This window comes from Thamnophis elegans, chromosome 4 (assembly GCF_009769535.1).
Source record: "Thamnophis elegans isolate rThaEle1 chromosome 4, rThaEle1.pri, whole genome shotgun sequence".
Lineage (NCBI taxonomy): Eukaryota > Metazoa > Chordata > Lepidosauria > Squamata > Colubridae > Thamnophis > Thamnophis elegans.
This window is the reverse complement of record NC_045544.1, coordinates 23,816,808-23,888,896: the sequence shown is the minus strand read 5'-3', so window position 1 is coordinate 23,888,896 and position 72,089 is coordinate 23,816,808. Positions and strand designations below refer to the sequence as shown.

Sequence of the window (72,089 nt, the reverse complement as noted above, 5' to 3'; positions counted from 1 at the left end):
ACTCAATGGAATTGCCCATTTTTGGTGCTATCTCTGGAGATTTTCAAAAACAAAATGTGGATTTCCCAGCAAAAATTAACCCACCATTTATCTGAAGTAATTGGAGGACTCCAGGTCTGGCAGGAGTTTGGATTAGAAGACCTCCAAAGTCTTTTCCAACCCTTTGAGTCTGTGATTTGGTAATTTGTGTTTATAGTCTAGTATATGGATTATTTGAGGAAGAGAGGAAGTCCCTGGTTATATATTCTTTCAGTTATACAGCTTATTCCTTGGCTTTTTCAAAGATTTTCTCTGTAAAACACTTAACAGAGGCTCCCATTGTCATCTTGTTGATAATAAAGAAAATCATCTGAAGAGGGAACACAATTCTAGGGTCAATTTTGGATCATCAAGATCTAAGCTTTCCTGCATGAGACAACTGGTCCAGATGAAACAAATTGGAATGCAGCATGTTCACAGTCATGCGTTGGTGTCATGCCCTAGAATTTGCTTTTTAAAGCTGCCATAGCAAATATATTTGGAGACATTCTTGTGAAAAGGTTCTAATTCTCTGCTCTTGTCTGATGGCAACAAGTTAGATAATAGAATACTTCAATGTAACCTTTTAAAAAGGTTTATAAACCCTCTTTTTACTTGAAATTCACTTCTCACTGCATCTAGAGTTATGAATTGAACTATAATAGTATTACTCTTATAGAGCACAATAGCTTGAACAGTAGCTTAGATGAATTGTATTACATTTCCACCTTGACAACTATAGTACTGCAAATTACTCCATAATATTTAAATGAGTTGCAATATGGCTATTACATATAGGAAAGTAAATCGCCCTGTATCTGAAATATTCTGAGCTGTTGAGAATGTACTCCTAATGCACCATTACCAATTGCCCTGTCAATCACACTTTCCATTATTGATCAATACTTTAAAAGAAAGGGCATGAATAAGTTTTATCTAGGAAAAATAATGCATATTTCTGTCTAAAGAACTTCCACGTTCTATATAGGATTCTTCAATTTATAATCTAATTCTAATGTTCTGCATTTACTGAAATGGCAACCAAATATGGTCAACAAATGCTGCATTGAATGTTCAGAAATGTTCTTCACAATCAGTCCTCATTTAAATCAGCTTCCCCTATCTTGAGAGACTATAGCACAGGGGGGGGCAAAAGAGCTTTGGCATGGACAATCTTTGCCATGACAATTACTGATATAAAAATTGTTTTGTAACAACATCAAATTTCTGTAGGAGAAGAAGAGGGAGAGTCTGGTGGTGATGTCAAGAGAGGACTCAGCCTAGAATTGTCATGCATCCACAAACAATCCAGGTCCAGGGCCCCTTCAATTCAGTTGACTCTTATCTAGGGACAATTTAGTACTAACCATTAGTTGACTACATTCTTGTGTATAAAGGTAAAGGTTCCTATCACACTTACGTGCTAGTTATTCCCAACTCTAGCAGGTGGTGCTCATCTCCATTTCAAAGCCAAAGAGCTAGCGCTGTCCAAAGATGTCTCCGTGGTCATGTGGCTGGCATGACTAAAGGTGCACGGAATGCTGTTGTCTTCCACCAAAGGTAGTTTCTATTTTTCTATTTGCATTTTTACATGCTTTTGAATTGCTAGGTGGGAAGACGCTGAGACAAATAACGGCAGCTCCTTCCATTATGCAGCGCTAGGGATTTGAACTGTCGACCTTTCTGATTGACAAGCTCAGCATCTTAGCCACTGAGCCACCGCTCAGTGTATAGGCTTGACCAATAAATCTTGACTGAAACATAACATAAGATACTGCTTCTTTGTGCCTGACAGTTTCTGTCATAATACTGAACCAGCAGTTTCATATATTCCTAATGTTTAGCATCCTTGTACTTAAAAGGCTGTTTTCATATATGAGGACTGCAATAGACTACCGTGGTTATCATGTAAAGTAAAAGTTAAAAGAGATACGTTTTAATTATGTAGGGTTATTTTTTCTTGATGTTTATTTCTGTTGTATGTTGCCTAGCATCACATTGCTTGAAGTGGGTGGCGTTATCAATGTGCGAAATCAATCAATAAATAAATCAATGTTTCTTTAGGAACAGGAACCTGTAACAAGATAAAGAAAAGAATCTCTCTAGACAGCATATCACTTAATGGGTAAAAGTTGCTAATTGCATAGAAATTGCCTAAATCATTCCCTCAAGTTATGTTATGTAATTAGAAAAATGAAGAGAGAATTTAGAATGTATCACGCTGCAAAAGAAAATTCCCAGTTCCAGAGATTCCAAAATGGTAGTCATACTTAAGTAAAGGGGAAAGAGGCAGGGGTGGGCTGCTACGGGTTTCGGAGAACCTTTGAATCCCACCCCAGTTTTCGCCCTCCCAGAGGCTTGAGGAAAGCCTCCGGAGCCTAGGGAAGGCAAAAACTCCCCCCATCCACCATGGTGCAGGAAGCCAACTAGGCCACACCCACCATGGCCACTTCCACTCAGCAAATGGGCAGAGAACACGTTGCTGAAATTTTTGAAGCCCACCCTTGGAAAGAGGTGTTTATTGATGCTATTCTATCCCCAATAAAATGATAGCTAGAGGATCCTGTCTTATCTTGCAAAGGGAGCTAGGCCTGGTCCACTGCAATGGAACCATGGGTGAGACCTAATGCCTTATTCATTAGGTAGGATTCATTCAAGTAGTCATGAAAAGAAACTCCCAGTGTCCCATTCTCACGGTAAGTGCAAAGAATCAGGGTATTTAAACATGCAAATAACCATTCTCTTGGGGGGGGGGGTGCACATGCATGTGTTTTATACTTTGTTATTAGGTTGGCAGAGGGATGGAAATTGCTTTTCTAAAGCATGCATGAGGAAGGTGTTTTTTTTCCTGAATACAAAGGTGGTGTGTTTCACCCCATCATTGTTAGCCTAAGTTTATTTCATTTATGGGTGTTGACATGGGTGCCTCTTTCCTCATAGAACTACTAAGCTAATGCTTCAATATCAGGGTGAACTCCAGCTTCATTTATAAAAGGTCAAGATGTTAATATAAGGCAATAAGCCTGCCAACATTTATCTAGGAGGAATTACTTGTATATATCTTATTATGTTTTCCTATATTTTTGTGTTTTATTTTGTTGCTGCTAGGAGCTGCTGTGAGCAGCTGGAAAGGGGGGCTAAAAGTCTTGTAAGTCAACAAGAAATTAGTCATCCAGGAACATGTGTAGGCTTATGCTACAGATTTGCTATTTTGAAAAAAAACTTGTTTCTCCCAACCTCCCACTAAGTAAGTGAGATTGCTGTGGTACAAACTGCTTGAAGATCTTGTCGATATTACATAGGTCTCATAATCCTGTATCATCAATAGTTACAACACTACGTCACCCCGTAAAATCAAGTCGTTTGAGAACATTATTTAAAAGGACTGAAACTTTCACACTGTTGTTTATGCCTTTATAACAAGCGGATTTTTTTTACACATGATTATTTAGTCATTTGCTTACTTACATTACTTACTGGGATGGCAACTGCCAATGGATGGTTCTCAGAACAACTAACGAATTTAAATTATATATTAAAACACAATTAAAAAAGTTTAAAAACACCAAAAGAAACAAAAGCCTCCAATCCAATCTACTATATTTTATGCACAATTCTTCAACCGATCATCTTGAAAGTCTTTAACAATTATGGGAGAGAGATTTAGGAATTGAATTCCAAATTATATCTGATCTTGCTTCTGAAAATAAAATGGTATTTTTTAAAATTGTTTTTCTTATAAGGGATTGTCACATGCCAGTTTTATTCCTTCCATTTATATGTTCCTTTATCTTTTCTTTCTTTATTGATATATACACAAATTCAGGGATGTCAAACCCAATCGTGAAGTATCAGGATTTCTTTCTTTTTTGCTCTTGTGGGACTGGAGTGGACATGATTGCACTAATTGAATAATATTGTTTTCATTTCTGGAATGTACAAAAGAAACCATGTATAGATTAAAAAAGAAACAAATTTATTAATTGCACATATAAAAAAATAAGTTAAACCATCTACATTTGGTAACCAATTAACATTATATAAAAATGAGCAATGTAATTTCATATATGTATGATCAAAATTAGTGTTTTTGACCTCTGTGAGATTTCAAAGTAAATATGTATGTAATTTGAACTAAAATGGTGCATGTATATATAGTGGTATCGGTATGGTTTTGATTATGGCATAGCAATGGTATCTTACCACTTTTGACACACCCACACAATGCTTCCATTTCTGTACACCTATCACTGTTCCTATACGTATTTATTGGACTAAAGGCCAGTTGAATTGAGTAGGATTTATTTTTGATTAGACATGATTAGGATTACACTATAAAAGATTTTAATCTGTACATGCATCCTGTCTATTGGCTTTTCTTAAATACATAAGCTGTAGTTCTCAAGCTGTTATTTGGTTTACTTTATGGGAATGCCCTGGAGAAAAAATGATTTATGGTTTACAGCTTGGCTTTTCTGTTTCCATGTAAAACATTAGGGCTGTTCAAGGTAGCAATTTAATAATTTTAACCAAAATTCTATTGATGGATGATAATCAGTCACTATCAGTTGTTTTAATCTAAGATAATGAGAGCTGCATTGCTTTAATAATGCTGTAACAGGGTTGTAACTTTTAGATCGAAAGGCAGAATAGAATTCCAATAATTGTTGGAGTTTTAAGTGACTTTCTAACAAAATAATAAACAATCCTTTACTCAAAATTGCTAATATATTGTGCAAGCACCTTAGATCTGTCCAACATCATTACAAATCAAATATGAATTTGTAGTCTCCTGGCAGCTACTAATATGCACTAAATCAATTTCATTAGTTTTGGCCAGTCTAGCTTCTCTGTCATCTGAACAATGCCTCCTATACACAAATAAATTTCTTTTTGAAAACAACAAATCTTTCATAGCTGTTGAGCAATATGATGAAAAGCAAATATTCTGCACAGCCTTATATAGTTATTTGTGTCATCCATACCTTCTTTTTCTTCTATGGGATTCATCTCTTTAGCCTTCCTAGGTCGCCTTCCCACCAGATACTCACCAGATTGACTTAGCTGGACACAAATAGACTGATGTACACAGAATGCTCCTTTGTGCCCATAAGCATCTCCACACAAACACAAACCCATATACTGTATGTGTGTTACATATACACATACATTTTTCAGTATGCCTTTGGATGTCATGGGATTTGGAAACAAATTGGAAAGAAAGTAAGATGGTCATTTGCTTCCCCTTGAAGTTCTCCCGAGTGATGGGATTGAGTTAAAGGGTAAAGCATGACTAATTGCTTTACTGTTCTGATATCAATGGGGATGGGCACCAGGAATGGCTTGAGATGTTCCAGTGGGAGAAGGAAGCAGTACAACCAAGTAGGGTGGGAGTTGGTTAAGAGGATGAGACTCTTGAGCTTTGGAAGATAACCCCATCTGACAAAAGAACTATAGTGCTGGGAATATGTATTCATGAAAATGATTATATAACAATCCAGTCACATTTTGTTAATTTTGACAGTAAAAACATGAAGTAGCTCTTTTTTAAAAAAAGTTTTATTTTATTTTAATTGAACAAAAACACAAAAAAAGAATCATCCTTCATTACATCTTGTAGAAAGCGTGTCAATTGGTTACAGATAACTTTCGTGCATTTCTTCCATAGTCATTACTTATAGTTCATATTAGATTATGAACTATACGCTTCAAGGTGCTACTTGCCACCCATAAAGCCCTCCATGGTAGTGGATCTGGGTACTTGAGAGACCGCCTACTGCCAATCACCTCCACACGACCTATTAGATCCCATCGATTAGGCCTCCTCCGAGTTCCATCTGCTGGTCAATGCCGACTGGCAACCACGCGGAGGAGAGCCTTCTCGGTGGTAGCTCCGACCCAATGTAACGATCTCCCCATGGAGATTCGTACCCTCACCACCCTCCAGACCTTCCGCACAGCCCTCAGAATCTGGCTATCCCGTCAGGCCTGGGGCTAAAGATTGTAACCCGCCCGAATGGTATGAATGTTGTGTTTTAATCATGTATTGTCTTATATGTAAAAGTCTGTTTTCCCCCCTTCCTTTGGATTGTGAGCCACCCTGAGTCCCCCCAGGGAAAAGGGCGGCATATAAATAAACCTTCTAATCTAATCTAATCTAATCTAATCTAATCTAATCTAATTATAATACACTTTAAATCAAAAATCTTTGTATATTTTACTATCAATGTACCACAATTCTCATTTGGCTTCAATTGTTTGAACGTGCTTTTACCTCAAATCATTCAGACTTAAAGACACAATTAGCTATTTCAAAAAATCCTCCAATAACATTACACCTTTATGACATCTCTTAAATAAAAGTCAATTAATAAAGTTTCTAAACCTTTCCCCCCTTCCCCCCCCAACTCACTGTTTAAAATTTATATCCAAGTTACTTTTGCCAATACCATAGCATGTATATATTATTAAACAATGTTCACTGACATTTCCTTGTTGTTATTATAATTGGCTAAAAATCATTTACTATTTATGTCCCATCTCCTCTCATTGAACCCCCCCCCCCTAAAAAAACCCTTACACCTTTATGACAAGATCTAAATAAAAATTGTTAATAAAATTTATAGGTCTTTTTCCTGTCACAATTTGCAATTTATATCCAAATTTCTTTTACTAGTTTGCGAGTACATGTATATATCATTAAGCTGTATCCATTATCATTTCATTATTGTTATTATAGTTAATTATTTGTTAACAAATAAACATTTAATAACAATTTAAAACAATCTAAGAGTTACTAAATTCCTACTTATTGATCACCAAAATCAACTAATTTTTTATTATCAACTTTCATTGTCAACCTGTATCTTTCCAGTAACAAAACAGTCTTATCTCTCTTGCCAATTGTGGTGTCAGTCTTCTTTTTATCTCCTTTATAAGGTTTTTATAGACTTCTCTCTGCACTTTGTTGCTTGAAGGATCTATCAGGTAATCTCGTTGCCATCCAGTTGGTACTAAAATTAGCTTGTCTTTGGTTGTCAATCTTGCTTCTGAAAAAAATTCTCTTCTTAAGTCTATCATCATTACCATTTTTTTCTTCTGCATCTTGGAATCTGGGGTAGAGCTCCAATTCATGGAATTCCCTTTTCCATATTCCCTTCTTTCCACTTTCACCCACATTTGCTCCATTAATAAATTCATCTATTGTCTTCTCTTTATCTTCTATATCTTCATTCTCCCCTTTAATTTTTGGGGCTCCAACCCCTTCATCTTTTGCTGTGATGAAAACTAGTCTTTCCAACTTCTTCTCAATTCTCCCATATCCTTCCAATAGATTTGGAATTCCAGCCAAGATATTTTGGAATTTTAAGGTTTCCTCATCTGAATATTGATCCATGTTTCCAAAAAAGAAGAAATAAATAAATAAATAAATAAATAAATAAATAAATAAAGAAAGAAAGAAAGAAAGAAAGAAAGAAAGAACTAATAGCCACTACCACTCTAGCCTTCCAGGCCTCTTTTATTTTTTTATTTTAGGTTGACTTGAACACAAGTTCTTTTATGCTCTTCAAAGAAGAAAGGTTCTGTTTTTTTCCCCTTTCTTTCCCCTGCCAAAATAGTTCTCAAAGGCACCTGTGAAAACAATTCATGCCTTTGGCTCTTTATCAGTTTCTGTAAACAAGTTGCAAACCCTTCAGCTACAAAGTCAGTGAAATCAAAGAAGGAAAGAGAAGAGATACGTTGTTTCAAAAACTCCAGCCTCTGACCTCCAAGTGGCAGTGTTGCTACTTTTCACTTTCTAATATTTATCTCTGGCTTATAGGAAACAAAGTTCTTTAGATTTCTTTTAATGATTTTTAATTACAAGTAATAGGAAGAATTGTTAAAATAAAAAGGAAGGTTTTAATCCAGAAGTCAAAAAATAAAGCAACAAAAAGCAGAAAAAAAATCAATCCGTTCACTTTAAGAGGAGAAATGAGAAACGTTGCGAGCACTTCAATCCACAAAGTATAGTTACAAAGAAAAAAAAAGCTTTCCAAAGCAATCCAATATGAGTTAATTTTGCCGCTCAATTCTTTTGCTTAATGATCTAATTTGGCTTTAATGAAAAAATTCTTGGGGCAGTCTTTCGCAAAATAGAAAAAATACCTCACCAGATGGACTCACTTTCTCTTTTCACTTCCTTTCTTCCAGAGCTGTCCCGACTTTATCAGTCTGGGGGCTGCCTGTTTACTTCCGGCTTGAAGTGCTTCCCTTCAGTCAATCAGGGACTTTGTGATGTCCCTGAGACCAGCAAGACTTCATCTTCCTGATCACTGTCTCTGCAGGACAATTTAGGTCTCAATGGACCATCCAGCGGCAAAAGTATCAACGGCGGTCTCAGAGTATAGAGACTGCACATTGTGACATCGGGATGTTGACTCTTCCTCAACATGAAGTAGCTCTTAATATGAGTTTAAATTGACTCTGGAGAATGGTACAGGGCAGGTACTGGAGGAAAGTTGTCCATGGGGTTGCGATGGGTTGGGCACGACTTTGCAACTAACAACAACAAGCTCTTAATATGGATATTTGAATATCTTATAATACTCTCAGTAAAGAGTTAATACTGATAATACAGAGGAATTACAGGAAAGAGTGTCAGTTCTCTAATCATTAAAGTTTTTTTATAGCAAGCTTTATTCACTTTCTAACTTTTTATTGAAATCTCACCCAAATTTGTCCGTTTATTTCCTACCTTCATTATTTTTACAAATAACTCAAAACAGCAGACATATCTAACACGCCTTCCTCCTCCTGTTTAACCCCAGAGCAACAAGCCTGTGAGGTGAGTTGATCTGAGAAAGAGAGTGAGGGGGCCAAGGTCACCCAGCTGGCTTTCATGATTAAAGCAGGACTAGAACCCATGGTCTCCTGATTTCTAACCTGGTGCCGAAACCACAATACCAAACTCATTGTCCAGGATATGAACTGAAAATAAGGCACTAAGTATAACTTATCTACAAAGTAAATGTGCAAATACGGTTGAGGTGTTGGGCGAGAACTGAGGACACCCAAGTCTATTCTCAGCCATGAAAGTCCATTGGTAGAATTTGGGCTAGTCATCTTCTCACAGCACAACCTATCTCATGGGGTGGTTGAAGGGAAAAATTGGAGGGAGGAGTACAATGGACCTTCACCTGAGCTTTTGAAAAAAGGACAAGATATAAATCTAATATATAAATTGTTAAAAATCAGAAAGAAAATTAAAGGCAGAATTATGTAATTTTTTTTTAAGTTACCAGAATTGTAAATTACACTGGTTCATAAGAAACATATTTAGCTAAAAGTTGAGAAATAAGCAGCTGTTGCAAACTGTTTTTCAAGATATTTTTGGGAAATAGGAGCAGCCAAGTAAGAAGATATACATATACATGTGCAGCATACATGTATAGTTGCACCATACCAATGCCTTTTATTTCCAGACAGGCACTACTAACTTCAGTAGGATTTAATACCATGTCAATGTAATGTAGGGTTATAATCTCAAATGAAGAAGATTGCCAGATTACAAAGACTTCCTTCCTGAGCTCATCAGAAAAAGACGACAGGCAATTTTCTGATAGACTGGCTATGAATGCTCAGGCTGAAAGATACAAGGCTGAAACAGAAATATTTTTTTGTCCCACAGTCATCTAAATAAGTATTCAGTCATGAAATTACAGGTAACTTAGAAAGGATTTTAATCACCCTCTGCTGTCAGGTAAGATGATTGGTACCTTTGATCTCTAATACTTTCCTGAGCACAATTACTGCCTAATTACTTCTGGAACTAATCAACTGTCCTTTTTTTCAAAAGCTGATTGTGTTGAAAACAGCTTCCCCCACTTTTTTTTGAAAAAAAAATTAATGGTACAAGCCGGTCATATGTCAAACAAATCCTTCCATAGACATGTTTAGAGGTTAAGAATTCTAGATGGCTAATTGAAATCCCATTATTCACAGAGCACAGTCACAGGAGCAAAATAATAATAATATAAAGACAGGTGAAATAATTAGGGATTTATCTTTGGTCTTGTATATTCATCATTTTTCATCAGGGTCCTTCTTCTTTAACAGGAAAAGAAACCCCTGGAAATTGTTGAAATCTTCCTTTTCAGACTGAGTGGGAGATTTGAAGAACACACACTAGGAATGCTTTTTTTCTTATTGCTTTAATCCTGTGCTTTTATGTCTGGCATGATGGCATCAATTTTCCCTTCTATTCTTTACCCTGTAAGAAACAGGCAGTCATCAATTTGGGTATTCTTTAAAATGGCCCAGAAGCATGGATCTTATAAAGATGGCAGGCAAGCCAAACTTCCTTCCTTCCTTCCTTCCTTCCTTCCTTCCTTCCTTCCTTCCTTCCTTCCTTCCTTCCTTCTTTGAAAGAGTACAAATCAAATGTCCTACAACTTATGAACTTTATGCATCCTGGAAGCTGATTATCTGGATGCCTTTCAGTCGGGATTCAGGCCTGGCTACAGCACGGAAACCGCTTTGGTCGCACTGACTGATGATCTCTGGAGAGCCAGGGATGGAGGTCATTCCTCCATCCTAGTGCTCCTTGACCTCTCAGCGGCCTTCGATACCATCGACCATGGTATCCTTCTGTGACGGTTACGAGAGGTGGGAGTGGGCGAGTGCCTGGAGGCTGTCAGGGTCTGGATGGGAGTTAACAAGCTTGTACTCAATCCAGACAAGACCGAGTGGCTGTTGTGTTTCCCTCCCAAGAATTTGGCCAGTATTCCATCACTCAGGCTGGGGGGTGAAAATTTACGCCCCTCAGACAGGGCGCGCAACTTGGGAGTCCTCCTGGACCCACAGCTGACCTTAGAACATCACCTGTCGGCTGTGACCAGGGGGGCATTTGCCCAGGTTCGCCTGGTGCACCAGTTGCGCCCCTACCTGAACCGGGAGGCACTCGCAACAGTCACTCATGCCCTCGTGACCTCAAGACTGGACTACTGCAATGCGCTCTACATGGGGCAGCCTTTGAAGAGTATTCGGAGACTACAACTCATCCAGAATGCAGCCGCGCGAGCGATTGTGGGTGCACCTCGGTACACCCACGTTACACCTATCCTCCGCGAGCTGCACTGGCTACCGATCGGTCTCCGGATACGCTTCAAAGTGCTAGTCGTAACTTATAAAGCCCTTCATGGTATTGGACCTGGATACTTGAGAGACCGCCTGCTGCCAATTACCTCCCATAGACCTGTTAGATCGCACAGGGTCGGCCTTCTCCGGGTTCCGTCTAGGGGAGGGCCTTCTCTGTAGCAGCTCCAGCCCTTTGGAATGAACTCCCGCGGAGATTCGGACCCTCACCTCTCTCCAGGCCTTCCGGAAAGCCGTCAAAACCTGGCTGTGCCGGCAGCCTGGGGTTGATGAGTTCCCCTCCCCTCTCGACTTGTATGGCTGTATGACTCTTGTGTATTTTAATTACGTGTATTGTGTTTGCATCCCCTTTTCCCCTTTTGAGTTGTTCGCTACCCTGAGTCCCTCCCGGAGAAGGGCGGCATACAAATAAACTAAATCTTAATCTTAATCTTAATTCTATCCTGCTCACAATTTTTCTTACATAAATAAATGTTTTTGTTGGTGTGGAAACTGGAGAAATTTATCTTGAAAGACATATGAATAACACTGGCAGATAGCAAACTGAGAAAGTATTGCTTGCTTGGCAGTGTCACCACTGTGCAGGTTTAATACTGAGGGAGAAAAGATGAAAGGGAGAAACTCCACAAAGGGATCGTAGTATCCTGCCCCCTGCTGGCACTATTGATGATGGTAGTTACTACAGTCTTCTGCAATGTCATGATCAATAGAATGCGGCTCAAAGCCGACATCCCCTAGGAGCAGACCAGAAAATAAACTGTGACTAATATATAAAATCACATTTCATTTGTTTAAACTTTGAAGCTTTCATATTATTTTGGGAGTGAAACTTCTGCATGTTATATGCCTTTGAAAGAAAGTGGTAGACAAAAAAAGAGAAGATAAACTTTTATTGCTAATAAATTTTAAGGGTAAGGGAATTTTCAGGCGGTATATTTTGTCATTACTGTTTCTGTATACAACTTAATGGAAGAAATGTTTGTATTCTAGCTGCTGATTGTGAAAAAATACAACTGTTGGCTTCTTTGTGGATTTTGGCTGCTTTTTTAATTAATTTTTTATTTTATCAATTTCATATATACATTCACAATTATATGATCTCATCACTGTTATTAATAATATGTATTTATAACAATTTTTCCCCACAGTTGACAATATACTTGAAAATTGCTTTTTTACCATCCCATAGATCCATCTTATCTTACAACGGTCCTACTTCTTCCCTCCCTCCCTCTTTCCTTCCCTCGTTTCTTCTCTCCTACTCTTCTTCCTTCCCTCCTTCCTTCCCTCCTTCCTTCCCTCCTTCCCTCCCTCCTTTCTTCTCTCCTTCCCTCCTTCCTTCCCTCCTTCCTTCCCTCCTTTCTTCTCTCCTTCTCTCCTTCCTTTCCCCCTTCCTTTCCTCCTTCCTTCCCCCCTTCCTTCTCTCCTACATTCCCTCCTTCCTTGATTTTGGCTGCTTTTACCTTCTATGTCTTCGTCTCTTTCACCTCCCAACTGTGAAAAAGGGCATAAAATTACATTTTCATACCATTAACATAAATTGACTTACCTTTACTTTTCTCCTCCCTCTAATATGTCTTCTATTCCCTAGCATTTTAAGAATATTTATTTCTTGAAAGAACGAACAACATGGATTACTGGTAGACCAAGGGAAATCTATTGCTACCATTTTATTTTCTTCTTATAATAGTGTCCTTCATGTCTTTTAAGGTTCTCATCTATAGGAGGCGATGGAATATCCATTTTTGGCCTTCTTCACATAAAACTGTTTTTTGAAAATATGCTATTCCTGGTCTAGAGGCAACATAGTGTGTTTGTACTGAATTTGCAAACAGATGGATGTGATAGACATCCATGAATTTATCAATTCTTTTTTAAAGTTATCCAAATTGGTGATTATTACTATGTCTTGTAGTAAAAAAAACCCACAAAGGCTATTTTTAGTATAGAGAATTGTTTCCTTTTATCCATTCTAAAACTCTCAATAGTTTTCAGATAGCTTCTGACACTAATGCTTTTTATAAAGACTATTTTTTTTCCTGAAATCACCAATCATGCATTACCAAATGAAAGGATCCCAAACATTTTGCTCAGTTGTACATCACATTCAAAATACTTAAATTAAACTTAGTTACCATTCTGTTGATCCAATTTCAAGAGATTCCTCTGGAGCTCCTCACAATGTTTTTTTAACCACCCTAAAGAGTTTAGCATCATTCCTAAACCTAGTCAGGTCAATGCTTAATCCCAAATCAAGATAATTTGTAAACAGATTAAAAGATACTGATCCCAACACAAATCCTTGAAAACTTTTTTTCACCATTGCTCATTTATCCCTGTTTCTTGCTCTCTGTCTTTAACCTGTTGGAAATAATTAAAAAGGGATAAATCTTCTCATCATGACTGCTAAATGTATGCTAGATGCTTTGATGTGGAATTCTGACAAAGTCTTTTTTAAAATTCAAATATATAATGTTGATAGAATCATCTGCACCCATGTGTTTCTTTACACTGTAACTTTAAAAGTTTGGTGAGGCTGGCTTTACTTATGCAGAACCCATGCTGATTTCTTTTCAGCAAGGCTTGTTCCCTATATGCATATTTATTTTTCACTTTGATTATCATTTCTAATAATTTGCATGGAAAAGACATTTTGCTGGCTGATCAAGAACTTCCTGAATCTCTCGGAGTCCATTTGGCACAAACCCTGATTTGTAGCTAAATCTACCAGAATGAAAGAATTTATTCACTTTCTCTTGTAATTGTATTGTATTGTATTGTAATTTTCCATCTCTCCCTTAAGCATCTCTTTTGCTCCTTTGTCACCTAGTTTCCCAAAGCTTTCTCATTTCAGGGCCACATGCATGGGTGGGATTCAGCCGGTTCAATCCAGTTCGGGTAAACAGTAGCTCATCCGCTGAGAACAAACTGGTTCACACGGACAATCAGGCATTTTACTTACTATATCCTCTCATCTGATTAGCACAGCAGAGCAGATTGCCATGCCTTAGTTGCATTACTCCCTAAGAAGTAACGTTGAAGGTAGGTTTTGGTAAAACTGTGCATGCACACAAAGTGCGCATGCTGCAACACGCAATCATCAAACCGGTTGTTAAACCGGCAGGATCCCATCACTGGTCACATGTATTTATTTCATATTCATTTTATGTTTGTAGAACTCAAGGTGATATAGAACATGATCTACTTCCAATTTTCCTCACCATAAAACTGTGTGTGATGGCTTAGGCTGAGGAAGAGAATAATTAGACCAAAGTCACCCAGTTAGCTATCATGCCTAAAGGTAGACCAAAACTGATGGTCATCTCTTTTCTAGTCCAATACTCTAACCATTACACAAAATTGGTTTTTTTAAAACGAAGCTTGTATTGTTTTCATTAATGTTCCTTGCCATGCACTCTCTATCCAACATTTTTTTTGCATTTATAATTATCTTACACTTTTTAAAATGCAGAGTTTCTTTTCCTTTGTAAGCTCCTCTCTAAAATAGGCTTTCCTTTCCTAAATGAAATCTTTTTAATATTTACAGCTTTCTGGACATTACAGGTAGCCTTTGCTTCACAACTGGTTGCTTAGCAACTGTGTTAGGAATATAACCTAATGGTTGGATTGGCAATATATAAATCATGTAACAATGATGTACCTGTTTCTTTAAATCATGCTGTAAATGTGATTGGTTGCTGTTTCCACAATTGGCTATAAGATGGAGCCAGAATCACGGTTAGATGCTAATCTGATCTGAGTGTTTGGAAGCTGGCTGTAAGAAGTGCCGTATAGTGATCAGTGTGAGCTATTGTAAGTTTTGCAACTGCTAGCAAACTTTGTGTACCGGACTGTTTGTATGATTATGGACTATGTTATTTGGATTATCCCTTAACTGAAAGACATTGATGACTGACTGTCTTAACCATGTATGACTTGGACTGTTTGATGGACTCTGATATCCCTATTTCCATGAAAGTAAAAGCCTATTTAAACTGCAGTGTCTCTGTATGCTGGTTTGTGTATTCTCCAACACCACTCTCACAGCGCTTCTCTGAACGCACTTGTTCTCCTAAAAGGGAGCTTACCTAACACTGGCTATGGGCCAAAGTTATACCAAATGTAGCTAAAGGAGAGTTGGTGTTGATACGCAATACCGCATAAAGACAATTTTTTCGTTAGTGATTGTTACAATCCTGGAGAAGATGGCGAATGACCCATCAACAAGCCTATCGATGATAACCCGGTTGGATGGAACAAACTATGTTTCCTGGTCTATGAAGTGCAGTCTACTCCTGCGTAGGAAAGGTTTATGGGATGCTGTACAGAATCCACCGGATGTAACTGCTTGGAATCCAGATAACGATGATGATGCCAAGAAGATAGCAGATTTTCAACGATGCAATGAATGGGCGTTGTGTATAATTGGCCTAACACTGAATGACCAACAACTAGTACATATTCATGGAGAAAATTCTGCTGCAAGATGTTGGGAGAATTTGAAGAGGATTTATGTACATGACACTGTAGGTGCACACATACATCTCACACGCAAACTGTTTAGGGCACGTCTTCTGAGAGGTGGAGATATGTTAACTCGTTTAAACTTTATGAAAGGGGTTTTCTACATTAAAAAAAACTTTTTTTTTCTGAGCTACATCAAATTTATATCATACTCTCCTCACTGGATGAGAGTTATGATGTTTTTATATCTTCTCTTGAAGTCCTAACCCAAAATGAACTAACATTGACTGACATTACTGCACGACTGTTGGAAGAGTCAAGAAGAAGGATGAAAAGAGAACAACTGAGAGAGAAACCACTACAACACGAGGAGTCACCTTCTACTGCCTATACTGTTCAAAAATGTTTCTCTTGTGGGGCTAAGGGACATATAGCTAGATTCTGTAAAAAGGCAAAGCAACAGAATGCCGGAAGAGCTAGAAAAAATGCTAATGTCAACTTAGTTATGTCTACTTTGGCTAGGTCTACCAATGCACCTGTAAACCATGATTTGTGGGTTGTTGATAGTGGTGCATCACAGTGCATTGCTAGAGATAGAAAAAGGTTTGTAACAATGACCACGAGCAAGGAACATGTGTTTTTGGCAAATGGATGGAAGGTGAGGGCGTCTGGTGAAGGTAACTCATATTATTCATTCCTAAATGAACAGTTACCAATGTTACTATCAGTTAGGGCTCTGGTTAACATTGGCTATGTGGTAACTTTTAGGGGAGATATCTGTATTATTGAAAAGGAGGGTAACAGGGTTACTGCTACTTTAAAAAATGGTTTGTATGTTATACCGGATGGCCAGATGGCTAACACAGCTTAGCATAATGTTAAACACCATGATGAATGTATACATTTACTTCATAGATGCTTGGGGTACATTAATTTCAAGTTGCTGCAACAAACTGTTAAGTTGGCAGGGGGAGTAAAAATAAAACCATGCGGAAAATATTTAAACTGCAATGTTTGCAATCAGGAGAAAAGCAAAGTTACTCCAGCAAACAGACTGAATGGTTTTAAAACAAAGGAACCTCTGGAGGTTGTTTTAGGACCTAAGGAACCCAGTTTGGGAGGTGCCTGCTATGTTTTGAGTATCATGGATCATTATTCACGATACAGTTTCTGTTACTTAATGAAAAACAAAACAGAAACGTTTCAGAATTTCTTTAATTGGCTGAGGTTTGCGGAAAGAAAGACAAAAGCCAAGGTTATTACTGTAGTTACTGATAATGGGATGGAGTTTACCAATTATAAATTTCAAACAATGTTAAAAACACCTGGAATCGAGCACAAACTTATAGGCCACAACATAACTCGTTTGTAGAACGAAGGGGGCAAACATTACAGGCCATGGCTTGAACTATGATAGCTGATTCAGGTTTGCCGGAAACACTGTGGGGTGAAGCTATGATGTGTCGTAACCATGTTTTAAATAATGTGGTGAATGCAACAACTGGGTGGCATGGCAGAAAACCAGATTTGAGTTACCTACATACATTCGGAACCCCAGCATGGGTGCATATACCATCACAAGTGAGACTGAAAGGGCAACATAGAGCTTGACAGTTATTTTTTGTAGGATATGAGGCTAACCATAAATCATTTAGGTTTTGGGAGAAAGGCACAGCTAAGGTTTACTGAGGAACAGAAAGCTTGGATAGATGTAATGGAAAAGGAATTAAAATCATTGCAAAAGTTAGAAGTATATGAAAATGTAAAGTTACCACCAGGTAAACATGCCATTGGTTGTAAATGGATTTGTTGCTGTTTCCTCAATCGGCCATAAGATGGAGCCAGAATCACTGTTAGATGCTGATCTGATCTGAGTGTTTGGAAGCTGGCTGTTAGAAGTGCCGTATAGTGATCAGTGTGAGCTATTTAAGTTTTGCAACTGCTAGGAAACTTTGTGTACTGGACTATTTGTATGATTATGGACTATGTTATTTGGATTATCCCTTAACTGAAACGTTGATGACTGACTGCCTTAACCGTGTATGACTTGGACTGTTTGATGCCTCTATTTCCATAAAAGTAAAAGGCAATTTAAACTGCAGTGTCTCTGTATGCTGGTTTGGGTGTTCTCCAACACCACTCTCACACCGCTTCTCTGAACTCACTCATTCTCCTAACGGAGCTTACCCAGCACACCATTCAAAGTTACAACAATCCTCCGAAAAGGTACTTATTCCAGATTTCCAACAACCACACTCAAATGAATTAGTTTCCCAACCATCATGTTCAGTTAAATACTGTAGCACTCACTTAACAACCTAGGTTTTTGTTTAACAACTGCCACAAAATAGTTGTAAAATTGACTTACCACCATGACTTACCACCACAATTCCAAACTCAATTATGGTCATAAGTTGAAGAGTGCCTGTAATAGAAAATAGAAAGGTATTTTCTAGATATTAAGAAGAGATTTTGTTTTCTCAATTGCCCTTTATTCTTTTTTTCACCAGTCCCCTTATTTTTGGGACATTTACCCTTTGTAATCAAATGTCAGCATGAGGGATTTTGCTGATTCTGTTCTGTTTGCATACATTCAAAAGGTAATAGCATTGACCCGTTCCCTCCTGATTTCACAACATTTTCATCTTTCATCAGATAAGATCACCATTTAGGATTAATTTTAGTATTGCCTGCCATTGAATTGTTCTAAGGCATAGCTTCCCTCTCTTTACCTCTCCCACTCACATACCACCCTAATCAGATAAATGTAATTATGATGTTAATTACTAATTCCTACTGAAATCCTTGGAGTTGAACCAACTTGGGTATTTGATTTCAGAGGAGATTTAGCATAGAAAGTTTCTCTTATGCTGATATGAATATTCTACTTAAGGTTAAGATGTGATTTTATAACAAAAATTACAGGAAGAGTCAAAACGCAAGATTAAAAATTATAGGGCTTGAAATATAACCCTCCAAATATAGTGTTTCAGCTGAGGGGAATTCAAAAGATAATGGATGTGGAGTATCTCTTGCACCACCCCACAAATGCATATTAGCTCCTTCTTAATCATTAAACTTCTATTCTGGAAGGTGACATTTAAAGAAACATTTTCTAAGCCAACCCACCTGAAGGCAACCTGATTTTGCAATATAAAGGCAGAATAAAGCATTGTATTTAAATGGATTTAGGGCAGTGTCATTAGCAATAGAATCACCTTGTGATTTTATGCTTCCCCAGAGTGATTGATGCTAACAGAATAGTTCAACTGGGATGCCTGAGGCAAGATTTTCTTTAGGACTTCTTGGCAGATCCTGCCTTCATACCTGGAAGTGCACAGGTCTGATATGCTTGTCCTGCTTTCTCCTATTAAATGCAAGCTTGTGTCGTATAGTGACTCTTTATTGTGCTAAATTTAGAGCAGTGTTTTGCAACCTCCAACTCCAAAATGCTGGCTGAAGAATTCTGGGAATTAGAGTCCACTTAAAGTTGCTATGGTTGAGAAACACTAATGTAGAGCTAAGGTTCAGTGTGAATTGGTGCCTGAGGCAGCTTTGGAAGAACAGATACATTAAAAACTACATTTGAAATAGCCTCTCGCTCAGAGAAAAGGCCCAAAAGGCAGTGGACTGTTTTTCAGTATATGTTTATAAGATATTTTGAAATTTGAAATTTAATAAAATTTGTATGCCGCCCAATCCTGTAGGACTCTGGGCGGCCTACAGAAATGAGATAAAACATTTAAAAAATTAAAATTAAAATACAGTTATTAAAATTACACACCATCCATTCTGTCTAGGTGGGGCTGGAAATTGACAGCCCCAGGCCTGCCGGAACAGCCAGGTTTTGGTGGCTTTTCGGAAGGCCGAGAGAGTGGAAAGGATCCGGATCTCGATGGGTAGATCGTTCCACAGGGCTGGCGCAGCCACAGAGAAGGCCCTCCCCCGAGGGGCTGCCAGTCGGCATTGTACGGCCGGCAGCTCCCGGAGGAGGCCCAACCTGTGAGATCTTGTTGGTCGTTGGGAGGTATGTGGCAGGAGGTGGTCTCTCAGGTAGCCATATACTATATAATAGTATATCTTTATACTATTTATCTTGTTTGTATTTGTTGTCATGGATTGCACCAGTGAGGCTAAAACCAATTTTGTCGTATTTGTACAATGACAATAAGGACTATATTATACTATGAAGAAAAGGACAAAAAAAAGACAGGATACAGTTAGGAATGCAATACAATTCCATTTCCTGTCTCTTTTCAACCAACAATACAAAGTGATACTACTATTTCCAGTGTGAAGGAAATTTCCACAGAACATCCATCCACAAGCTACTGTCTATGAGCCCAACCTGACTCACACACCTCTTGTGATTGTGAGGAGAAAGATGCACACTGCCTTTACATCCTGGAGAAAAGGTGGGTGTGGGTGTGGGGAGACAGAGTGAATGATAAATAGAGTTAGGGAATAGATAAATAGAGATACAGAGAGGTAGAGAGATAGAGATGGGAGTGTTAAAAATAAAGGTAGAAAAACATAAGATTAGAGGTAGAGGCAGATAGAGATTCTGTAGATATAGACAGAAGGTAGAATAAAAATAAATTCCTATGTAGATCTCAACTAGCCATATTACAAGTTGAACTGAATAACCTAAACAGCTTATTTGGATCTGTCTCAGAGGTGGGAACACATTTACTACATGCAGTAAATTTTCATCCAAAGGCAGCCAATTGCATTCACTGGGAGTTATTCCCAAACCCAACTGAATACATGCATTGGAGTACAGCTGCAATTTAAACCAGCCATGTATGCTGTTGGCGAGATTCTATGTAAGTCTAATTCTGATTCCAAACTTCTGGGAGGGATTTTTTTTTTGCTTGCTTTTTAAAAAGCTTTGTTGAGTTGGTTTAAGGTTTATATTGTAGTTTGTACTACACATTACAAACTGTAATGACTGGACAGGGCTCCTTTGATTACCTGAAGGGAATTGAAACTCAGAGATAATCTAAACATGTATATTAACGTGTGGAAACAACAAAACAGGCAAAATAATCATCTCAGCATATTCATTTCTATAGCCCATTATTTTACATAGCTCTTTCTTGCTATGAAGCATCAGTGACAGTCAGGTCATTTAAACCAATTCCATAGAGAAAAGAGATCAGCTTTGTCAATATGACATTGGACCACAGGGCATTGTGTGTGTGTTTTAAACAGTAGCATTGGGTAAGGAACAAATCCTTTAAAGATGCCAAATCCCAGCTGGAAAGTGCAGAATTATACAGTTGCAACACTAATTATTGTCAGCCGGCCCAACATCTGTAGTCTGCCATGCTGCAATAAAAAAGACTCATGAGCGACAGATGCTCTGTGCATAGAGCATGACCAAGACCTTCATGAATTGTCATATAATAGTATAAGGGCCATGGAAATAATTTGAAAGAGGGACTTATAGCAGTAATAGCAATAGCAGTTAGACTTATATACCGCTTCATAGGGCTTTCAGCCCTCTCTAAGCGGTTTACAGAGTCAGCGTATTGCCCCCAACAACAATCCGGGTCCTCATTTTACCCACCTCGGAAGGATGGAAGGCTGAGTAAACCCTGAGCCGGTGAGATTTGAACAGCCGAACTGCAGAACTGCAGTCAGCTGAATAGCCTGCAGTGCTGCATTTAACCACTGCGCCACCTCGGCTCTGACTTGATATGAACTTTACCTGAAAGAGAGGAATAAGTCTCTCTGATGCGTTAAAGCAGCCATGTCTTCAGCTTTTAGACCACAGTTGGGTTTAAACTGCTGGAACAACCAGCGAAGTAAAGCAATTGCATGTACTTAAAAATATCCTAGGACGTTGTGGTATGAGTCCTCCAAAGGAGGCAGTTGACTTTAAGGAGGAGTTCTTTACTCATGCTAACCTGCTTTGTGAAGTCCTTCTTTCAAATTTTTTCTTCCACAGCATTACATAGCAGACTAAAACCTTTCCATTGCTCAATGAGTACTTTAAAAAAAAAAAGAATTCTGTGAAATGATTAACAATATATTAAAATACGTTGAAAGGAGGTGATTAGAAGTCAATAAAATTTACACATGAAGCTTTCTCTTGTTTTGCTTTGGTGAGCAAACATGCTAGATGTAGAAAGACTGTACCAGGAACAACATGCATCACATACAAGCAATAATTTCCAGCTGAAAATCATTGCCTAATATGGTGAAAAATATAGATATGTACATATAGGCATATACAAGTATAGTCATGGGAGAAACATGTATGGGTCATTAGAACCTGACCATCTTTATAAATTTCTATTCTAAAGCCACATAAGTCAATAGATCAGGGACAGAAGTGGTTGAATAGCTCCACCAATGCACTGATTCAATTTCACAGCATTTTTATATGTTCACGGGTTGGCCAATTTATTCAAAAAAACAGGAGTGTCTGTATGGAATAGAAATATTTGTACTTATTTTTATTTACGTTGGATCAGGTCACAGGACCAAACTTTCCTATTTTCTTCCTGAAGCTTCTTGTTGAGACAGAAGAAAGCATATGGACCATCAATGCATTTACCGTAGTTATTATTCCGTCTATACTTTTAAAGAATGTTCATATTGTTTCATATAGTAATTCATATGTACTAATTTTAATTGATGGTTATACAGGTAGTCCTCGACTTACAATTTAGTGACCGTGCAAAGTTACAACTGCACTGAAAAAAGTGACGTATGACTTTTTCCACAGTTACAACTTTTTCAGCGTCCCCATAGTCATGTGATCAAACTTCAGTTGCTTGGCAACTGACTCATATTTATGACAGTTGCAATGTCCCGGGGTCATGCAATCATCTTTTGGGACTTTCTGGCAAATAAAGTCAGTGGGTAAACCAGATTCACTTAACAACTGGGTTACTAACTTAACAACCTCAAAGATTCACTTAACAACTGTGGCAAGAAATGTAAAATGGTGCAAAACTCACTTAACAACAGAAAGGTTGGGCTTACTTGTGATCATAAGTCTAGGACTATTTGTATTAGTATCTTTGATATTTTCTCACTAAATATAATAACAGCTGCCAGTAAAGGAAACTATCCTCTCAATTACTAATTTGAAGGAAATTCAGAAAGTCTATGTGAATCTAGAAAAATTCTCTAAGTTTGTGATTTATCTTGTTTCCTGGATGAATTGTATTTAAAGACCCATTTTAATGATGAGCCAATGCAGGGTAGGTTTTGCAAGTTACCATTTAGCACATGCAACTAATATTTGAACCATAATTAAACAGGGTTACAACATTGCCTACTTAATTTAACAAATGGACCAAAAAGAGAATTTAGAGAACCTATTTATAAGTGAAGCGCCTACTCATAAATTAGAAAGAGCATTACGATGAATGTCTGTGCATGAAGCAGTTGAATGTGGCACATCTGACCTTTTCATTTGCTGTATTTGGTATAAAGAGACTATTTTTAGCTGATTTAAGACAAATTTGTATTCAGGTTATGTTGTGTCTGAAGTTTGGAATATAAATTCCTGTTTATCTTCTCATTTGGGGAGATGAATGCTTTTTTTTTTCAAAATGCTTTTTATAATTTAAAGTCATATTTCATATTACATTAAAAAAACTTGAATCTTCTGAGAAAATCATATAAGTCCTTAATTTAGATTGAAACCCTGAGTTTTTTAAAAAAGGGCCTCAGATTTAAACTATCATTTGTTTTCCGTGCATGGATATAAAAATAATTTGAAAATAATTTCCTCTGGCACCAAATGGAAGCGTCTTGTGAGACTTGACATTTATGGACACAACTGGAGAAGAACTAATTTTATACCCCCTCATTCTATATGTTTAGTGATTAAAATTGATCTTTTACATCAGTCCTGGGTTTCACATTTTGTTACTACTGGTTCGCCCTGTGTGTGCTCGCTTGCCTCACATATACATGCACTCGCTTGCCTTACATGTGCACACATGCTTTGTGAGTGCATGTACCCCTTCCATGCATACACCTGGCCTTCCATGTATGTGCTTTATTCATTCACTTGCGCCTTCCGCGCATGCAGCCGACCTAAAAAATGTGCCTAAATAGGACGACATAGAGGGGGCCCACCTATGATTTCCGCTACCAGTTTGGGTGAACTGGTCCAAACCAGCTTGAATACCAGCTCTCTCTCCATCTTATAATGCAGCTTGATTCCTATGAAAGCATTCTAAGAAAGATGCATCTTTTCTCAGAGCCACTATTGGAAGTCTATTATATTTAGATGTATAGTTCAGACATAATTCTTCTGTCTCTATAATATGCTGGATTTTTCACATGATTTGTCAGACCAGACTGCAAAGAGTAGAAGTATCAAAGAATAACCTTCATCGTATGTTATTTTTGAGCCATAGATTAATTTATATATCTATTTTAGAGAAATCTAAAAAGGAAAATATAATCTGCTAAAGTGAGACAATTAAACTCTACACTACTGTTCCAGAAATGGAATTACTTCAGATGGAAATTTATGGGGATTGTCAGTTATCCAGGCCACGGCTGTTTTGCTTTTACAGGAGGCAATTGGACTTCTTTATTTTTTTCTTGTTTTGTCGCAAAAGTTTATCACAGCCCTAGGACTCTGCAGCCATCATAAATATAAACAAGTTGCCAAGCATCTGAATTTTTATCATATGACTATGGGGATGATGCACTGTTTGTGTGAAAAATGGTCATATGTCACTTTTCTCAGTGTCATTGTAACTTTGAACAGTCACTATAGGAACTGTTGTGAGTCAAGGACTATCTGTATCCTCTTAAATTACAAATCTGTCACTACTGAGAGTTGCAGAGAAGGAATTGTGATGCAAACATGACTGAAATTTCTTTTCTGCATTTTTTTAATCAAATCAGACTTTTTATAATTCCTATTTCTTCTCTTCTCTTGCTACGAATTTACACAGAGAACCAGTTTGGTGTAGTGGTTGAGGCACCAGTGTACGAACAAGGAGACTGTGAGTCCTGACTTACCGGTAGGCACAAAACCAACTGAATGACTTTGGACTAGAGACTGTATTTCAATCAGTGGTGGGTTTCAAAAATTGTTCGAACCTACTCTGTGGGTGTGGCCTCCTTTGTGGGAGTGGCTTGCCGCCCATGTGACCGGATGGGAGTGGCTTGCCGCACATGTGACTAGATATGAAGATGCCGACAACACGTGTCAGAACCACCTTAAATTACCTCACACACAACACTGGCGTGCATAAGAATATGATGTAAACTTGTTTTTTTTAAAGGCATTTTTGGTTTGCGTTAAAACAACTTCAACACATGCAATGTTCTGATTGCACCACAAACGCAGTAGTCATCCTTACCTTTCACAGAGGCACTGAGTTTTATAAATATGAGCATTATAATGTAGAATAATCATATCCAAGGAGCAGTGGTGGGTTTCAAAAAACTTTGGAACCTCTTCTGTAGGTGTGGCCTGCTTTCCGGGTCCACTGGTGGAACCTCTTCTAACCGGTTCGGTATATTTGACGAACCAGTTCTACCAAATAGGTGCGAACTTTTAGGAACCCACCTCTGATTTCAATTCCAGAAAGAAAACAATGGCAACCACTTCTGAAATCCTGACAAGAAAACTGCATGGACTAGTCCAGGTAGTTGACAGGAATCAACAGATACCCAATCAAATGACTCATAATGGTCATTTATATATTTGAGTAGAACAATGAAAGGCACCTCTATTGCTATATAGCAGGTGTCAAACTCATGTCGTCATGGCAGCATCATGTGACGTATCAAGATCCCACCCACCCCCTTCGCTAAACTGGACAGAGGCAGGGCAATGCATGATGCATACAGCTTGCAGGCTGGGAGTTTGACAGCCCCATTATATAGGATTACATTTGATAAACTGGGTATGGAAATTTGTTTTTCAAAATCTTTCATGGCTCTTCAAGGGAGGCCCCATTCTTCCCTTTGAAATCCAATATGGTAGCAGAGAAAAGAGAGTTGATCTTAGAGATGCAGGTGCCTCTAAAAAGCCTTCAGAGATCTCCAGGAATTCTGAGTCCTCCTGAAGTTCATACCAAATATACCAATTTGTTAATGCGACAAATATTCAATGGGCAAAATATTTGATGAACAAGAAAAAACAATTAATTTTTTAAATTTAATTTTCAATTTTCCTGATATTTACTATAAAATCTTAATTGAGTTGAAGTTGGACTAATGGCAGAGTCCAAACATACACAATTTCTGACAGCTTAGGAGTCACATTTGACTTTGCATGATACATAAGGGGCCACAATGTTCTTAGCTGAATTTGGAAGGGGACTTAGTCCAATGATTTTCTTAAAATTTTGCTAGATCCAAGAGATCCATTCTACTATTAATTCCCAGGCCTTTCCAGATTTAAAAAAAAATGTAGAAACAAGTGGGACACTTTAAATTGTAAAAGAAGTGCTGGTAATGTGCTGGATGAGCCGAGGTGGTGCAGTAATTAAATGCAGCACTGCAGGCTACTTCAGCTGACTTCAGTTCTGCAGTTCGGCTGTTCAAATCTCACCGGCTCAGGGTTGACTCAGCCTTCCATTCTTCTGAGGTGGGTAAAATGAGGACCCGGATTGTTGTTGGGGGCAGTATGCTGACTCTGTAAACCACTTAGAAAGGGCTGAAAGCCCTATGAAGCGGTATATGTCTAACTGCTATTGCTACACAAAGTCTAGAAATCTGTAATTTGGTCATTGTCAATTTAATCTCACTTTGCTGCCTTTCCAGGTTCCAATCTTGATCATCTGCATACCATTTATTAATTTAAAATAGTACCAGAACCTTTGGTCAAACAATTGTCCAAAGGCTTATATAGTAAGAAAAAAAAGTTATCTATGTATAATGCAGTATTAAACATAAATGTATGTGTCATGATTCTGAGCTGCTCGTGAAAGTTAGCATGATTATAATGGGTACATGACACCATATCCTTTTAAAAAGAGGAACTTTTCTTCTCAGTGAATGGTGCTGATTCAGTTCCCTCAGTCACTCTGATTCTCTTTCAAGATGGTGCACTTTCTTCTTTTCATCTACCTTTTATGCTTTCTGGAGGTGTTTTGAGAACAATTTAATATTCCAAGAACAGAAGAGAGCCAAACCATTGAGAAAGTTCATCGAGATTATTCTGAGTTCTAACAGAATAGTGATTATGCAAATGAGGCATCCATAATCAGAATGTAATAGGAAAAAGAAGAAGAAGATGTCATGCATGGATAACTACATGGTTTTCCTGCAACTGATTGGTTCAATTTCAGTTCCCATCTCACCGAACTAAATAGTACTTTAACAATACATTAAGAAACCATAATGTTGTACATGGTAAGTTTGGACAGTCCCCCCCCCTCCTTCCACATTGAAATAATCTGCAGGCGTGTACTCATTTGTCTTTTTCCTGTGTTTGCTTAGAAATGATGGTCTCTTATTATTTCATTTTTGTACGACTGAATCTGAATGTAATAATGTAATAAAATACATACATTTTAGATCTCTTGGCGGTATTCTGCAGAACCATATGTCTTCTCCACATGTCTTCTAAGGAAATTTTATTATAGGGTTCCCTTGATGAAGAAATGACAACAAGATTGTTTGCAAAGTAGTTTCTTTTTATATAATAGAGAAGCTACTGGGTTCGGAATTAATATAAATGTTCCAAATGAAGGGGGAGAGAATACTTTTTTTAGAAGGGGAAAAAAGCTTACATTTAATCTCAGTGGATGATCAAGATGTGGCCAAAGATGATCTGCCTCCCTGCCTTCCTATCTACATCTATCTATCTATCTATCTATCTATCTATCTATCTATCTATCTATCTATCTATCTATCTATCTATCTATCTATCTATCATCTATCTATCCCCTCTCCCTCCTCCCTCTAGCTCCCTGCCTCTGGATCTCAGCTAACAGAGATAAAATGTAGTAAGCAGAAGTTTACAATCAATATTAAAATCAACCTTTGTTCTATAGATTCCATTTGTCCTAGTACTGGCATCTTATCTTTATTTTAGAGCATCTGATTTTGGTGCAAAAATCTAGATAACCATTGTATGGCAACAATGAGAAATAAAAAATGATAATGCTACTGTCACCCAGGAGTCATCCAGATGTTTGCAGTGTATATCTGGTAGCCTTTGGGTCTGTGTGGCTATATTATACCTTTTATGAACAGTAGTCAACAGCAGTCTTTTATAAATTGTGGAAATTGTTTTGGGGCATTTGTGTTCTGCAGCAGCTTGTGGAAAATACCGTGTAAGTATAAGTAGCATATTCCAGAAAACAATGTCCCACAATCAGAAGTGATCCAAAACAAACCTCCAAATCAACTATGAAGTGATTACAGGAAAGAAAATAGCATCTTTATTGACCAAGCAAACATGGTTAATTTATAAAATTGATGTTGTATTTCACTTTGAATATGGAGAGGTTTGATCAGCTCCTGTTCACCTCAGGATTCCCTGAAATATCCAATGCGAAAAGAGACCCCTAATTTTAATATGTAATTGTAAATTGGCACTGAAAAAAAATGACCTGGGAGAAGTCTTTGCACATGACCTGTGCAGCATCCCCATAGTCACATGATCAAAATTTGGGTGCTTGGCTATTGTGTAGGACATGCGTGTAGGACAGCTGCAGCCTCCTGGGCTCGTATGATCACCATTTTTGATCTTCCCAATTGGCTTCCAACAAGCAAACTCAATGGGGGAAGCCGATTTTAACTGTCACCTTGCTTAGCAATGGAAATTCTGGTCCTAATTGCGATCAAAAGTTGACAATTACTGTAGTCAGAAGTGCTTACAGGTTGTGGTGTTTTTGTCAAAAGGACTAAACAAGCAAGGCTCCATTACAATGCAATCGCTGTCTCTCTTGGGTATACTTGCAATGTCATGAGGCAGGTATAAAAGAAACACAGCTTACAACACGAGGGCTCCATGCTTGGTTTGTCCTCTCCTTCCGTGGCTCCCTTGCAGATGCGTTTGCATTAGCCTTCTTTAGGATTTCCAGTCAGCATATGTACTGGTTAATGTGGAAAAGGGCGAGTTATGGAAGGCTGAGGATAGCAATAATGATAGCATTTTAGGCTTATGTGGTCTTCCGATGATGCTTTACAACACTAAGCCAGTGATGGCTAACCTTTTTGCTATCGTGTGCCAAAAGTGGGGGGAGTGCAGGGGAGAATGTGTGCAGGCATGCCCAAACCCATAATATGCAAACTGGAAGTTTGGGAACAGATTTCCAAGTTGCTCTTAGGACCGTTTTTCTCCCTCTGGAGACTTCAGGAGGCTCCCTGTTGCTGAATTTCCGGTTTGTACTTTGGGTTGTTTTTTGCCCTCTGGAGGCTTCCCGGAGGGTGAAAAACGGCTGAAAATGAAAGTCAAAGTCAGCTGTCCAGTGTGCACATGTGTGCTGGAGCTGATAGGGCAATGCCTCGGGTGCCCTAACAAATGGCTCCGGGTGCCACCTGTGGCACATGTGCCACAGGTTTGCCATTACATGTCTAAGCAATTTACAGAGTCAGTATATCCCACCCCCCAAACAATCTGGATCCTCATTTTACCTACCTCAGAAGGATGGAAGGCTGAATCAACCTTGAGGCCTGTCAGGATCGAACTCCCGGCTGTGGGCAGAGTTTGCCTGCAATACTGCACTTTAACCACTGTACCACCAGGGCTCATTGATGATCACCGAAATGAATCTGTATCCATTATTATTATATACTTTCGCATTCAGTAAATTGAATCGGATTTCTGAACACCATAGAAGGTTATTTGTTCCAGATGTAATCCTGGGGGACATGGATGCCTGGGAAACCAAGGGCTTCATAAACCCTACATTTATCCAGAGAACCAGAAAGTTTGCTTTCCAAAATATTCCTGATGGCAGCCTGGCTTATGCCTGTATCAAGCTTTTTTTGGTGGGGGGGGGGGATGTGAGAGGCTCCCTGCCATAGCTATTATATTAGTATCAAATCTTCCATTTGGACTTTCCCAGCTGAGACCTATTAATGCTCACAATAGGACAGTGTTTTAATTTCTCTCCTAATTTCCCCTGGAGTAAGTGTGTCTTGATTTGTTTGCTTGTTAATTTTATTTTCTGAATCATCTCCCCCTGTATGAAGCAACCAGAGATTTAAGCTGCCATGCTGTGTTTCCATAGCAATGGCTTGAGTCTGCAGCGTGGCTCTGAAAGCTCTCTCTTACTCAGCCACCACAGCACACATTTCCACATAGATGTGTAGCAAAACACAAAAAATGTATTCCACAACAAAGCTCTCCAGAAACAACTAGCGGTGAATAGAACTGGGCTTGGAATACTGAATTCTACCCCATTCCTAAAGGAAACAGATTCATTTTGAATTAGAGAGAGAAAGTAATTAGAAAGTTTGTCGGGTTCAGATCTAAGTCACAGTTCATTTATGCATTATGAGATTGATTTGAGCTTGTAGCCGATATGTATGTAGTATCATCAATTGCCTGAATGGCTTAGGCACACTCTGACTACAAAAAATTCCATTAAAAGCCAGGTTTTCATCATGATATCATCAATGAAATTACATGCATTGTGTCTGTTGCATTCTGATATCCTACCCATGCCTGTCTTTATTGACATGGAATCCAATTAAAGATGCAATTCCTCATCTTGAACGTATTTGCATAGGGAGGCCTCTTTCACATATGAATGCTGCCATATTTGGATCGGATTGTGTGACAATTTATTTATTTAGACAAAATGTTGAAACCAAGTTTGGAGTTGATATTTGGTAGCCTTGCAATACTCAGTGCTTTAGATTGGAAGCCACTCAGAATTATCCTGTGGTAAGATGGACGGCTAATAAATTTTTATAAACAAATAAATAAGCAAGCATATAAAATAGGAATACATAAAGTATGGCCAAGTATGGCATTGATACCCAGAGCACACATCCCAAAATAGGTGACTGCATATATAGAAATATATATTTTGGGAATTTGGGGTGGATGTAATAAGCAAATGCCCTTCCTTCCTTCCTTCCTTCCTTCCTTCCTTCCTTCCTTCCTTCCTTCCCTCCCTCCCTCCCTCCCTCCCTCCCAATTTCTGGAGGCAAGTTAATATTTTTAGCGTCTACTGGAGTGATAATAGGAACCCTTATTGTTCTGTATGTTGGCATTGTCTTAGCTGTAAATGTTAGTTTAATTTTCTTACCAAAATACTAGAGTAGGCCACCATTTCTTAATCCAGTGGATGAAATTTATTCTTTTGTATGTCATAGATGTCATACATGTTATTTGGGGAAATGTACATAGTTAACATTATAACTCGAGGAGTTACTGGGATGTAAAAGGATATCCCTTCATTACTACAATGAAATAATTTATAGCGTTATTACATTCACTTGTCACGGAGCTCCCAAAAGCTGTTTGTTTTGATTCCATCCTGAATCTTCAGCTGAAAATCTACGTAGGAAACACCATTGGTGTTAGGAATTGTTCCAGAAGTTAAAATAAATAAATCTGGGCTCCATGGCTTTATTTTACTTGCTATTATAGTTTTACGTAGGTCTGTGCATGCTTCAAAAATGGCATGGAAGAAATGTTTCAGGACTTGTGTTAGCAGGAGCAGATGTCTTGCACTAGGTGGAGCAGCAAACAAAACAGGAGGTAATTGGTAGATTTTTAACTGTCTTATTAGCTTGAACATAAATCAGTTGATAGAGATAAGCTCAGACTAATGGGTCATAAATTAGACAGAGTCTCTTACCCATGGTTTGTAGCTGTTGGCTGAAAACAGCCAACAAAATCAGAGCTATTGTTTGACTACATTTTAATAATTCAGAGCCAATAAAGTCCAGGAGGGGAAATGTCCTCGAAATAATCACACCTCTTTTTCCAGATTTCTCCAGGAAAAAAAAAAGAATATAGGTTTGCTTGAATGGACAGCAGAAGTACTGGCCTTTTGCAAGATGTGAAGAACTTATTCTGAATATTATTTTTAAGCATGCACAGCCTTAATCTCATATAGAGAGAGGTGAAGGTAAGAAATGGTGATGGTTCTTTCCTTATCAGAAAAATTTAAGCCTGATTTGCAGTTAAAGCACAATTGGTGACATTTGCCTAATATACCAAACTATAAATCAAAAGCAAAGGAAGAACATTATTATTTAGCTCTAGTGTAAATTAGGTCACTAACAACGAATTGCCTTAACAATTTTTGATTAAAAACCCAATTGTTTACACATATTCTTGCAGAAAGTTGATTTTGTATGAAAAGGATGATAGATAACATGATTCAAACCAGAGAAGGGGTGCCAAACTGGCGACCCAAGGCCAGATGCATCATGCACAAGCCATGCCCACCCCAGATGGGAAAAATGTCACAAAATGTTATGTGCTGGCATGACTTGGCGAGTTTGACACCTGTAAACTAGGCTTGCTTCCTCCTGTTGACAGCTATGGTAGTTTTGTGTACTGTATCAATCCAGTGACAAGTAGAATTGATAAACCAGTTCTTTTCCAGCCTAGTGCAACATCCTAAGTCCATCTAAAAGTATATTTTGCAAATTAATTGAAAGTATGAATCATAAAAAGAATTTTAAAAACTCAGTAAACTATGTTACATGCTTTTCCCCACCTGTTATTGGATGTTTCAAATCATAAATTGCTTACACCTGATCAACATAGTAGAATCAATATATGCAGGAAATTGTTGTCAATACCATTGCATCTAAAAATGGCAGTGTATTTCTCTTTAGCATGCCAAGCTAAAAGGTAAGCTTCTCTTACCTTTTAATTTTATTTAACTTTCAGCTTTTAGACCTGAACCTTATCTCATGGGAGATTATATTGTATAAGAACCGTGTTATCTCTCTGGAAACTTTTTCTGAAATTTCTGACATTTTTCTTTTAATTTATCAGACCAAAATATACTATTCGCTATTGTTCATAATTCATTGTCATTTTAATATATTTAGCTGTGTGCAGAACATATTTAAACTCATCTACACTTATTACGTTAACCTGCAATTTCTACCTATTTTGTTACTGTAGCCTTCATTATTTTCCACTAATGAACTCAGCTGCTGCACCAGTGAACTATTCATTTAAATTATTCAATAACTTACATAAATAGTCAATAACTGTGCTCTCATTCCATGGTGAATTCTAGGGAGTTTTTTTCCTACTGTCAAGAAACCTTCTAATCCATTTTCCAGTTTCTTCAAATGATTTTCTTTATAAATAATATTTTAAGTAAAATTCTCTAATTATGCTATTCAGAATGAAATGCTATTTATCATTATTTTAATACAATTTATGCCTAATTTATGCAATAAGCCACCTCATGTTTATCTTGGAGAAAAACTGACTTCATGGCACATAATCAATAGCTTACATTTTTAAAATGCATAAACAATAGTGGCTGGAAGACTGTTTGACTTGAATTAGAGCAGAGGTGGGCAATTAACTTTCCCAAGAGGGCATATGAGAAACTGGAATGGTTGTGGAGGGCCACCACAGCTCTCCCCTTGCCATGGCCCTCTGCTGCTGCAATACTTCTGTGATCTACCCGCTTGCCCCTCTGTTACACTCTCTGCCCCCTCACTACCATACCCTCCCCCCCCCCCCACTGCAGGCTGGACAGGGACAATAAAAAGGCTGGACATAGCACAGCAGCTGCAAAATACCCAGGTCTGAATTAGAGGTTTCCCAGTTTGGCTGGATGTCTGAATCAAACTAAGATTGTGGCTGATTAGCCACGACAGAAGAAATTCAAATGACTTAAAAAAAAAAGATGTTAAACAGAATAGGATGAAGTTGAAGTAATGAGAAAAAGAAGGGTGCCCAGATTTTGAAAATGCAGACAGGGATTTGGAAGTATGATGGTACACATTTTTGGACTTTGTTTGTAAAAAGAATGCAATGACACTTACTTATTGGTCTACTAAATAATCAACCCCTAATAGAATTAAAAATATTTTCTCTATTTAAAATTCCCCTTTAACTCCAGGAATGCGGCTTGGTCTGCATTCCAAGATCACAATGTCCAAATCTGGGAACACAAAGGCAAAATAAGTGAAAACCTGAATGAATGAACTAAATGATGAATCAGGGCCTGCTGCAATATTTCTGCTAATTTCAAATGCTACGTGCAGCAATGCTTGAGCTGAGGACTGGAGCAGTCACGGGATGTATAAATTTTTTTTCAGCTTCTGACTTGGTGTCACGTCTTTTAGGACAACATATAAAAAAATGGCTAACCCAGCCTGTGGGGTTTCCTATAATGTTCCTCCATCTCCCATCCCTGTTTTATTCTAACAAGGGTCCACATAGAATAGTGGCTGAAGTACTACCAGTGTTTTTCCTTCAGGAAAGGACTGGAGCAGGAAAAGGCTCTTCTCCATTTATCAAGCAATCTGGGCAAATGATAGTATTTAATATATATAATTAGACATGTTTGGGTAGAATAAAGGATCCCAACACATTTGGGCAGTGTGGAAGTCTTCAATAGAACTCAATTATTCTGCAAAAGCCACTCTGGAGTAATTTGAATTCAACAATCCTGAAGTGTCTCTTGATACGTGATTGTATAGTATTACTTTTAGAAGGAGAACTGAAGACAACTTGGAAGCATTTTTATATTAAAATCTTATGTACATTAACTTAAAACTTATTTCTTTCATCTGATTTGTCCCTAAAATAAGGTTATGTTGGATATTAGTCTTAATTGTGTTAATAATTAAGTTTTGGGCACCTTCTATTTTTCCCAGAGATAAAAAATGACAACTAATTGACAATACATATTTAGATGAAATATTTGAGATTAAAATTCTATCAGCTTCAGAAATTGTATTTTTTTTAAAAAAAATCCCTTTTCCATTATATGTTTGAAGGGGAAGGAGAGAGACAGACGGAGGGAGGGAGGGAGGGAGGGAGGGAGGGAGATGCTGGATTTTCCAAATAGGAAAGGAGCTTGTACTGAAAATAGTATAGCAAATTCTAATTATTTTCCATTAATACAAGGAGTGTAAATCATTAGTATAAAAATGATTCAAGTGCTGAGAAACTGCGAGGAGGAAACAATCTGGAAATTCAACATTAGAGACAGGACAGTGAAAGTATTTTAAACTCTGATTATTTCCTAAAATATCTAAGATTCAATTACTAAATATTTACTTTTGTCTGCAATTTAAATGGAAGCCATTTAAATCAATTATCTAGTAAATATAATCACAATGCCCTTTCCCCATTTTAGCTTACAAGAATACAAACAATAACAGAAATAATAGAAACAAGTTTTCTTTATTAAACATAACTGTAGATCTTTTGCAGTCCTTAGTTCAAGTGTTAATTATACTGTAAATTATTTAGTGGGATTTTATGGTTTTTGAAATATGTTGTTTGAAAATTGTATTTCATGAACAATACATTTCAGTTTTCTACATAGTGAACATAAATTAGGTACATCAAAACATTATGAACATGAGTGGTAGATATACATAAAGGTGCAAAAATGAAATATTGTACATTAAAACACATTATCATGCAATGTCATTAAAATAAAGTATTCAATATTTGCAAATTAACATTCTTTTAAATAATTTTTATTCTAAAATGGTTTCATATAATTCCTCCCCCCTCCCCCCTCCAATCCTGCGGAAGTTTAGATGAGTCCGAACAGTGGTCATACCACATGTAGTAAAAATATCAAGGGACACTTATAAATCTAATGGTTTTGTTTCTATAAATTGATGTGGTGATTACCTTAGTTCCACATGAAACTTCAAAATTTGCTAAGTCTCATTTGCTGAAACTGGACATAATGTATGTGTTGTGGAAGGGTAGAAGGGAGATTAAGAGGAAGATTGTTGTTTATTTTACTAGCTCGTGAAAACCTATAAAACTTCATAGCTAAGCATTTTGGTAAATCATGTTTCTTTCAAGCTTTCTCAAAAGCTCGCTAAAAGAATATGGCATTCCAGATGTGTTATGGGCCAAATACTCCTATAATATGCTTGTAAAATTTTAGAACACATTGAAAGACCAATACAGGTATTTTAAATACTCTGAAACTGTGTACAAAGTCATTACCCATTGGGTGTAATATTTATTCATGGGCCTGTGTTATGGTTACATTTATGCTTATTTTGCTAAAGACCTATAGCTCTGCACTACTCCAATATTGGAAAGAATACAACAAGAGGCCTTCAAATAATTTCTTTGGAATAGTTGTAACCAGAGGTGGTATTCAGCTGGTTCGGGTGAACCGGTAGCAAAGATCATGGATGGGCCTGCCCACCCACGCTGGCTCTATGCCATTCTATTTAGCCACATTTTTGAGGGGGGAGCATGCGGAGAAGGCTGGGTGCATGCACGGACCTTGTGCATGCATGGTGAACCAGTGGTAAGAGTAAATGAAACCCACCACTGGTTGTAAAAGCATCCTGTTTGTATTCTATTCCTAAAACCGACAACAACTGCATGGTTTTTAGATCTTCCTGTGCAATGTCTTTAAAAGAGATGTTTCACAATGCAGATGAGCATGTATCAGACAAGTTTTGTTCCTGTGTCTTTGAAGTGGCTCTTCTGAAGGATTTGCAAAGTCCTCCAGCTTCCTGCAGAAATTGGAAGTTCCCATTTTTTCACGACTTCACTATTTCTATTTATTTCAAAACAAAAGTTATTTTTAAGAGCCAAGCAAACAAGTGGCTTTTCTCTCCAATACACAACCCCTGCCTCCGATAGTGAACTTTTTCTTATACCTTGGGAGAAACATTGGGGAATTTTTTTTAGTATGGCAGAGTAAAATGTTAATATTTTAAAACTAAAGCCTATATATACATTACATGTAATATATATTACAGTGAAATTTTCCAGTGGGTTTTCAGAAATGTATCCATGAATTATTTTTCAACTAACCCCTTGAGCTTTAGTTGAACAAAACCCAGTAAAAGAATGCCAATATAAATATTGACTATTAAACAAGTCAATAAAGCAGTTCACATAGTTGATTTAATACCCAGTGACACAGCTTATCATGTTTTTCATATTTGGGGATAAAAAATATAAGCTGGCCACATCAGTGATAAATAGAAGCAAGGGTCCAGTTGTCTGACTTCTACATCAAGGGAATTACAGCATTTGTAATTGTTATAACATAACCAAGCATATTTATTTCCATCAAAAAATCCACAATAATTAGCAACATATACCGGTAAGTTAATATTTAATAAAAAGAGGTGAATGATGAGCTCTAATAGGTAATCTACTTTATTTTTACACAAAGTGCTATTTTTAAAGGTTAACTTATTCAAAGTATTAACTGTGAGTCAAATTAATGTATATATACAAGAGAGAAATTTTATGTTAAGCAGTTTCATGAAAAATCTCTGTGGTTGAAGACTGCTGGCTTTAAATCAAACCTAAATACATTACTACACTAACTATTGAAACTAAATATCCAGCTGTCCTGGGATATTTAGGCAGAGCTGCAATTAAATAACTAATTGTAATTTTGATTAATCTAGTTTTTGCCTACAACCACTATAATGAATTCCACAACCCAAATCAGCATATTGACTTCAATGGACTGTAGAAAGTTTGCTATCAGCTTTGTAAATTAATGACTCCGATATAGACCTAAATCAAACAATAAATATAAACAAGTAAATAAATATTAATAGCATGGCAGAATAAAGAAGTATTAGCTAAGCATGCAGTAATGTGTATCTAATCTGGAATATTCAGATTCTTTTCAATATGGCAGACTTCAGCTCAATTTACAAGAAAGTTAGTTGACAGGTATCAGTTTCTATTAATTTCTATTAAATCTAAAAATTATTGTCATCCAGTTTTATTGCCATCTAACATGATATTTCACAAAATTCCAACTACTTAATGATCCTATGGAGGTTCAGTATTGATCAATTCCACCCCCTCCCTTTCCTATGTTTTAACTTCAACATATGTAAAAAATGTGTGTTTAGGTTGTCCAATGCGAATTTATCTTCTACTGCAGATAACACAGGTATGTAACAAGAAAAATTCTGAAACCAGAGTTCAATGCCTAACTATTTTTGTGATTAAGTCTAACATGAACAAAATGGGAAAATATTTGTATATGATTCTGAATAAGAATGGATGTGCAAAATGTTGAAATTAATTTACAAAAATGAACTTTTCTTTTGCTTAAGATCATGGTTTTTGTGAGAGTTTATAGACATTTGGAGGTTGCCATCTCTACCAGACAGTATTTTTCCAGTTTTATTGAAAATGACCTTTTCTAATTCATGACCATATGAAGAGAAATATTCAGAACTTTCTTCTTAACTATATATTTATAGGAACCTTAGTTCTGAAATGCACTATTGAGGATCAAAGCAGATTCAAAATAACAACAATCACCAAATTATTCACGGTCCTTTGTTCATTTAAACCTGGTAAACAAGGAAATGCATTTCCTTTCCTGGGGTTATCATTGCTTTTCATTCTGAATATGTGAGAAAAAATTTGCTGGGTGCATCAATACTTTGTAGTATTTGGTTTTCCGAGCAAATTGCAGTAATAAAATCATTTCTTCCTTATAAACGTTGCTCTTTTCAGCAGGAATAAATTGCCTAAATGAATCAAAGGAATAGACTATGTGCCGCTTGATGAGCTTTAGCAGATTTTTTTGAGGTTAGAAAAATACCAACCAACTTAGTTAACTGCAAGCTTAACCAAATACACATATAAACAGTTTTTTACAGTTTTCCATTTCATTTGTCCAAGAAAAAAATGACAAGTCACTTTAACTATATCTAGTCATTTTGCTATAAGTATGGTACAAGAAAAACTATCTGCATATTTCACTAACTGCATGTTTCACTAATATTCACTAAAATGTTTAGCCATGGACTCAATTTTAGCTAAAATGTTCAATTTATTATCCAAATAAAAAAATGATGTCAAAAAATGATTTTAGTAACATTAGTACTCATAATAATACTAATGGGGTCATCTGTTTATTAAGACATTTCAATTTGCCTTTTCAAGGAAGCTGCATTTCATTAGGACATCTATAGGTTTTATGAATCCTATAGAACCCAATACAGTATATCAGAGGGAAAAGTTGATAAGTCAGTGTTACATTTGCTACCTGCTATTCCTGACCTATCCTTTGTGCCCAAACAGTATATTAAGTGAAAGGAGTCTAACTGGATTAAAATTCCATTCTCGAAATTATAGATAGGCTTTGTGATTAGAACATTTATGTACTTTTTATTATTATTTGTGGGGTTAATTTTCAGTCAAAGAACATCTGATAAGCAGATTATGCTAATGAGACTGAACAAATATACTTTATCCATATGCAAAAGCCATGCTGTGCATGTGTAATACCCAAGTAGGATCCAAACCCATGAAAACATGGACAAGGGCAACTTGCATTGTTAAGTGAAGGAATCTTATTAAAATGGGATCAGAACAGTCAATGCAATAGCTGCAATAATGCTAAAAACTGAAAATGAAAGACTATGTTGTAATCCTTGTCCTGTAATATTGCAAAACTGCTCCTTCAAGATTTCAAATATCTAAAGGAACAATGCTGCTATAAATTATTCTAGCTGACAGAACAATTGTGCACAACTCTTCAAATTCTAGATATCCAATGAAGTGGAGCCAGCAATATTCTATGATGAAGAGGGGAAGGAGAAAGGCCTATTATTTAGCTGGCAGATTGTTTGAAATCTCAGCTGCAGCTGTCAACTCTGTAGAAAAAGAGTCTGGCCACTTGAGTGTCTAGAAGCTCCCGCTATGTGTATATGTGGTTCCTCTTTTCTATCCATACACTTATGGTAGATCACTGTATTTCCAAGTGAGCAAATGGAAGTGAGAAGTAAATGATATACTCTTAGCTAACTGACCTGATTATTCAAAGTGCCTAAAGAAATAGCTGTGTTGTTTTCAGAGCTTGATTATTCCTAAATTCCCACCTATGAATTGAGTAAGACAAGTCAAGTAAAAAATTCATAACCACTCAGAGTGGAAACTTCTTTTGACAAGAGCTTTCTCTTTCTCTGGCATTAAGAGTAGACCAATAAAGTAATTAAGAATCAGCTTCTCCTTTCATGATATCCTTAAGCTTCAAGATATCCTTAAGCTTCTTCATTCTGTCAATATGACATCTGGCCTTCTTTGAAGTGTTATTTATTTTTAAAATACTGTAAACGCTCTACATGAAGGTTGTCAACTTTTCGGAGACATCTTAAGATATCAGTAACGCAATTCCAAGCATGCTTATTCTGATCAGTCAGCACACTGTTCAACTTGTTGTGATGACATAGTGATGTCATTAAAAGTGGATAAAACATTTCAGCATATATTTTCATTCTGGGATGTTCAGGCGATCCAAGGACAGAAATGTAAGGCTATGTTTCCATTTCCTTTCTTAAAATTGTACCTACTGCAAAGGGGCAGATGCATCAGCCATTTTGCAACTAAACTCAATTGTATAATCTTTCTTGCTGTTGCTCCACAAAGCTCTGCCATTGGCAGACTGCCTATCCTTTCTTGCAAGGGACAATTCATAAAGCATTTGCAGTAATTAATAAGTGGAAACAATAAATAAACAATAGCCACTTAAGTTTTCTGTTGGCAAGAAAATAGCATTAATACAGCTCTTTTATGGCATCTATGAAAGTTGAGTTGTATAATAAATTTAAACTTTAACATTATTATCTATAGTTGAAGAGCGGGGTTTGTATGCATTAGATATAATCTCCAATTAGGTAGGAAATATAAAATTCAGCTCACAATTTGCTGCATTAAAAAAGGAATCATTTTACAGTATATCTGTACTGTTCTTTTGGTGCAGGGGTCCAAATTCCCGATCTGTGGACCGCTACTGGTCTGTAGCCCATTGGCAACTGGTCCACACAAGCAGTGGGTCAATGTGTGAAGCTCTATTTGCGCTTGCGCAGGATTAAGTTGCAGGCACGAAATCATCCTCTCTCTCACACCGCTGGCTGCCACCGGTCCCCAGAGCCAGAAAAATTGGAGTCCGCTGTTTTAATGTACAGATATCCATTTGATATCTATGCATTATGTATCTGTTATAGAGATATATACTAAAATGCAATGACCCATTTACTTTTTAGATGTAATTACAAAACTGGCAGAGAACAATGTCTTTTCTCATAGCTAATTACTTCAAATTGCATGCTTTTTAAAAAAAGTCTGCATTACTTCCTCTGATAGGTGACTAATGCTAGATCCACTGTGGGGGAAAAATAATAGCAAAATATGATTACATTTCTATTATCAGCATGCCTAATAATAAACCAGGCCCTCATCAGCCTCAACTCCTCAAATGTTTATCAATTGCTAAAAAGCCAAAGAGAGAAGTAGTGGATGAAGTGGCCTGAAGACATGGCTTTCTTCTCAACTTCTTTTGGCCATTTGACAGCAGATGGCAATATTGAAAGGATTTCAAGAGATGCACCTGCACCATTCTTCAACAAAAAAATATACAGGTTATATCCCTTGGTCTGGTTGCTTCTATGCCAAGTTCACAGGAACCTAGAAAAAATACATTTCTTGGCAGAAATAGCTTCCATTGCAGCAGATGTTTTTGTGGCCAGGAAAATAAGACAAGTGAAAAAGAAGAAGCAGCTGGAATGCTGCAACAAAAGAATGTCTAGTCCCATTCTGCTTCTAATGAGATTTGTAGATGCTTAAACAGATAGCAAATTAGATTTAGAACAAAATGCAAAATAAAGCAAGGTAGTGGTTTTTTTAATGCATAAAACTATTTTCTCAGGCTCAGTTAGAAGAGTTTGCCCATCACTAGCAAAAATAAAAATATCACATCATTTAGTTTATAATGGAATAATGTTCACACTACAAGAGTCCATGTGAATAGTTTTTTACCCTCAGCTTGCAAAATATTGTATTTGAAATGGTTCAACAAAAAAGTTTTGCTTTTTACTAAACTTGTTTTCATGGAAGCAAATTTAAGTTGCTGATTAATTTTTATACTTATGGATTTTTTTAAACAATATAAACAACTTTGAGTTATAATAATGGGGTGCTTAAGAATTATTAAACTGCACTTTTGTGAAAAGAAATTGAACTGAGCCAATATAAAAGTAGCTTTTATAGTTGAAGGGCTGCTTTGCTAGTGAATTAAACATTTCTTTGCCAAACACAAGACTTTCCCAAGCCAATCAATCATGCAGGTCAGCCGTTCAGGCTGCATAGGACATTGGTGATTCTCCTTCCCTCCCCCTAACTCCTTAGCTCTATAGATCTTCACAAGATAAAGTGAGGGATTATGAGGGAAGGAGAAGGACCATGTGGAATCCAGTGGGGGGCAAAGCAGGTCCAGTGTCCTTGGGGAGCTGGCAGGGCAGGGTGGCGGAAATAGCTGGGTACCCTGCAGCATCCCTGCAAATGATCAGGTAGGCTCTGTAGAATTTGTAATTTTGAAAAAAGGCCATACATAGTTTTTGGGGGGATCAGATATAACTTTGAATGATTGTTAAATGACCTCTTGTACTTCGAGGACTAGAACTCAAAAGACTAATAATGAATGTTCTTAGCCTGTTCTGAAAAGTAAAACTATTTTGCTAGACCATTTTCCTAAAAAAAAAAACCCAAACCAAAACCTTCTGATGTTTGGGACAAAACGTGGGTTTTAAGGTCTCATTAGGAACAGCCCTTCCTGTTAAAGTCCTTTTTCCTATGGATAAATTGAATGACACTTTAAATTCCCCAGTATTTCAATTTTAGTTGGTAGTTGCTTTAATCCATTCTTTCCCACAACATTTTTTTTTACTGTCTGGAAATATTATGAAAATTTCATCTCCCTCCCTAATTTTAATAAAGTAAATGTAAATAAAAGGTTTTTCATGTTCTGAAAAGCACACTAAAAATAATAACAGGGAATTTATTTCCAATTCCAGCGATTCACATGGCGATTAAAAAGATCTGAACAAGAAGTATTTCAACACTGTGCTCTTAGGTAGCACTAATTTTAAGTGGTTCTTGAACCAAAAAGTTCCCAGAGAAATTCCTCTCTTTACAATATCATGCATCATATACACATTAATCTACAATAGACCTGGAGGGGGTTTCATCCCCCTCCCAAAAAATGAAAACAAAAATCAGCTGCATACAAATATCTTAGGTAACTATTTTAATTGCAGCCAGTTTTGAATTTAGCTCTTTAACAGTCTATTTGTACCACCACTCAAACACTCTGGAAACAGTACTTATAGTACAGAATAATATATACAGTATTAAGCATTGCCAACACAGTCTTCATATAATAAAGTAACTGAAGAGATAGTATTGCTTGTTGTTACCTTTGTTCCTTAAAGTGAAAACTTTCTGTAACAAAGCTGCAGAATAGTCAGATTGAGAAGATGTTGTGAGGAAGTGGTCTATCAGTGATAAATTCATGGTCAAATTCTCAATCACAGTAGCAACTCATGTAAGCCACTGTTCCTTTTCTTTGCTATATTTTTCAGACCACTTATGCGTAAGCTCCAGATAAATATTTGGTTTATGCGGCTGATAATCCAGATAAGTTGTCAAATCTGTCTTTTTAGGAATGGCCTTTTCAATCTGAGTCCCTTCGTGCCATTCATTAAAAGAGGTGATGGAAATGATTTCAGGTCTTACTAGAAGCGCAGCACTGAATGCTGTCTCGTAATATTTCCCGTTGACCCGATTGCGTGTGTTGTGATTGTTCCATGGTCGGATGCTGGTATCTATGTAGCCTGGGCCCACACTTGGAATAAACATTAAGTTTTTTATGTCACAGAAAGCTTTCAAACTGGGCCAATTATGATGGCTTGAACCATAAGAGAAGCCGTTTGTGGCAAAATAGGTGTAAATTCCATCAAAGCCACTTCGATGAATTTCGTGTTTATGTTTTTCTTCTACAAGAAGGGCAATGAATAAGCTGTCATAGGGTGTATTACGTATACTCTGAGATCCTGATACAGTGAGCAGGTTTGCCCACATTTCTGGGATTGTGATGTAAGAATCATAAACATAGAACATGGGGAGGGTTCTACCTGTACTGACTTTATGTCTGTAAAAAGCTGGATGGCTTCCATATCTAAAAGCAAACAAACAAAAAAAGAAAGTAAATGTTCCATATATATATATATATATATTTCTAATCATCTTAAAAGTTACTCTTCCTGACCCTTTCTGAATTATATTTCATTTCAAATGTCATAAATAGCATTAGGTAAAGGTTCCCCTTGCATATACAGTATGTGCTAGTCATTCCCGACTTCAAGGGGTGGTGCTCATCTCCATTTCAAAGCTGAAAAGCCAACGCTGTCCGAGGACGTCTCCGTGGTCATGTGGCCAGCAGGACTAAATGCCATAGGAGCATGGAGCACTATTACCTTCCCACTAAAGGTGGTCCCTATTTTTCTACTTGCATTTTTACATGCTTTCGAACTGCTAGGTTGGCAGAAGCTGAGACAAGTAACAGAGCTCACTCCGGTATGCGGTGCTAGGGATTTGAATCACTGAACTACCAATCTTCTGAGCGACAGGTTCAGAGCCTCTGAGCTACCGCGTGCCTAAATAGCATTAGATAGGTCTTTAAAAATAATTCAGTTTCAGGAGTTTCAGGAGTTTATTTGTATGCCGCCCTTTTCCCTGGGGGGACTCAGGGCGTCTCACATCCAAAAGGGAAGGGGGAAACAAATTTTTACATATACAACAACACATAATTAAAAGAAAACACAACATTCATACCATTTGGGAGGGTACAATCTTAGCCCCAGGCCTGGCGGGATAGCCAGGTTCTAATGGCTGTGCGGAAGGTCTGGAGAGTGGTGAGGGTACGAATCTCCGCGGGGAGATCGTTCCATAGGGTCGGAGCTGCCACCGAGAAGGCCCTCCTCTGCGTGGTCGCCAGTCGGCATTGACCCGCAGATGGAACCCGGAGGAGGCCTAATCGGTGAGATCTAATAGGTCGTGTGGAGGTAATTGGCAGTAGGCGGTCTCTCAAGTACCCAGATCCACTACCGTGGAGGGCTTTATGAGTGATAAGTAGCACCTTGAAGCGTATCCGGAGATCGACAGGTAGCCAGTGCAGCTCGCGGAGGATAGGTGTTATGTGGGTGAAACGAGGTGCACCCACAATCGCTCACGCGGCTGCATTCTGGACTAGCTGAAGTCGCCGAATACTCCTCAAGGGTAGCCCCATGTAGAGCACGTTGCAGTATTCCAGTCTAGAGGTCACAAGGGCACGAGTGACTGTTGTGAGAGCCTCCCGGTTCAGGTAGGGGCGCAACTGGTGCACCAGGCGAACCTGGGCAAATGCCCCCCTGGTCACAGCTGATAAATGGTGTTCAAAAGTCAGCTGTGGGTCCAGGAGGACTCCCAAGTTGCAGACCCTGTCTGAGGGGTGTAATGTTTGACCCCCCCAGCTTGAGAGATGGGATACTTGCCAAATTGGCGGGAGGGAAACACAACAGCCACTCGGTCTTATCTGGGTTGAGCACGAGTTTGTTGACCCTCATCCAGTCCCTAACGGCTTCTAGTCCCTGGTTCATCACGTCCACCGCTTCATTGAGTTGGCACAGGGCGGACAGATACAACTGAGTATCGTCCGCATATTGATGGTATTTTATCCCGTGCCGCCGAATGATCTCACCCAGCGGTTTCATGTAGATGTTGAAAAGTAGGGGGGACAGGACCGAACCCTGCGGCACCCCATATGTTAGGGGCCTAGGGGTCGATCTCTGCCCTCCAACTAACACCGACTGCGACCTGTCCGAGAGGTAAGAGGAGAACCACCGCAAAACGGTGCCTCCCACCCCCACCTCCCGCAGTCATCGCAGAAGGATACCATGGTCGATGGTATTGAAAGCCGCTGAGAGGTCAAGGAGAACCAGAATGGAGGCGTGGCCTCCGTCCCTGGCTCTCCAGAGATCATCGGTCAATGCGACCAAAGCGGTTTCTGTGCTGTAGCCAGGCCTGAAGCCGGACTGGAATGGGTCAAGATAGCTGCAAGTAAACAAAGCAAATTTTAAAAATGTAGTCTATACATTTATTGCATTTGAGAAAGATAAAATTACCTAATTGCTCTGCTTGTAACCCCCTATTTGTTGCTGCATGACACAGTAACAAAAATGACAGCAATATTAAATATTGTGAATTTGAACAAAAAGAATGAGAACAGGTTATTTTCATGAAAACTGTGTCTATTGATAGGGAGTCAATTTTTAATTGATAAATCACCATGAAACATATAGATAATAAAGTCAGATGAGACAAAATAGAATCATCATATTGATATTCAAATATTCCACCAAGTTCTTACTTGTCTATAATATACTTGACATTGTTGTACATGCTACGGTCATCTCTGTCTTTATATGGCTCAATATGGAAAGTGACCTGAAACATAAAAATGATTTTTTTTGTTAAAAAAATGGAGTGTCTCAAAAAAGCAGAAAAATATTGAAGTCAGTAGTCCTTTATCTATGAAGAACAGAAATTTTATTTGATATTTGCAAGTTTAGTAGCGAAAGAATGGAAAAAACTAAAAGGGAGATAAAATTTTTGTTCTTTACATGGGAATGGAGTTTGTCCTGTTGTCACCCAACACAGATTGGTTAGAAAATGGAAAGCATAGCTATTTGATACAAACACAGACCAAAAATGCTCTATGCTGCAATGTCAATTAATTTTTTGCTTTATTCATTTAATTAATTTCTATGTCCACCCTTCTAAGATAAGTGACTCTGGACAGAAAACAATCATAAACACAATTAAAAACAATTACAGTACAGTACAACAATAAATATAGCAATAGCAATTAGACTTATATACCGCTTCCTAGGGCTTTCAGCCCTCTCTAAGCGGTTTACAGAGTCAGCATATCGCCCCCAACAACAATCCGGGTCCTCATTTTACCCACCTCGGAAGGATGGAAGGCTGAGTCAACCCTGAGCTGGTGAGATTTGAACAGCCGAACTGCAGAACTGCAGTCAGCTGAAGTAGCCTGCAGTGCTGCATTTAACCATTGCGCCACCTCAGCTCTCTAATATACCATATATGGCAGCCATTATTAACTAAACCAGAAAAAAAGGATGACACCAACAGAAAGTTAATAGCTCTCTAGTATTAAAATTATGTTTTCATCTGCTGAAAAATCACCTAAAGACAATGCTGTAATAATGTTTTAAATCTCTCCATAGAAAGAGAAAATATAAGTGCATTGCCAACTCCAATCTGAAGAGCAAACTTAAATGTGCCGACAGTGAAAAGAGAAATGTGGCTGGAATTTCAAATGAACAAGAGTCTCAGTGTCATTGTCATTTATGATTCATTTTGAGGCATATCTGCCCAATAGTTTCAAAGCCTTGTGCAAAACTGTAGAGGCACTGAGTCATCTAATATTAAATTCACCAGATGATTATTTTATCAGAGAAACAGCATTTCAAGATATTAATGTCTCCAGGAAAAAGAAATATGTACTGATTTGCAAGAAATGCTTAAATTATTAAACGTTCAGTTTTAATTAGTGTTGGGATCGATTTTAAGGTTTGGGCAGTTGAAATTATTAAATTTTCCAGTTCAGCAATTTATACCTGAATATGTAATTGGATTTACCTTATTAGAAAACAATTTTCCTCAACACATCTGCCCTGCCTCCCTAATCAACCTTATCCTTTGAAAGGAAGAGAGAACTGGCAATAATGACAACTCATTACTAAAGAGGCTATGCCGGCCATTTCTTCACACAATTTCTAGCCAGCGTACATGATATCTTTTCCTTAGCATCTGGGACATAATAGTATTATCTGAAATTCTGGGTTGGGACAAAATATATAAGTAATATTTACAATAATATTTTAATAATCTAATTATGATTAGATTTAAGGAAACTTTACCCTAGATTTCTCAAATACATGTAAATTATTTTTTTAACTCTTGTATTATTATTTTTTTCATTATTTCAGTTTTGACTAAGGACAATTCTTCCATTTTCAAAAGAATTAGAAGTTACTATCCCTAAGAACAAATATTTTCATATATATTTATTTGGTAATATTTGCTTTGAATTAAGAGAGGGAAGTGCTCTTTCTAAGATGATGACTCCACAACTGCTTCAAATAGCTTTCTAACTAGAGTGGTACAAAATTAAAATTCATTTAAAAGATAGGACTGCTGCACAGTCAGTTTTAATATATATAATGTATGGAAGGTAACAACATAGCATTTTGTAAGCAGTATTTTACGGAAATAAATTATTAATGATATTTGATAATACAATTATGGCTACTCAGAACTAGTCCAACTGAGTTCAATGGAATTTAATCTTAGAGAAATGGATATAAAATATCAACAAACTTTGTTGATATAACGAAGTGGACTACTTTATTCAATCCATTACAGCTAGTTTTTACAAATTTCAAATACTATACCTTTAATTTATAATTGTGTGCAATATCCAAAATTATAGGCACAAGCCCATCAGTGGGATCTCCATTTTCATCAGCCATAACAGGTGGGTACCAGGAAAGAGCCAAAACCCCTAAGAAATAAAACATATACCTTTTTATTATAAATTTGAATTGACACCCTCCTCCCAAATGTATTTTAAAAACCTCACCACATTTTAAAGCTTTTATTTAAACTTTCTAACAAGCCACTTCAATTATAATAGGCTGATGACATGTGGACTGCCACAAGGCTCAGTGCTGTAACCTCTCCTGTTTAATATCTAGATGAAGCTTTGGGGCGAAAGCATCTGTTGACATGCGGTTGGGTATCATTAATATGGTGATAAACACCAGCTGTATATTTCAACCACAAGCTGACCAAGAAATGCATCAAGGACGTTCCATCTTTAGTTTGAAATTGGATAGCATTTTCCAAAATTCACAATGTGAAGGTTCTCCTGGACTCAATTCCTTCTCAAAGAGCAAGTGGCAGCTGTCTCTAAGGAGGCTTTTCCCTAGATTCATCTGTTGCACCACTGCATTATTTTCTTAACTGGGAATCCCTTCTCATAGTCACGAATGACTAGTCTCTAGTGTCAATAATGACATGGTTACTGATGACACTGGTCACCTCCCATGTGGACTATTACAATGCTCTCAATATAAGGCGGCCCTCGGCCGGGGGGGGGGCGGAGCCTGTTGCCGAGGAGGGCTCAACCGAGCTCCTCTCAGAGATCTGGTCTGTATATCTAAATAAGATCATAGATATCACCCCTTTTTGGCTAAGAAAGGGGCAGGGAGTAGCTCTGTGTGCTAGGGTCTATTCGTAATCCACAGCCTTTCTCTTTTTTTTTGGCTGTGGACAGAGATTAGACCCAGCGTGAGCGGAGCTTTTATCTCCAGCCAGTTCTTCTCAGCTGCCTTTTTTGCAGCCCCAGACAGGCGAGCCCCCCCCCCCCCCCAGGACAAAGCAAAGTTGTTTGAAGCTAGGATTAATACGGGCGGGTCCCACTCCTATGAGATTTATGCTTTTATTACTATCTTAAATACCAGCACCATTTGTCTTAGAGCCTTCTTTGTTTAAACAGACTTCAAAATGGCGATTTCTCTCCGTTGGTGACTGATAGGGGATGTACTTAGCCGGTTTTACCTTCCTGCAGACCGCTCCTTAACAAAATAAATTTTTTTTTTTTGGAAACAGAGGGGAGCGAAAGCGCTGTTTATTTGTTTATTTATAATGGCACCCAGGTCAAAATCGAAGCGTCTCTCTGCAAATGTGCCCAAAGAATCTAAAGAATCTATACTGGAATCGCAGCCCTTGTCTCCTACGCCCTCTACTGGAGAATTTTTAACACAGGAATTTTTCTTTCAAATGCTTAATGATTTTAAACAAGAAATTAAGGAATTTGTATTGGAGCTATATGATGATTTAAAGTCTAAAATTGACCAAATGAAGGCGAATACGTTTGCAGCCGTGTCTGCCCTGTCAGATTATTCTGCTGAAATAGAGAATAAATTGGAAAGCTTGGAGGAGGCTAATTTTAATTTGACTACTTATATTCAAATATTGCAACAAAAAATTAGAGACACTCAAGAACAGCTCGTGATGATAAATTTTAATAAGAAGGCATTCGCAATAAGAGTCAGAGGATTCCGCGAAAAGGAGCGAGAGAATCTGAAACAGACCTTTGTTGAAGCCTTCAGCCATGCGGTGGGAAGCCCGGGACTTAACTTTGATTGGCAGATTCGGAAAATCTATCGCCAGAACTCGTTGGTAGCGGAACAGCGACAGCTCCCGAGGGACATAATTATATATTTTTCCACAAAAGAATCCAGAAACGCGATTATGCAAAAGTTTCATAATAACAGTCTGCGAGTTGATGACCAGGACTTGATTGTCTTCAAAGAAATACCTTTCCAGATGTTGAGAGCAAGAAGAGACTATGCATTTTTAACAAAAGAGCTTAGAAATCAACAGATTCAATATAGATGGGAGGCCCCAGCCGGCATTACGGTCACATTTGAGAATCAAAGACTTCGTCTTAACTCTGTTTCGGAGGCTCGAGATTTCTATTACAAGACTTTGAAGGCGGGACTTCCTGATTCACTTGGGAAAGAGGAGAGACAAGCTGAAGGAGAAGGCAAGCAACAGACCACATGGCTGCAAGATGGAGGGGGTAGCCTTTCCTCCCTCGGAGAAGCAGAAAAGCGGAGATCGAGGATTTAGACATTTTAAAATATTTGCCAAAGTTGTGGACTGAATGGGGGTTTGCGACCTCTCTCCGGTAGAAAAAGCGGAACTTATTGGTGGGGTGATACTGATTGTATACATGTAAAATGAATGCGGAATGATCTATGTTGTGTAAATTCTGTTAGAAGGGATTACTTTAAAACAGAAGGTAAACTGATTCTTGTTGAAAGTATTATTTGAATATGTGGAATGATCCATGCTATTTAATTTTTATTAGAAGGGAAAGCTTGGTGAAATTATTTTGAGTTAGATTTTAAATTAATGTTTGCATAAATTTGATAGTGGTAAATATCAGAGAAGCAAGGGATGAGGGTAAAATGCATGCGGAATGATTTACGTATATTGGTGGGGTGATATTGAATGCATAAATGTAAAAGGATGCAAAATGATTTATGTTGTTTAAATTCTGTTAGAAGGGAAAGTTGGACGAGATTATTTTTTTAAAACAGAAGGTTAACTGATTCTTGTTGAAAGTATTATTTGAATATGTGGAATGATCCATGCTATTTAATTCTTATTAGAAGGGAAAGTTTGGTGAAATTATTTTGAGCTAGATCTTAAACTAATGTCTGCATAAATTTGATAGTGGTAAATATCAGACAAGCAAGGGATGAGGGTTAAATGCATGCGGAATGATTTACGTTGTTTAAATCCTATTAGAAGGGAAAGCCGGTCGGGATCATCTTAAGATAGAATGTAAACTGATTTTTGTGTAAAGTAATATTTGATCCACGCTGCTTAAATTTTACTAAGAAGGGAAGGTTTGGTTAGATTATTTTGAATTACTGTTTGAAAATATGGTCAAGAAAGATTATTTACGCTGTTTAAATCCTATTAGAAGGGAAAGTTTGATTATTTTTCTGTAAAGTAATATTTGAATATGTGGAATGATCCACGCTGCTTAAATTTTACTGGTAGGGATTACTTTTGAGTTAGACTGTATATTGATGCCTATACAAATTTGTATAAATGTTTATCTGAATACAAGGTTAAGGAAGAGGAACGGGAGAGTCTACAGGAGGTTGGGGTAAATAACAAAGAAGCAAGAGACGAGAATAAAATATAGATAGAATGACTTACACTATTTAAGCATAGATAAAGATGGGGGGCTGAGCTTAACACAAAGAGTTCTTTTTCTTTTTTTTCCTTTTTCTTTTTTCTTTTCTTTCTTTTTTCTTGTTTTTCTTTCCTTTAATATATTACTTTTATTTTTAATCCATACGAACACAAGATACTTTAGATAGAAGGCAGTGCCAGGTGTGGGCCCTGGGAAGTCGGGAGGATTAGGGATGGGGATTTATGGGGGGTGGGTGGGTGGGTGTTAACATAGTCTCAATAAGAACAAGAATGCACTTATATACGGTTGTTGTTTTTTTCCGTTTTTTTTTCTCTTTTCTTTCTTTATATTTTTTTTCCTTGGTTTATTTTACTTTTTATCAGATTAAACAACACTTGAATAAAGGCATACACCAAGGAGAGAGGTAGAGGGAAAGAAGAGGGAGGAGTAAGGAAGGAGTAAGGGGAATGTAAGGAGGGCGTGTTGGGAGTAAGGGGAGAAGGAAGGTTTGAGGGGAAAGGGAAGTAGGAGGGGAGTGTTAGAGGGAGGAAAGGAAAGTTGGAGGGGGTAGATGGGGTGTATGGAGGATGGAAGTGCCAGGTGGGGTTGTGAATGATGAGTTGTGTTTTCTTTTTTATTTTGTTTTATTTTTTTTTTATCTTTCTTTTTTTTTCTTATAGCAAATACCCTGTATATAAGTGATTGTAAAATGGAATGTGAAAATGAATAAAATAAAAAAAGATTCCCCCCCCCCCCAAAATAAATAAATATATAAGGCGGCCCTCAAAGACCATTTGGAAACTACAGCTGGTCCAGAAGACAGTAGTCAAGGAAGTGATTGTGTTCTAATTCTCTCTGCTGCATTGATTGCAAATTGATTGCAAATTATGTTGCTGTTTGTGACGCACAAAATCTTACCAAATCTAGGACCCGACTACTATCACTATCTGGCTGACTGCCTTTCTCTCATTATTTCTGCCGATCCTCTAAGATAGAAAGAGGGGACATGCTCTCAACTTTAAAACAAGCTCTTCTGATGAGACTTAGTGTCAGAATATTTATGACTCGCAGAGACATGGCAACAAGGTCAGCCAATGAATAGGCATGGTAACAGGACAGCCAATGAGGGCTGTTTAGAAACTGAAACAGTATTTGCTGAAGACAACTAGGTGCCTGGGCATGGCTTAGGCTTAGCTTAACTGCCCTGTATAGAGGAGGTTCTTTTTGTCTGTATTAAGCTCTGTGCTGGAAATGAAACTAGTCTGGAACTGCTGCTCTAATCTGAAACTGAAGAACCACTCTTGGTATTGTACATTTATTCATGTGTTATTATGTATATAAATACAGTTAATGAATCCTGCTGAATCGGTGCTTTCTGGATGTGATTTCTGCAACAAACGTTGACACTTAGTGGTATGGTTTCCCTGTTGGGATGTTTGCCTTCTTACACAGCATTTCCCAGAAAATTAAGGTGCTCTGATCTTGCCATCCTTTAAATTGGCCTTGAAGATTGGGCTTGTTCTCTGGTCGTAGACTAGGAAATGTGTGCTGCTGAGTTTAATATATGTCAGCCTCTGCTTTGCTTACTTGCTTTCAGCTGCCATGGAAACGGGGGGAGGCATAGTATTTGGGATGGGAATAACTGGTACAGGAAGGATAGTAAAAAAGGGAGTTTTGTTCTCATATCTTCTGCACATACAGATGGCCGAAGTTTGGACCTGGTCAAGGCCAACCATCCTGCATACCAACCTGATGATGCTTCTTGGAGATGCAACCCACATGACACCTACGGGAGTTACAGATTGAGCAATGGGGTGGGGGTTGTTGGGGGTTGGGAAAATGTTTGATATGTATGATTTTGTGCTTTTCTGATTGAGACCTTGCTTTACTTTGCTGCTATCTTTTCATAATTAGTAAAAGTACTTTTAATTCCTAAACTATGAAGTTGAAAGGTTTCTTTCTTGGTTACTGAAGGAGGCACGCCTGACATTAAGCAAGGTCTGCTTCCGCACTCATCCGGAGCTAACACCTTCCGAGGGGAGTGCAATAAAACCATAACCTTCAAAGAAATGTCCAACCCAGGCAGTGACCAGGAGGACAACTTGGAAGCTGCTGGATACTCATGCCCCTTGGAGATGGAGTGTATGGCGAAACTGGATTTGGAGGAAAGATCCATTCGCCCTAGATGGTCGTTGGGAGTGGGGCAGAGATACAAGCCTGAGGAAATGCCGGCTGGAGTTACCACCAGCCGATGTCGGCATCCTGCAGCTGCCTGGCAGGAAGCCAAAGAAGAGGATCTCATGATGTCCCATGCTGTGAAACTTTTCTAAGAGGCTTGGGAGAAATGATGGTTCTGTCAGAGCCAGGCTGAGAAGGAAGCAGATTTCCCTGATCAAGAAGATCTGAGGAGGATCTGTCTCAACCGGGGGGGGGGGGGAGGCTGGGGGCAGACAGTGGAGCTGATCAGGGTGGGAGAGCCCCAGCAGCAACCGAATGGGTCCCTCGCAGACACCAAATGGCAAAGCTCCTCCTCTTAGAGTGAAATTCGGAGGTGATCCCAAAGAACTAGGGTTCTTCCTGGTACAGGTCTGGAATTTCATGCAACAGTTTGGAGAAGATTTCCCCAACAAGGAAGCCAAGGTGAGAGCGGTAACTATGGCATTGGAGAATAAGGTGGCAGCTTGGATGGTTGCCGTGCATAATGATGACTCCCCCCTGCTGAGGAATTACAAAGCGTTTATGACCGCCCTGAGGAAACACTTTGATGACCTGCTAGCCGAGAGTAAGACAAGAAGTAAAATGAAAACTTTTACTCAGGGAAGAAGTCCAGTGGCTGAATACATTCAAGAATTTCATACATATGCGACAATGGTCCGAGGAGGCTTTAATGGACAGTTTTATGGATGGCCTGAATCAAAATATATACCAGAACTGTATTAATGGGGGGGGGGCACATAACCTGCAACACTGGTACCAGTTGGCAGCAGATGTGGCGATTGACTTAGCCAGGGGTAAATACTGGGAAGACAGTGAGAAAGGTAAAAATCCCCCTCCCCCCCCGAGAGGTGCTCCGAAAGGAGGAAAGGGTTGGTCTGCAAGTAAGCCCCAATCAACTGCTTGTTTCTGCTGTGGGAAGGAGGGGCACCGAGCAGCAAGCTGCCACTCAAAAATTAGCCTAAAACCCACAGCTGCTGGAGGAAAGAAGCCAAACAAGTGAAACGACACCGCCTTGAAAGGGGTAGAACCTGTTGGAGATTTCCCTCCCAACCGAGGGGAAGAAGAACCCTCCTTTCTTTCTGGGGAAAGTGAAACTGACTCGGATGACAACCATTTGGTAAGTCCCCGATTGGGCCCCATGACCATCCCAGTAGAACGTAAGATGCTCTCTACTGGTGCCCAGGGAAAGGTGCTGGCCCTCTTGGACTCTGATTGCACACATTGCATAATTAGCCCGGAAGTGGTGGAGAAAATGGGATTGAAGCTGAGAACTTTAAAAATGCCCATTGCTTTTTGCCAGTTGGACGGGTCTGTGGCTGGGGGGCGGGGGGCTGCCCATTTTGTAACTGAACCAGTAGAGATGTGGATGGGGGATCACCAAGAGACTTTGAGCTTCATCGTTGCACCAGGGATGGATAGTCCCCTCATCCTGGGATTGCCCTGGCTATGAAAATGGCATCCATATGTGAATTGGAGAAAAGGTGGTTGCGTATCCGTTTCTATAAACCCTTGGAGAGGAAGGGGAGGATGTCCCACAGCCAAGGCTGAACCAAACCTAGTGGCTGCAGTGCAAGAAAAACTTGAAGGACAAGAAAAAATCCCTAAAGAATATTGGGATCTCAAGGAAGTTTTCAGTGAAAAAGCTTCTGACACATTGTACCCTCCTCACCGCGCTGATTGCAGGATCGAGATCATCCCAGGGGAAAAACCCGCTAAGCTCCAGATTTACTCGATGACCGCACGTCAAATGGAGGAATTACGGAAGTTTATTGACAAAAACTTAAAAAGAGGTTTTATACAACTTGCTAGGCCATGGGTGGCCGCACCTGTATTGTTCAGGGAAAAGAAAGATGGCTCCTTTCGTTTATGCCTTAATTACAAAAACCTAAATGGGATTTTCATGGAAAATATATACCCTCTGCCATTCATGAAGGATACGTTGGCCCACTTGGGGAAGGGGAAGATTTTCACAAAGTTGGACCTAAGGGAGGCCTACTACAGAGTCAGAATCAAAGAGGGGGATGAGTGGAAAACTGCGTTCAATTGCCCTTTGGGATGCTTCCAATTCAGACTACTCCCGTTTGGACTGCAGGGGGTGCCAGCAGTTTTCATGCAATTGATAAATGAACTTTTGCTCATGAGTGATCTTCTAGCTGACCAATTGCAAATGGACAAAAGTGAACTGAGGAACAATATTGATGAAATCTATAGAGTGCATACTATTATGCACGAAGATATGTTTCCCCATGAAATACACATAAGATTTGCAAAAAAAGCTGTCAGAGACGAAATTTACAAAAGAACAAGGGATGAACAGCTTGTCCATAAAGGAAAAGAAGTCATAACCCTTAAACAAATACCAAAGAGAATCAGAGAACAAAGAAGGAACTACCAATTCCTCTCTACACAACTGATAAAATATAAAATAATGTTTCGCTGGTTGATACCAGAAGGCATGTTAATATCTTGGCAAGATAAGAAAATAAGGATTGACCCTATAGAGAAAGTCCAGGAATTCTATGAACACTACATAGAGGGAGAATCAGACAGGAGAGAGAAGTTGGAAACCCAAAGCCAAGAGGAGCAGCTGACGGAAGAAAAAGGACTAGACCAAGATGTGAGAAAGAAGACCGATACAGGAAAGAGAAGGAGTGACGACGAGAAACCAAAGGGAAACAAAACCAAGTAGAGGAACAAAGGCGATAAACAAGTAACAGGATAGAGGAGGAAGTGAAATTAATATCAGTCAATATAAATGGATTAAATTCACCTATAAAAAGAAGACAAACGATTTCTAAGTTCCAAAAACAAAACATGGATATCACATGTCTACAGGAAGTTCACATTAAAAAAATGGTAGTATTCTGGAATCTCCAAAATTAGGAAAGTTACATCTGGCCCTGGCTGATCAAAGAAAAGAGGAATTGCAGTATATATAAAGGACTGGCTAAAACCTAAACAGGTATACGCAGATGAAGAGAGAAGAACATTATTAATTGAAATATCAATAAAACAAAGAAGAGTATTAATTGCAGTCATATATGCACCAAACACAAACCAGAAAGAATACTATAGTAAACTACATAAACGGATTGCAGAACTGGATAACATATGTCGATTAGAGGACTTCAATGCAGTGGTAGATCCAAAGAAAGACTATAAAACGGATAATAAAAAAAACTATGAAGGAGAACTCTACCAAATACATTCTTTGAAATAGTTCAAGAACTAAATCTAAAAGATGGAGAGAAATCAATCCACAGAAGAGTCAATACACATTCTTTTCAAACCCCCATAATTCATGGTCCAGGATCGACATGGTGTGGATGGATCCAGAAATGGAGAAAGGTGCAGAAGAGGTAGAAATAACACAGAACATGTGGGCAGACCATAACCGATAAATAATCAGATGGAAAGGAGAAGCAAAAAGGAAAAAGAGATGGACCATTAATCAGAGGGTTGTGAAAGAAAAGAATTATGTACAGTATGTGGAAAAAGAATTAGCATTTTTCCTAAAAGAAAACTGGAATGAACAGACAACCATTCAAAACCTATGGGATACAGCTAAAGCTTATGTGCGAGGCATTACGATAGCATATACAATAAGAAGAAACAAAGATAAAAAGAAATGATATACAGAGCTTCAGGAGAAACTGGGGAAATTAGAATATAAACTCCAGAAAGAACCTCAAAGCAAAGAAGCCAAAGAAGAAAAAGAAATAATTAAACATAGATTAAACTTAATTACACAAGAAGAAGTGACCCAGAAAATTAGATCAAGTAGGCAAAATTATTTCGAAAATGCCAATAAACCTGGGAGATGGCTAGCCTATAAACTAAAAAGAGAGAAAGAAAAGAAATTAATACAGCAACTAGAGGACGAAGAAGGGGTGATACACCACCAAAAGGCCGAGGTGGCGCAGTGGTTAAATGCAGCACTGCAGGCTACTGCTAGATCAGCAGTTCAGTGGTTCAAATCTCACCGGCTCAGGGTTGACTCAGCCTTCCATCCTTCCGAGGTGGGTAAAATGAGGACCCAGATTGTTGGGGGCAATATGCTGACTCTCTGTAAACCGCTTAGAGAGGGCTGAAAGCCCTATGAAGCGGTATATAAGTCTACTGCTATTGCTATATTGCTAAAAGGAAGGGGAAAAAAGAAGTATAGCAGTAAGATATTTCCAAGCATTGTACTGCCGAGAGGAAATAGAAGAGGGGGATATTAAAAGATATCTCCAGAGGAGGAATCTTCCAACCCTACCGGAAACAAACAAACAAAAAAAATTAAATGAAAAAATAACAAGGCTAGAATTTAAAAGGGCAATCCAAAAACAAACAAAAAAATAACAAAACTCCAAGCCACTGGACTACTGGATCAAAAAATGGACAAACAATCTCAATACATAATCATACACATACTCACTGCAGCCAGGATTACCTTCACACAAAATTGGAAAAAAATCAATACACCCTCAGATGAAATTACAATCAGGAAAATACTCAAATGCGCAGAAATGGATAAAATGACAATAGAACTAAAAGAAAAAGAAGAATCGGACTTCTATAAAGTATGGAATAAAATGTACAAGTGGCTACAAAGCAGAAGCCAAGACAGAAATAGAGAATACAAATATATGGAGATATAAATAATGAATACTATTATAAGTGTTAATATACTATGTTTGTTACATTATAGGACAAGGTTATAGTGAGAGGAAGGCAATGCAGAAGAGAGAATTATAAAAGCTAAGAAGGAAAGCTGATAGAGAAAGCTGTAAAATTACTGTATATTGTTAGGTATGATCTGTGTTGTGTTTTGTTTTGTCTTATTGTGTTTTTTTTTCTTTGCTGTGTCTTTCCTATTGTTTTTAAAGATCAAAACATTTAATAAAAATTATTTATAAAAAAAAGATAAATGAAGTTTTGCATGAGCACCTGTACAAGGGCATGTTATTCTACCTTGATGACATCCTTATCTACACGGAAACATGTGATGAACACATGAAGATGCGCTCAGTCCTCCAAAAACTCCGGGCCACTGAATTTTACACAAAATTATCTAAATATGAATTTCATCAAGAGAAAATCAATTACCTAGAATACCGCATTTCCCACAAAGGCATTGAGATGGACCCAGCAAAAGTCCAGGTGGTCACTGATTGGGCACCTCATCGCACCCGGAAGCAATTGCAAAGTTTTTTGGAATTTGCAAATTTTTAACATCAATTTATTCCCTCGTTCACTAGCATTGCACTGCCCATTACAAATCTAAAATCAAAGGGAGAAACCAAACCTAGGCCAGGTAAGCCTTTGAACTGGACTATGGAGTGTCAAGCCGCTTTTGAGAAATTAAAGCGACTCTTTGCAGCAGAAGCAGTTTTGAAATACCCTGATATGCATGCGCCATGGTACAAGCTGATGCCAGTGATTTGGCGGTGGGGGCAGTATTACTTTAAAAAAATGTCAAGGGTAAATTGTAATCATGCGCTTACACCTCACAGAAGCTTATAGAGACAGAAAGGTGATGGGCCATATGAGAAAAGGAAACGTTTGCTGTCAGATAGGCTTTGATGACCTGGCGGCACTTCCTGAGGGAGCGAAACACCCTTTTGAAGTATGGATTGATAATAAAAATTTAGAAGCGTTGAAGACCCCATGTAAGTTGTGACCTAAACAAGTGCGTTGGCCACAACATTTCAACCGTTTCAACTTTACCCTCAAATACATCCCAGAGGGGAAGAACTTTATGGCTGACGCCCTGTCCAGGCTTCCCCAGTACAACAGCCCTAAGTTGAGCATAATTCATCCGGTCATCCCAGCTAAAAATATGGCTGCCCCAATGGTTACTAGGAGGCGAGGCCCAGTGGACTTGGATGTGACTATGGACCTAATGAACAAAGTCAAAGAGGGTCTTGAATCCGATGACTGGTTCAAGGAACATTCTGATGAATGCACCATGAAAGATGGACTGGCGTGGGTAGGAGCTAAACTGTATGTTCCTGCTGACTTGAAACCTGTCGTTCTTCAACGGGCTCACAATTCGAGAATGGCGGGACATTTTAGATTTGCAAAGACTGCATTTGATTAAGAGACAATTTTGATGGCGTTCATTGAAAAAAGATATTGAGTCCTACATAGCCAGTTGTCCCATCTGTGCAGCCGCAAAAAGACCACTGGGGAAGCCCCAGGGTCTCCTCCAAAGTGTTGCCTGTCCTGGGGCCCCATGGAAGGAGATATCAATGGACTTTATTGTCAAGTTACCAGAAAGTCTGGGAAATACCGTTATTTGGGTTATCACCAATCTGTTTTCTAAACAGGTTCATTTTGTGCCTTGCTCTAAGATCCCATCAGCAAAGTCGTTGGCTAAGTTATTTATTTCACATGTATATAGGTTGCATGGAGTGCCTGAATGCATTATTTCAGACAGGGGGGTCCAATTCATCTCCCTCTTTTGGAAAGAGTTCTTGAAATTAATTGGCTGCGCCCACCATCCTCAGACTAATGGGGCTTGTGAATGGACTAAATCGGTTTCGGAGCAGTACCTCCGGTGTTCCATCAATTATCAACAGGATAATTGGGCTGAACTGTTACCATACGCAGAGGTAGCGTACAATAATTTGGTACACAGCAGTACCGGCATGACCCCTTTTAAAGTTGTGTTTGGTCAGGACTTTGTGCCAATTCCTGAATTGCCTCAAGAGAAACCGCAAATTTTGGCCTTGTCTCAGTGGAGTGATCAACTTTGCCAGTTTTGGCCCATGACCCGCAAAGTGTTAGATGCCGCTTGCCAGGCTCAAGTAGATAAGAGAAGGGTTAAGTCTAAAGAGTACCAAGTAGGAGATAGGGAGATAGGCAGAAACTTGTCCACCAAGTTTCTGCAAATCACCCAAAAGTCAAAGAAATTGGGGCCAAAGTACGTAGGTCCGTTCCCCATTGTTAAAATCATAAAGTACTTTTAATTCCTAAACAATGGAGTTGAGAGGTTTCTTTCTTGGTTACTGAAGGAGGCACGCCTGACAATATGTTAATCTCGGGACTATTACTTTCCTTTGCTAGCAATTAGATTAATTTTATATGCTGTACAGCCAAAACAAAGGCTTTGGGAGGAAGCTAAAAGCAAGCAAGCAAGCAAAGGGATGCAGGACAGAGGCTTTGAGGTGGGGGGGGGACGACGAGGGGAAAAGAGATGGAATATTTACCAATGGATGCTGATCTCATTTGCTTCATGTGAGCTTCTATGACAGATGGGTCTTTAGAGCTATAAGGTCCAAGTTCTGGGTAGAAACTTGATCCAATATCTTCTGGAGGATTGTGTTTGCCTTTTGGATAACCACTTGCAATTTTTGGATCCCAGTGTGTCAATAAGGGGTGGTTCCAGTGAATATATTTTCCATCGAATTGTGGAGTCCCATACCAGCTGTAGTAAAACACATGGAAGTTATAATTGGGAGGAGGTAGCTCTTCCATTTTTCTTACAGAAGTTGTAGATGTTTTGAGATTCATCGGTAGAGGATGAACACTTTTGGTCCGTGGGAAACTGTCTTCTTTTGCTCCTTTATGCAGACTGAACTTCTTTTTCAAATGTGTTGTCTGTTGCTGAAAATCTGGTAACAGGCCAAGACCAAATGGATCTCCAAACCCAACTCTTTCTGGTCTCAGAGTTTTCAGTGCCATCATTATAGAGCAAATAAATAAAATAAAAAGCAGCAAAACAATGCATGTTCTCCTGCGAAATCTTGCCATGATATCATGGTAGTTCAGGACACAGATAGGAAGCGTCCAGCTGCATGTAAACAAGAAAAAAAACATGACCGTAGAGTTTTAAATTTTGCAATCAACTAAAACAAATTCACACTAACATTATAGAATTATTTAATATGTATATAAGACCTAAAATTTCCTAAGCCCTGAATACATCTTAACATAGGAAAACACTGAACTTATTTATGTCAAACCTATCATGTCATCTAGTTCAATACTATCAATATTGATCGTGGCACTCCAATTCTCTAAGATTACAATTCTCAGTTTTTCATGTTATGATCTATTAACAAGTCTATCCAAAAAATTTGAATCTTCCCTAACCCCCATGGTAGAAATAAAAATAAGACTTTATTGTAAGGAAGACGTTAATATTACAGACACAGAATACTGAACTTAATTATCTAATTATTGCTTCCAACTCTATGTTTTATTATTTCAGGATATTAAGAAATTGCATTGCTATGTGGAATATTTTTTACTGTTGACTTTAAACCACAAACTAAAATAATTCCGTTAAAAGTGGAAAAGCAAAGCAAAAAGGAGAAGTTAAGAAGGAGCTGACTTAGGGGGATATCTGCTGTTTTGCAAAAAGCATTAAGGATAGAAAACAACAAGGCAAATGGTGCTTCTAGCTGTTGCTTGAAAAGAAGCTAATAATACATGAAAGAACACAATAGATGTTCAGGGTTGCAAATAGAAAGATTGAGAGTAGTTATGTTCAGACAAAATCAGAGGTGCAATGGAGAAAAGCTCTTTCTCACTTTATTAGTCTCCCTGCCTGTTCAGTCAGTCAGTCTTCCCTAGCTTCTTGCAACTGCTTGCAAACTAATTCAATAAGCTGTTCAAAGAGCATGTGAAAGAACTGGAAGTTATCATATGAGTAGCTCAAAGCCTAAATCTGCTTAGATTTAAACCCTGCTTAAAATTGGTCCCCAGGGCCAGCCTGGAAATAGAAAAGGACTGGCCTGCTGTGCCTCTGCTAGCAAAAATGCCTCCCCAACGTGCCCCATTTTCAACCTAGACAGCCTCCTGCAGTCCTGTGCTGGCCAAAATGGGGCACGGGGGGACTGTGGCAAAGTGCTGCAAGAGGCCGTCCAGGCCGAAAATGAGGTGAGGGTGTGCGCGGTCCCTCCGTGCCCCATTATGGCCATCAGGGTGCTGCAGAAGGTGTCGCTCCTGTCTCCCCCCCCCCTCGCCGGCCCACGGAGAACTACAAGGCTGATCCAGCCCTCAAAGAAATCCAGTCTGAGAGCCTGCACTATCTCATCTACGTAAACAATATCCCAGGCTACCTGAAAATGCCTCCGGCTGATTTGCTAGGATGGGGTAATGAATAGATTCAGCGGCAAGGAAGGGCAGAATTACAAATTCAGTGTTGTTCATTTTCCGCGCAAGACCCATTTGTTTATGGGTCATGAAAGCCAGGGATCTTGTAGCACAATGCAACAATGTTTCTTTCATTATTTGTCTATCTGGGATCTTCCACACATAAAGCAACTGTTCTAACATGGAGACAAGGAACCCTTTATCTTTAAAAGATAAAACAGTCCCAACCCAGGACAATATCTAACAGGTTGAAATAAAAAGCAGAGGGAAAAAGAAAAGAACACAAAAGTGGAAACAGGTACGGCTTCATTGGCTAATGAAAGAAGGTAGGTTTTTCTTCCCTTTGCCATGATCTCCATAAATAGTTCATTGCTTCCTATGATCTCCTGGTTGACCCAACTCTCTTTATTTATATAACTTTAAAGCATCTCTTTCAGATATAAAGAGATAGATAGTTATGAAATCTTGATAAAAACAGTACATTTATTCAAAATAAAAAAAGATGCTAAGACTTGTTATCAAACAATATATGTCCTTTTTTACAAGACACAGCTTCATATCTTTTATTCTGTCATCCTGTTAATTACAATGGACAGATAGGCATTATTCTTTAAATATTTGATCCTACTGAATCATTTTCCAATAAGAAAACAAATCTCAAATTTGGCTTTTGCGATATCTTAAAAGGTGCATTAAGACATATCCTTTCCACCCAAAAATGATTTAGGAATACACCTGTCTCTCTGAAGCAGGCACTATTTGAATTTCAATCCTAGCACTGAGCAAAGTTCTGCTTTTCCCATTATTAGTACTTTGAGGATTGAAGAGGATGGGTAAATCAGAAAGCATTTATGGTATGTGATTTCTCTGACAACAAGAACCACTGTAATACAAGCTTATACCCTTAGCTTTCCCTTCTACTAGTCTCAAAGGATTGGTATGTTCAAGTTAGTAGAAAAAGAACAAAACATCTCCATCATCTACACATCTACTTTACTATCTGTAACATGGAGACTAGGCACCAAGGATGAAGCATTTCCATACATTTCCCAGTTTATATTGCCATGCAACTAGTAATTCCAACTCTGGAGTCCTAACAATGAATTACAAATAAGTAAACAAATGAAAACCATAATGAAACTCTAGAAGGCAAATGCAAAACATAACGCGCCTAAGCCAATTACAATAATTTTCCTAACCTTTAAAAAATGTTTAATGAAGCGCTAATGAAGCATTAGTATTATATAGGTATATCATGGTGCTCCAAAAGTACCTACAGCTGTAGCCTTCAAAGTTTTTTTTAAATTTTATAAATAGCTCAAGGCAGGAAGGATACCAGTGGTGGGATTCAATTTATTTTACTACAAGTTCTGTGAGTGTGGCTTGGTGGGTGTGGCATGGCTTGGTGGGCATGGCAGGGGAAGGATACTGTCAAATCTCCATTCCCTCCCCACTCCAGGGGAAGATTACTGCAAAATTCCCATTTCCTTCCAATCAGCTGGGACTTGGGAGGCAGAGAATAGATGGGGGCGGGGCCAGCCAGAGGTGGTATTTACCAGTTCTCTGAAGTACTCAAAATTTCCGCTACCGGTTCTCCAAAACTGGTCAGAACCTGCTGAATACCACCTCTGAAGCATACATAATACATATTCTTTTTCTTATTTTCCCTGCAATTGTATGAGGTAGGTTGGACTGAGAGAGGGACTGGCTTAAGCTTGCTCTGGATTTGGTCAAACACTCTCCTGGCCAAGGCCATTACTCTTCCAGCAGGAGCCGAGACTGCGAGGGAAACCCCAAATTATGCACTAGTTCTGTCTTGGAGAGAGATAATCTATCCAGAATTTTAAGGACAATTTCTTCAACTGGTTTACTTCTGTAATTCAACATTGTTCAGATATCTGATTTTTGTTTAAATGTAACATAATGATTATTTATAGTATTAAAACTTCAAGTGTAAAATAATTTATTTTCATTAAGATCATTAAGCAACACGAATCAAGGTTTCAAATCTGTTTCTCCCAAAATTAGTATTTCACTGAGACTCAGTTTTATGTATTTTTATGATAGTTTTATCATTTTAAGTGTGTAATAAATAGTTTGGACAAATGTAAAACATAATGGACTGAATGTTGAGATAAAAGAAAATAACTTTTTATCCACACAGAATAAGCAGCTTCAGCAATGTTTAGATTTTAGATTTACATCTAAATATAATCTATTATCATGGAGAACATTACTGACATTGTCACAAAGATACATAATGCACAAAGAAAGGCAGGACATAACTCATTTATCTTTGACAATTTTACATCTGCTAAAAGCCAGGAGAAATTAGATTAGATAGAGAAGTGTGTGCTTTTTAAGCTGGCAAAAACACAGGGGGATGGAGAAGTAAGAGTTGTTATGGGTGTTCAAAACATAAACATTGAATGATTAATCTCTAGTGAGCTACTATTGTTTCAGGAAGGCTAGAAGTCAGCAAATCTGCCTATAATTTGTGCTTGACTAAGTTCCAAAAGTATGTAGTTCAGTAGTCACAGTGACAAAATTGAAGATAATATTAGGCCTCATCAAGAGAATATCAGATTTTCTTTATTTATTGCATAGTCTGCATTTACTCTCCATGTTCATCCAAAGCAGGTTTGCAATATTTACATGTCTTGCAATATGGGGCCTTAATTTCAAGATCATTATAGCTCTTCCAATTCCCAGGCAACATAGTCAATAAAATTGGCAACTAAGGAAGTGAATGCAATATGTATGTAGAACATAAAAAAAACCCAATGGTAATTTGAATATCTAGAAAAATAAGGTGAACTCTGATTAAGATCTCTACTAACATCATGGCTTTCATCAGCAGAAAATGAAAAATGATTTTTATGCTTCAGAGAATTGAGGGAAGCAATATTATGCACAAGCAAAATAGTGGAAGAGTAACTTTATGAAATAATACACCTCTAAAATTGGTCAACAAAAATAATTACATACTGGTCTTAGCTTGCATGGCAACTGCAAGAAACAAAATCAATTAAAATTTTCCTATCTTCCTGCAGCCCCTGAGCTTGGACTACCAATGTCTAGCTATATATAATATCTAGGATATTCTGGAATACGAACAACATTGAAATCTTGATTCTCCAGAATGAATACAAGTTCCCAAGATTATAGTGCCTTGCAATTAGCTAATGGTTAAAGAAATAAATTATTTATAGAAGGTTGGGCAAATACCTACCTTTTCTTCATTTGTGTAATTAATTAATTAAAACTATAAGCTTAATTAGAATCATGTAGCATTTTGGATTTGAAGCTCAGAGGGCTATTCTCTACCACTTGTTAAAGCAGTTAGGGGTAATGAGGCTGCAGCTGCCCCACAAATCCATGGAAATATGTCTACTATAAGGACTTGCAGATTGGTGCTATTGTAAGAGAAGAATCTGTTATAGTGGCAAAAAATCAGAAGTGTTACAATATAAAATGTGCTAGAGGAGAAGGTGCTGTCAGATTGATTCTATATGAATGTCCCTGTATTTTCTGAAGCACCTTTATTCTTTAAAATCTAAAATGTTGCATAACCCTAATCTCTTCTATACTTTTCCCATGTTCATGTTTTTCCTTGAACCTAATTACAACAATTCTGTGAAGCAGTTTCCAGAGGAACAGATATATTCACGATACATTAAAAATAACAAAAAAGCATACATGTGTTAAGGCATAAGCTACTTTATGTGAATTGTAGTTGATAAAAGCTTATGCCACAGGAGACACTATCAAATCTGTAAAAGGCCAGGAGGTCTAGGCCAGACAAAATCATGGCTGGGTCCAACACTGAACTACACAACACTCATATTGGAAAATTGACCTTGGCTGATCTTGAAAAGCACTTCTTCAAGTTCAGCCACATTGGGAAACAGTAGAACCTGTCAATCCTTATTAGCAGAGGTAAAGGAGACCATTGAGAAATCCCAGGCTATATAGAATGGAGATGGAAGTTCACAAGAACAACCTAGGAAGAAGCTAAAGGCAAAAGGCCTTCCTTATGGAAACATTCAGGAGTTCTCAAGGATAGAGCTGAATTGTAGAGACTTAATCTAACCTCTCCAGATAACTCTGCCTCCCCCCTCCTCTCACACACACAGGAGTTGAAGAAGCTTCTTGGATGAGAAGCGAAACGCCTTCAAAGAAAAAACAGAAAGTCCAGTTGCCTCTTGGGGAGAAAAAAAGCACCTTTGGGACAACCATGACCTGGATAACTGAGAATCTCCATAGGCACACACACATAAAGGAGCAGAAGAAGCTTCTTCGGTGAGAAGCAAAACGCCTTCAAAGAAAAATCATAAAGTCCAAGTTGCCTGTTGAAAAAAGGATCTTTGAGACAACCATGACCTGGATGACTGACAATCTCCATAGACACACACACCTGATATTCACGTAACCACCCAAGCCGAGTAACCGATATCTGGCCTAATTATTTCTCTGCACAGCCAGCCCAAAGGCTCCTGGTTTGCTGCTTTTAATAGCTCTGCACCTGACCGAGGAGCCCTCTTCCACTCGAGATCCCCGTAAGGGCTGCGCAGGCAGAGGCTGCTGGGGCTCCCCTTCCCCGCAGCCGATGGATAATAGGGGTGGTGGTGGTCTATCCTTTCCCCCTTCCCAAGGACTCCCCGCCCCCTCCGCGTTGTGCCTAGGCAAGCGGGCTAATGGGAAGACCGCGGGAGAGAAAGAGGAGGCGGAGGCGGCATCCGCAGCAAGCGCTACCCCTCCGGCGCCTTTCGCCGTGCTACTCACCCGTCTGCAGAACCGGACTGAAAAGTTCAAGCAAGGATTCGAAAGAAGGGGAGGGGGAGCGAAGGCGGAGTAGGCGGATGGGGGGGGGGATTAAAAATGGACTGATCGGGGGAGGAAACGCTGGCTCAGGGTTACCAGCCTCTTTTCGGAGTTGGCTCCCCCCAGCTTGCGGTTGTCCTCTCCAATCGGAGCATGCGCAGTTACCAAGGTGGAAGGCACGTTGCCCTTAATTGCAGGAAAACAGTAATGTTAATCTGATCACGCCTCTCTCTTTCTTGTTGGCACAACCGAACTACCTTCGGGCTTTTTTTCTTCTTCTGCGGAAGCGTTGGGGCTCGCGACCTGAGTTCGCAAGCCTGCGAATTAATTTTCTCGCCTAAGCGTCCACTCGCGGGCCTCTCCATAAAGTGCTCAGAAGTCCACTGTGGGTTTTTAACGTGCAAACGCGGAGATGTCTTCACTAATGTAGCGTGCGAGTCAGACTCAGGAGAGTTTTCACGTGTGTTGGATTTTAATTCCGTTCTTAGCTTTTTAGCTGCAGTGGAGCTGTGATCGTACATATCTGGCAGCTGTTACATTAGAGAAGGAGAAATACGTTTATTTTGCTTATCTGTTACAGAATGCATGATGGGCTTTCCCTAAAACAAATAGAAAGTATAGTAAAAAACGAACCACAAAAATAAACCTAATTCTTAGATTATTTGACAGAAAAATGATACCAGTAGTAAGATCTGTTGTATCCTATTTGCTGAATTTGATTATCGTATTTATCAAAATAGAACTGAACATTAATGTGTATTTCTACGTAAAGTTTTCTGAACGTTGTTTCTGAGAGTACGTTGGAGCAAAAATGCATTTCTGAGGATCTCCCCTGAATTAGAGTTTAAATCACAGATTAGGGTAAGTGCCTAACCCTCTTTAGCAATGCAGTTGTTGTTTTGTGATGAAATAAGAATGGAGTAGATTGCCAGGGGCCATGAGACATGAGGGTTTGCAAATACAATGCAATGGAGTATAAAATTAATAAACCAGCCAAAAAAAGTTTGTACTGTTCATGTTTCTAGTATCTCAGGCAAAAGATTGCTCCCCCCCCCCAAAGAAAGAAAGAGAAAACAAGAAAGAAAGAAAGAGAAAGAAAGAAAGAGAAGAAAGAAGAAAGAAAAAACAAAGTCAGGAAAACATGCAGTATGGCTTCAGGAATTACAGGTGAAACTCAAAAAATTAGAATATTGTGCAAAAGTTCATTTATTTCAGTAATGCAACTTAAAAGGTGAAACTAATATATGAGATAGACTCATTACATGCAAAGCAAGATAGTTCAAGTAGTGATTTGTCATAATTGTGATCTGACTTACAGCTCATAAAAACCCCAAATCACCATCTCAGAAAATTAGAATATTACATGCAATCAATAAAACAAGGATTGTACATAGAACAATATTGGACCTCTGAAAAGTATAAGCATGCATATGTACTCAGTACTTGGTTTGGGTCCCTTTTGCAGCAATTACTGCCTCAATGCAGCGTGACATGGAAGCTATCAGCCTGTGGCACTGCTGAGGTGTTATGGAAGACCAGGATGCTTCAATAGCGGCCTTCAGCTCTTCTGCATTGTTCGGTCTCCTGTCTCTCATCTTTCTCTTGGCAATGCCCCATAGATTCTCTATGGGGTTCAGGTAAGGGGAGTTTGCTGGCCAATCAAGCACAGTAATCCCACGGTCATTGAACCAGGTTTTGGTGCTTTTGGCAGTGTGGGCAGCTGGAAAATGAAGTCAGCATCCCCATAAAGGGGATTCCTTCCTTCTACAGAAGGAATCATGAAGTGCTCCAAAATCTCCTGGTAGACGGCTGTGTTGACCCTGGTCTTAATGAAGCACAGTGGTCCAAAGTCTTGTTGCTCAGTGGTCCAAAGTCCTCTTTTCTGATGAGAGCAACTTTTGCATCTCATTTGGAAACCAAGGACCCAGAGTATGGAGGAAGAATGGAGAGGCCAATCAAGCACAGTAATCCCACAGTCATGGAACCAGGTTTTAGTGCTCTTGGCAAAAGTGTTTGGATTAGAACGTTGTCCAGATGTTAGAAATTGTTATCTCTGTCTGGACCTTTTGGCCAAAATAAAGTTTATCTTGACCTCGCAGTCCAAATCTCCTTATTTTCTGAAACAATACCCTCCTCCCCAATCTATTCTCCTCAACCTGCACTTCACTCTCAATCACTCTTCCTGACCTCCCCATATCTCTCACACATCCTCAGGTACCCCGGACTGACCCCCACTGCACCCGCTCTAACCTGTTCTTCACTTTTCATGCACTCGTGCACCTTGCTCAACCTACATTATACCTCTCATTCATCTCTATGCACTGGTTTCAATCCTCACCACAATGTCTCATACCCTTGCACATCCTCCTCAACCTGCACATGCCTTCCATGCACCTCCACGTACCCCTTGCTCCCTTCCTCATTTGCCACAGCTTAGCTACCTACTAGATAGGTATCTACTGGGGCTTGCAATTTCCTGCTGGCTTCCCCACTGACTAGTTGGGAGAACCCACAAGAAGTTGCCTCACCTAAAGACAGGCACTCTATTAACAATGGCCACTGGGATTGTAGGGTTTGCTGTTGCTAAGCGATATGGAAATGCTGGTCCCAATTGTGTTGTAAATTATACATACAAAGCTGTACATACAACTTCTAAAGCCCTTTATGAATCTTATATGGTTTTAATATTTGGGCCTCCAAAATGTGGCTTTGGGGGCTTAAAAGAAGCAGTACTATATTACAAATTTGCATTTAGCCATTAAAAGTTTTGAAAAAAATGAATTCTGGATTTGTTCTAATGATTAAAAAGTTCACTTTTTGTATAATTTCAGCAACCATCATATTACAAGAAGAATTTATATATCATTTGAAGGTGTGACTTTGAGGATTCTTACTTTTCTACTGTTAGGCAACTTTATTACATTCAGGTTCAGTCACCTCTTTTTACCACTTTTTACTGGTAAAATTATCTTTAAATTTGTTACATTGCATTGTAGTTTTTACTCCTATTGTCCTTGTCCATTCAGCACGCCGTATTTCTGTCTAGTGTCCAAATCTTGCCATGAAGAAACTTTACTTTTGTACAAATGTTTAACATATATAAAGCAATCACTATGATTTACCTGATGTATCAACTTTATGTGCTGTTTCTATCATTGGTGCAATGTTACCATCTACTTTTAACACCTCAGTTGGCCAGCTGATAATAAATGATTCTACATTAAGGCTAGCACATTTTTCAGTAAAACCTTGAACTGTTATATCTCTGCTTTCCAGGCCCCCAATTTTATGGCTCAAATCAATTTCATTTTTATGTCATCTCACTTCCTCCCCAGAATGTTATTCTCAGCATTATTACTTACTCAGCCATGGTTGCTGAATCATTTAGTTTATCTCCAATAGCTTTAATTTCTTGCTGAAGATTTTTTATTTTTTAGAATTAAGTGCTTCTGGCTATATTTTATTTCTCCCATTCAAAATAAATGATCTAATTCAGCTTCAGCATTCATCTCCTCACACATTAAGTTGCTTCGATTGCTGCCCATTCGTCTGTCTTCTCAGTGGCCCCAGAAAGGAGAAATTGCGATGATGAAAGATCAGTTAATATCTTCAAATTGACTGAGTGGTTCAGATCAAAACTTTAAGTTGTAGAATGCAAATTCAGTTCAAGAAGCTTAATTTACTTAATTTATAAGACTGCCTAATTCAACATGAGTGGACAATGGGCAAATTTAAAAGAAGATAGAACAATTAACAAAAGAGATGGCAAATGACAGAAAAATCAAACTGATTTCCCTAGTAGCATCAAGAAAGGATCCTTCACTCGTATTAGTCCAAGAGCCAGGTTTTAAGAAGTTTTTAAAAATAGGATTAGGTGCTGCTCCAAATGGTAGGAGTGATGACAGAGAAGGCATGCGTCTGAGTTCCATCAGATCACATTATATTATCGACTGGCTGCACCACCTGACAACCCTAGCCCAGGACCGAAAACAGTGGCGTCAAATTTCCATGGAAGTCGCCTATACCCACGATGGGTGAAGAGGCGTCAAGTACAAGTACAAGTACATTATATTATCAATGGGACTTGAACATACTGATCCTGCACACTTAAGATATAATAGAATGAACAGATACCGTGGGAGATAGATAAAGTAGTGAGACCAGGGGTCTGTAACCTTAAGCACTCAAAAGAGCCATTTGGACCCATTTCCCACAGAAAACAAAACACTGGGAGCCACAAAAGTTGGCGGGGGGGGGGGCATGGCTAAGTCAACATCACTCACTCTCACCCAGTAACAGGACCCCGCCCTCCAGCCAGGCCTACTCAGGCTTTGTGGCTCCAGGTGTTTTCTATGGGAAACAGGTATCTCTCCCCAACATCTCTCCCTCTTTCCCATCTCTTTGTCCCTCCCTCTCTATCTCCCTCTCCTCCCTCTCTCATCTCTTATTTTCTCATCTCTTTCTCCCTCTTTCTCGCCCTCTCTCCCATCTCTCTCTCTCCCTCCCTCTCTCTTTTTTATCTCCCTCCCTCTCACTACTCTTTCGCGCTTCTCTCTCTCTGTCTCTTTGTCTCTTTCC

At 38.5% G+C, this 72,089-nt stretch overlaps 1 protein-coding gene across 2 annotated transcripts; it reads right to left on the bottom strand.

The window, feature by feature from the left end:
• Positions 1-35,361: 35,361 nt before the first annotated feature.
• On the bottom strand, positions 35,362-67,560 carry MANEA (mannosidase endo-alpha). 2 transcript variants are annotated; one of them, XM_032215443.1, is made up of 5 exons: positions 67,105-67,458; positions 60,797-61,380; positions 48,058-48,167; positions 45,948-46,024; positions 35,362-43,718 (listed from the first exon to the last, which is right to left on the bottom strand). In XM_032215443.1, the coding sequence occupies exons 2-5, from the start codon at positions 61,338-61,340 to the stop codon at positions 43,082-43,084; spliced, it is 1,368 nt and encodes a 455-aa protein (XP_032071334.1). In that variant the 5' UTR covers positions 61,341-61,380; positions 67,105-67,458; the 3' UTR covers positions 35,362-43,081. The 2 variants fall into 2 exon arrangements, with proteins under 2 accessions (XP_032071334.1, XP_032071333.1); XM_032215442.1 differs by lacking the exon at positions 67,105-67,458 and adding an exon at positions 67,473-67,560 and having other exon boundaries at positions 35,385-43,718.
• Between the last annotated feature and the right edge of the window lie 4,529 nt (positions 67,561-72,089).

Bases quoted from the DNA above. Each gene is read 5' to 3' on its own strand.
- MANEA (XM_032215442.1), bottom strand. From the start codon at position 61,340: ATGGCAAGATTTCGCAGGAGAACATGCATTGTTTTGCTGCTTTTTATT. The intron at 46,025-48,057 runs GTATAGTATTTG...TTTATGTTTCAG, and splicing joins CACACAATTATAAATTAAAG to GTCACTTTCCATATTGAGCC. The intron at 43,719-45,947 runs GTAAGAACTTGG...GTTTGCTTTTAG, and splicing joins GTCAAGTATATTATAGACAA to ATATGGAAGCCATCCAGCTT.